Source organism: Aulostomus chinensis, chromosome 15 (genome assembly GCF_037954235.1).
Source record: "Aulostomus chinensis isolate RoL2024-O1b breed Wild chromosome 15, RoL_Achi_v1.0, whole genome shotgun sequence".
NCBI classification, from domain to species: domain Eukaryota; kingdom Metazoa; phylum Chordata; class Actinopteri; order Syngnathiformes; family Aulostomidae; genus Aulostomus; species Aulostomus chinensis.
Window position 1 is genome coordinate 17,056,616 of NC_141334.1, and position 61,628 is coordinate 17,118,243.

Below are 61,628 nucleotides of genomic sequence, written 5' to 3' on the forward strand. Positions count from 1 at the left end.
TTTTCTCTCTCTCTCTCTCTCTCTCTCTCTCTTTAAAATTCTCCATTAAATTCTGAGAGAATATTGAATCTGTTTCAAATGTTTGTGTATTTCAGCAAGGGAGACAAGTTAGGCGCTATTACTAACGCCCTACTTCTCTATTAGCACTTGGTCTCCCGATCGTTTGGTGCACTATTAGTTCCATATCACAAAGAGTTACTGCAGGTACACTGTATTTTACCTTTAGGCCCTGATAAGGCGAGTTAATCGCGCACAGATTTCGTCCCAGTTGTGTAGAAAATGGTTCCCAGGACATCCTAAATGATGAATGTCATTTGCATTCACATACACGACACCATTTACACGTGACCCCAGAGCTGCTCCTGATGATAGTGAATTATTAGTGTGTAAGGGCGCGGGGCCTTTGCTCCAAAATCATTAATCACACCTGGAATGGATGTTTGTTTGAAGCCATCAATGTATCATTAACAACTCTGGCGTGCGTTGATTTTTTTGTTAATGACTTAAAGCGCTAGTAGTAAAGGAGTAGTCTATTTTTCTGGTGATATGGATTCAAAATGCACTGAAATCACATCAAGTATCAGTTTGACTTGTTAAATACTGCTCAGCCTGTTGTTAAAGGCCGCAGGGGGCTGGAATCAATCCCAACATGCAATGGGAATGAGGGCGGACATGTTAGCAGTCTATGGCAGAGATAACACACATGTAGCCTTCACACTGCAATCACACCTACATGTTCAAGTCTCCAGCAGGCGTCCACACAGACAAGACATCACGCAAAGCCCACCAGGGAGACCCCTGCCATCCACTTACAGTGCAGCATACCAAGACTGCCTCTACTGACTTGTTTTTGGCGTGAAATACAAACCAAAACACAAACAGCATTAATAAAACAGAAATCTAAAAGACCTTGAGTAATATGTCTTTAATTCAAGCAGCGGACGGCTCTTCTGTTTATTGCTTTCAGCCTAATGGTAATGTGTGCGCGTGTGTGTTGCGTTGTGTTTCAGAAGTCTTGCTAGTAATCGTGAATAGTTTGTCTGCACCGTATGTATGCGCGCTCACATTGTAGTCACCATGGAAATGACCTCAGACTGTATCGAAACCCAAAAAACCCCCAAACTTTACTGCCTCAAACACTCCTCAAGTCTACCGCTGTCCCACCTGTGACGTCATAGCTCACTTTAAAGGGAAATTCCAATGTTTTTCAGCCTGGGCCCTATCTTTCCATGGAATTGAGTTGTCATGATCTAAAGGGGTCTTAATTCTGGAAGTTGTTCCAATACTGAGTGTGAATGCTCGAACTACAGCGTCATGTTATGAAGCAAACGTCTCTTCTGATCTTCACACACACAGATTCCAGTGTCTGACAACATCAAAGAAAAGACCCTGTATAGCTTTTACTCTCTGCAGTGTTGTAGCGAGGCGTGTTTGACATTAACAAGAGGAATCATGCCATGGACAAATATTTAGCTGATTTAAATGTACATGAAGTATTTTTCAATGAGGAGGCTGGCTATGTTTTTTTGGGGGGGGCTGTGAGGCGACGGTCCTCTGGAGCCTGGCGGTCCTGACGTGGGCGCGGTGACCTGATGCTCACCGAGAAGGAACGTCGGTGCTGTTCAGAGTTGGATGTATTATGTCGGTGATCTGCACCACCACATCCAGCAGTAATACACGACACTGTCAACACATCAGTGGATTTTTACACCACAGATCGACATCGCTGCGCTCGAGATTTGTCTTCTACGTGTCAAAAATAAACTGGAAGAGACAGCCGAGACCAGAGGGATGATGGGAAACTACCCACCCAGTAAATTTGACACACGTCTGTCTCTGTAGGATCCTTCCGGTGATGTTGTCAATAACAATCTGAGCCTGTCTGTGGCAGGAACAAGTTTTTTTTTAGTGGACAAACTTTTTTTAAAAAATTGCCCTAATATGCTATTGTAGCTTTATTGAGGTTGCAGCATTCTCGGCTAATATTGGAACAAGCCAAATAATTAAAGAACCAAACACACGCAGAAAAAAATGGGTTGAAAAATAAAATGAAAAGGAATAAATCTGCCTTCAACTCAAGTTATAAATTTGACAACAATGTTAAAATAATACAGTTTAATAGTTCCTGATTGAGAACGGGGCAAATATTACACTTGTCAGCAGGAGTCACTTTGCGTCTTTATTCAGGAAATAGGGTATGAAAGGAGGTATATTGTCATAATCGCGCAATATTTTATAATCAAATTCAATGAAGACACTCTTGATTTCTCTTAAATTTGTTTCTCGGACTGTTATTCATATCCAGCAGTCCTTATTGAAAGCAAGACACCAATTAAGAGGTGAGAGCTCTGACAAGTTAGCAATGGTAAATACCTGAATTTTGTTTTGCAACACTGTATGCTATTTACCATTTGGGGACTAATATCGCGAAATAGATTAATAAAAAAAAAAAATGAAAAAAAATTTTAATATTAGTCCTCAAAGGGCAAATGAAAAGACAAGTTTATTTACTGTATAAGCCTTTATTTGTAAAAAGTCTGTTTGAATGATAACCCTTTTTATACCACATACTTGAACACCTTGTATTTGTAAAAAAACACATTTGTTCAAACACCTAAAAAAGCTGATTGACACTATAACATTAATTTGCACTGACAAAAAAAAGAACTCAAAAATACAACTTCATACTACACAAATGTTGATTCCATGAGTACTGATACTCCAAGTGAAATCAAACACCTCATTAAACAACTGAATCAAATAAGCGCCCAATGTGAACAAAACAATTACAGTACAAAAAACCAAATGCATTTTTCTTCCAGTGCCAGTATATCAGATGAATAACATTTCCTTCTTATGATAAAACAACAACAACAAGAATAACAATCCATAACAAATGCAAAAAATACAACAAATCCGAAATGAACACAGAAATGACGAAAATCATTTATATAAAAAAATAAATAAATGAGCTGTTGGTTTCGTGGGTTTCTCTCTGTTTGTTGCCAATTTTTTTTCTTTTTTCTTTTTTAAGAAAGTTTTGGAAACTCTTTCTCACCTACTGATGATCTCCCAGGTGGGATCTTTCAAAGTGGGAGGTAAAGTGATGTGTAACTGGGAATCAGCACAGCTTCTGGCGAGTAGCGTCACACAGTAATCAACAACAGACCATAACCAGAGGCAACTTATTCAAGAGAAAATACAGGGGACACCCACTCAGTGAGCAGTCACATGGCTTACGTTCAGACACTACTGCTGAGCGTCCTTTACATCCTCTGTAGCTGAAGGGCGGCTGATATCAATGCTGAACCTGATAAAACTACAGCATGCACTTTGTGCATCGAGTCCAAATTGTGTGATTTACAATAAGAACATTTTCTAGACGTACAATTGCGTGATTCACACCACGTACGTTCCTTCTTCTTCTACTTTTTTTTTTTCCTTCAGTTTTATGAACAGTTTTGCTTCACAAGATTTATCCAGCTGGCTGTAAATCAAGTGCAATTTGAGCATGTAAACACTGGATCTTTCTTTTCCTGGCTGCGGAGATGATTCTGATGGAGTGGAGTCAAAATATATGAAAACAAACCTTTCAAAACTCAGGTCATGCAAAACAAAACCTACAGTACAAGGTTTACAAGATAATGAATGCACCAACAGAAGTTCTTCCAACAGTGAGGAGTCTGTCAGCCTTGTTGGGTCCGAGTTTCCTGCACGGTTGTGATCCGCTCGTGTTTTAAAGGTCTCAGGACTATTGATAACTCAAACGAGGAGTGTGATCCGGGATGAAGCAGTCTAAAACTGGACAGCGTGACATGATCTATAACTCGCCCTAGCCGGTCAGATATAAAACGGCATCAAAAACATCATTAGTAAGATTGGAAAGCCTCAAACTTTAAAAAAAAAAAAAAATCTGACTAAAAGAAGCGTCATGTAACATTTCTGATATTGGGACTGCGTGACATGCAATCCTAAGGTGTATTTTATAGTTTCAGTGCTGATGGGAAAATTGTTTCTTGTGTGTGGTTTTGCATCAAGATCAGAGATAATAATCATCATCAGTTTTTATCCGGAGAACAATTTTCCATCAACATCCGAGGTCCATCCTGTCCAGACATTGAGTGTTGGCACATGAGCAGCTGCACTTGGACACTTGGCTACGTACCTTGCTCAAGGGCATGCTATTTTTTTTTTTTTTTTGAGGAACAAGAAAGAACATCCCACTCGCCTTCTTAAGGCAATCCTGTTCCTCGAGTCTCTAGAAGCCAGCTAGACCGTAATGCCCTTCTTTGTTGATGATTCAGTGACTTATCGATGACTGAGGTAAACGCTGCAGGTGTACTGTGCTGAAAAATCCTAGAGTTAGTTCAGACATGGAGGATGACAAAACCCAACAATTTCATTCAAGAAGGCATTGGCTGACAGTGAGCTAATTAGCATTAGCCTACAGAGCCACCAGGCACTCCTTCACTGTGAGAGCACTTGCGTTGATGTCTCCATTAGTTTGTTCCCACCGTGTATTTCTTGTGTTTCACTTTTTTTTCTTTTTTTTTAGGTTTCGTTTGCAGAAGTATGCCAATGCTAAAGAAGCTGTCCATGCCATTAGCAGTGAGGCTAGCTGGTATTACGAACTGCCATGTTTTTGTTCATGCATTAAGAACTATTAAGTGAAAGATATCATATTTACAGTACAATTCACATGTAATTACACATATACACTAGAGGCAAGAAAATTCACATTGAAATCAGATCAATACTTTTTTCCCTCCTCCTCCTCCTCTTCTTCCTCCTCTGCTCCTTGAACACGTGTCAAATGAAATGTGTTTTCTCTCTTGTATAAGCAATTATCCTAAAAGAAAGAAAGGAACAGAAGATCCTCATAGCTTTTAGTATGAATGTGCTGATATCGTGTCCAGACAGCAGGTAATACATGTTCTGAGTGAAATGAATGGTGAATATATTTACTGCGAGCATGCAAGGGCTGCTAATATTCCTCCTCGCGCGCGCGTGTGTGTGTGTGTGTGTGTGTGTGTGTGTGTGTGTGTGTGTGTGTTCGGAGATCGAAGAAGATATGCTTCTAAAATCTAAAAAATAAAAACAACAACCTGAGGGAGAATGTTATACTTGTGTTACAAAATAGAAGTACATTTCATTGACCCACAGAATAGATGGATTAGGCTTCCCATTACAGTTACAATAATGATTATGGTTGTTAAGTCCCATATCTGTACAAACAATACGCGTTATTCTCGCACTGGAACAAACAGGCCTCAAAGTCTGACCCAGCTCTTAGTAGAGATCCATCATATGGCCTTTGAACAGTTTGACAAGCTGTTGGTATGCAGATCAGGATGAAATGGTCCAAAAATAAAGAATAATACATCAGTAAATATAATTATGCGCATTATTGTTCGACCTTTCATTATGTGCACAAATTATTAAAGCCTCCTTAATCTGAATTCAATCAAAAATACTAGAAACTATAAAAGTGGATGTGCACATCGGTAATCACCATCTTACATCTGAAAAAAAAAATATATATATGTCAAGAACTTTTCTACAATTTTAGATATTTAATTATATATAGTGTGGGACTATTCTAATAGAATTTTGCAAAAAGACAATCATTTCTAGGGATGATGTCTGTCAGTGTGGCTAAGCAAGACTTCTGTAAATCAGATTCGAATTGACAGAACTATGGTTATCAGTGGATTGGTATATGAGGTGACCTCCTTCAGTAAGGTGTCACAGGCTACGTGACTCAACTTTTGAGGGAAGTTACTCACTGTTACACATATCTGCTTTCATACTGATTATGTACTGTCTGTATAACATAATAGATCTTCCTTCAGTGCAAATTTTAATTTTTTTTCCCATATCCAGGCTTCCAGATGGTGAAATTTGAACATCTTTTCTCACAGTGTTTGCTGCTAAATTAGTTCGCTGGGGCTCGTGTTCACTCGTTTTTTTCTGTTCTCATCAAACATGAAAAATAAAAATAAAAACCTCTCTACATTACTGCTGCAGACATGAAAAGTTTTTCACAGTGTGTTCTTGTATGGTTAATTGATGTAAAAGTTCTCTCTCCTTTTGCAGGGGGAGAGCGGGAGTGTTCTTTTTTGTTGTCTTCTACAAGGTATCAACCGTATACAAAACAAAATAACTCCGGCCACATCTTAGGTGTCAATGACTCATGCAAACAAGTAGGTTTATGATCAGTATTCCTATTCACTCTCAAACAGGATTGGATATCTGTGTCGCAACGTTGATACTCCTGCTCCACCATTTTGATCTCGATATTCTGCAGCCCTTCCAGCTTCGCCTCCCGTGTTTATCTATGTGAGAATTTCCCTCACGTTTGAATGAGCCAATCACTTCTCTGATACGGGACTCCCTGCCGGAAATGATGATGACATCGAGGAAGATGATTAACTGCGCTTCAAGTGCTCCAAACTAACTGGATCATTTGCTGTCAAACCTATGGTTTTATTTTGTCATCATCAAATGCCCATCGAAGGCTCTGGGTCCAGGTTATCCAACTCATTGTTTGGGGACTTCATGAACCAGATTAATTTGGGAACCTTTAAAGCAACATTATGCAGTACTATTTTAACAAATGCTTGAATAAGGTGCTGCTTTCATTCCTCCTGTGAAAGTTTGCTCCTTTACCAAGTAATCTTAGCTGAATGTGTGTGCAACTCCTGCTAGCTTGCATTGCTGCTTTTAGGTACTATGAGATAGTTCGGAATTCTCAGTACATGTAAATTAAAGCAAAGCTACATGGACCACGCAGTCAGCGTTAACACACATACGACTGCTGCTGTGCGTCCGGACGGATTCTTACAGGAATGAGATGAACCACTAGCATTCAGGGCAAGTAAGGTCTTTTATCTGTTGTTAAAAGATGTTAGTTTCCTCAGGATCATTTCAAATCATATCTCAATAGCGCGGGACTCCGCCAAGTCCTAAATTCAAACAAATTTGATGAGTCATCTTACAACATCTTACCACCCATCAGTCAGTCACAACTACACAATGTTACTTTAAAAACCATGATTATCCAGTCTGAACTCAGGGTCAATGACATCTTTTAGTCTGTTTTGCAAATCAACCTGAGCGCCAGGACTTTGGGATGCATGTGGGAGAGAAGAACAGAAGAACGGTGTACATGGGTTGTAGGAGTCTTAGCTGTTTCAGTTTGAATGAGCGCATCATTCTTGACGCAGCTGATGTTTCCGATCCTGGAGGTTCACGGCTTTCATGGGACAGCACTGACTGACTCACTGAATTCTTCTCCTGCCTGTGACTCTGACACTGAAAAAATGCTCAACGAACAAAGAAATAATGACTACTAAATTACAACTGGTCAAACTGTGGGCTGATATGTTGACTCTTTTGAATATACATGTTCTTATATCTTCACTGTGAAATTATTTCAAACAGATCACAAAAGCATCCCCCCCCCTCCCCCCGCCCCGTTTTCCTTTAGCAAACACAAAGCAGGATATGATGTCAATGAACTCGGCATTTAAAGAGCATGTGACTCAATCAATAGGAGGAAATAAACAGTACAAGTATACTTTCATGAGAATACTGAATGATCAAATGTACAGAATATGATTTTTTTTTGTTTTTTGTCTTCAAACAATCAGAAATGAGTAATGCATACCTTTGACTCATTAATCTCTTAATGCCCTAGCTCTAGAACATGTTCGGACACTTTCTGAAATCACAGTATTTTTCAAGACAAAATCATATCTACAATAATCAGCATTCGTTTTTGAACCATAATGAAAACCAACCACCACACCACACCCACCCTCCCACCCACCCCCTTCCCCGAGGACGTTTTTTTTTCTTAAAATAACATGAGAAGAGAAAGGAATACAAGTGCGTCGACTCTGGGCAGGAATGTGGCGGTCAAACATCCCATCCAAGTGGCCTTCTAATGGCGAGCATGAGGCCAGAGCTGATGTCTGAGAAAGAGAACGCTATCACTTCAAAAAACCCAAGGAACAACACATAATCCAAACAAGGTTGCTGTACATAGTAGAACCGGAGATTTCCGTGCATGTTATCCATGGGTGATGGAGGGAGTGGGAGTGGGGTGGCCGGCAGGTGGTCGCGCGGTGGGTGGGGGAGGGGTTCAAGGATCTCACTCAGCTGATTCCTGACCAGACAGCCGCCGCTGATTTCATGAGCTGCAGTAGAGGATTTTCGATTACAATAAGTAACAATAAAAAGTCGATGGGACTCTGAGACATCTTTTCTCTCTCAAGAGCTTTCACTTTTTCTTTTTTCCTTTTTTCTTTTTTTTTTGCAAAAATATCATGCAGTCTTTAGTTCCAAAAACCCCAGGAGGGATCTTGTGTTGTTTGTTTGTTTGTTTGTTTGTTTGTTAGTTTGTTTGTTTCAGGAGGAAAAAGAAACTCAAAGCCTTGAAATTCTTCTCTCACAATTATTTTTAAACATTCAAGTCATCCTATTAATACTTTATACAGCAGAAAAGTCCTTCAGATTTCACACGTATATATAAATATAATATATAGAAATATGCATATACATATGTTCAACTTGTATATGTGTATACATATTTTGGAACTGTATCAAAGCCAATTTAATGTGCTCTCAAAATATGGCCCATGATTCCTAGTGGGATGCACATCAATTCACATAGTACAACCAGTAGATTAGGTTGAAAAATCCAAAGGTGATAGGGAAAATGACCCGGGACCACTTGTCAATGGTGCTAACATCTGACAGGTTGGGGATTTTCAACTTGAGCTTGGAGGAGCGTCGTCGTAGCCGACAGTTGGCCCGGCTCCGCATGGCGCTCCGATCCAGCGAGTGGTGGCTGAAGCCGTCTCGGGGTGCCATCGGCTTCCTGAATTGGACCCCGGAGCTGTCAAAGGACATGACCGAATTCCGAGAGTCACTGACGCTGCTCCCCACGTCAGAAGGCATCACCTCGTTATTCATCTCCAGAGTGGTGAGGAGAATGTTTCCATACGCGTCCACCTGGGAGGGAGGTGGAAAGACATGGAGTGTGAGTGAGAGCTGCGTTGCTGAGCAGCAGCCCCAAAGACCCCAAATAATGAAACCTAAATGAACCCCCTCTGCCCGTCCCTCCAGTTCTCAAACTAAAGCAAAATGCAGGGATGATATGGAGTGTCATTTCTTGCATGCCACAAAAATACTTGTATATTTAAACAATGATCTTATAGTGAGGGCTGGCCTACAGCTGATATGATTTCTAAATACATGTACCCCAACTTTTCTTTGTTCCTCGAGATACAGATTTCTTCGCTGTGTAAATGACCTGAAGGTGTTGGTTTGAAACGGCACGGAAATGGAGTCCTTGCAATGTGAAAGAAAAAATGAAGAGAACATTAAAACGGCCATAAAATACTGGCAAATAAGCACATTTTTCGTTCAGTTACACAATGCATAAGACATAAAGTCAACAGGAGGAACTTTGAATAGCATTTTAATACTTAAGACACAATAAACAAGAGGCGTCATTCAGTCCGACCATTTTTTCTTTAAGCACCCGCTGTTATCGAATGATCCCTTTGCCGATTCCTCCTACATTTTGAAGTTCTGTGTAATATTTAGCCGGACATGTTCAAATTGAAGGTAGCAGGGTGAGAGTGAATGAAGCCTACAGCATAAACACAGACAACAACCTAAATAAGAAATGAGAATGTTTACACCACCGTTGAGCCGGATGAATCGCTATCTCAATGAAAAAAAAGGCTATGCTCGATAGAAAGCAGTCAGTGCTCGAGGGAGAAGCAATGGAGGATGGTTGGTGAATGCAGATTGGGGCGGCATCAGTAAGATTACTTGAGGAAATACTGTAAATTTGTGTCTGCATAAATTGTCTACGTCTAGGAATCTTATAAGCAGAACAGTTTTTCTGTACTTGAACTCTGACTGACAGAGAAGTAGAGTATAACAGGGGCGGCGGATGAGGATGCAAACCTGTTCCCTCAGGCGCTTCTCTTCGTATCTTGTGCGCTCGTTGTTGACTTTGTTCAGCCTCTCATTGATTTTCTTCTGTTGCGCCGGGCCCCGGCCAAAGAACACATAATTTACAAAGGCATATTCAAGCAGGGCCAGGAACACGAACACAAAACAGCCCATGAGGTAGACGTCGATGGCTTTCACATACGGAATCTTTGGGAGAGTCTCCCTAAGGTGGGTGTTAATTGTTGTCATGGTGAGCACCGTCGTGACACCTGAGGGAATACAGCAACACACACGCGCACAAAGACAGACAGAGAGACCCAACACACACACAATTAGTACTTTGCTTAAATAATCTGACCGTAAAGTATTCCCATCATGTATGTATCCTAGAATTAAAATGCAAATTTCAAAATAAATTACAGAGTTTTTGTGTTCATGCGAATGAGACACACACACACACACACACACACACACACACACACACACACACACACACACACACACACTTAACTATAATGCCTCTGACAACAAGGCCAAACAAGGCATCATCTTTTACTACTTTAACGTTGTATTCCATTACTATTAGATTAATGTTTTGCAGTACAAAATGAATATCTGCCTCTCAAACGTAGTGCATAGTATAATGTAGCAGCAACCAGTCATTAGGGAAGCATGGAGTTTATTTTGTGTCTTTATATTGACTACACTCTTCACTACACTGTATTAAAGTGAAGTTATTAACTATGTTTGCAGTATTTCTTCATTTTTGTAGTTTTTTTTTTTTTCAGCGTGGCACTTTGTAGTAGACGGCCGCAGGTAGAGACAACTGTCGTTCACCCAGCCAGGAGGGTGGCTCCTCTGGATAAACACTGGGTTGTACTTTTCACCTGTAAGTTACTGATCCTAGAAATTGTAATCTGTGAATGTCTCTCCAACTTTACCGAACTTAAGCTAAACGAGTGACGAGAGCAGCAACAGGCAGACAAAATACAACCTATAGTTTTTCACCCACTTCGCATTTAATGTTGCTCAACAAAAGCGAGATCCCGAACACGAAGCTGTTCAAACAGTAAAGTCGCGCAGCTCTTGACTGAATGTACTCACTCACTGAAAATATTCTTCCACCTGAATATTTGCATTCATTTGCATTAAATAATGAATTATTGGTATAATTATTGACCTATCAAGCCACAAGAGAAAAAAAAGATCGGAAAAACAAAAATAGCTTTGATTCAATTAGTCATTTTGAGTTCGAGATTTTGAATTTAATGAATGTCAATAACATGAAGACCATCCTTGTAAACTGCAGTAACGTTAACTTTTCTTTTGTAAAAACATAATTTGATCAGAAAACTTGGAAAGAAGAAGACAAATGTGATCATTTGATTCGCCTCTTAAGTGTTGACGCGACAACATTTAACGGTGGAAGTTACAGGAGGTTCAACCACGCAGAAGTCTTACCCAGGGCCACCCGAGCTGCAGAGGCATCATAATTGATCCAGAAGGAGACCCAGGAAAGAATGGTGATCAAGATGGAGGGCATATATGTTTGCAAGATGAAGTAACCAATGTTCCTCTTAATCCTGAAACTCAGCGAAAGCCTGGGATATGAACCTGTGAGGGGAGAGAAGCGGGTGAGTTTAGAGCAGAGCGGGGCAGAACAACAAATTGAGGAAAAAAACTAAGAGAAGAAGAGGGAAATGTTGGCACAACTTAAGAGTTCCAAAGTCTGCACTTTGACAACGCGCGGGGTAGTCATTTCTCCATTTGTTCAGATGGAGCACTTAATTTCCCCAAAGCGATGGATTCCTTTCCAGGGACAAGTTCGATTCCAATTAAACATGGCAGAAAGTCGCAAACACGGCAGATTTTTCTGCAACCCCCTATCTCAGCAGGCAGCGCCAGCATCCCTCGGAGAATTGTCACCGAGAGCTGCTCTGCTTTCCTTTTGCGCTTTCTCTGTCCTCTAAACATTACCAAAAGGGCATTTTGAAGGCACAGGGCTGCATTGAATGCTTTTACACAAAAGGAGAAAACAATGACAGCCCATTGGTTTCTCCTCCTCTGTTACATTAAGTCATTGCATCATATATTTTGCTGGAAAATGTCAGCCGCTAGAGCCAAGATGTTAATTGTACTTTTGACGGCACATTAATTTAAACAAACACCAAATCAGTGCTGATGCAAAAAAGAAATATCAACATCAAGGCAGGATCTCTCTCTGCTTCGGCTCCACGGGGATATTTACTAGTTTGGAAACTATACGAATTGCTCTGAATATAGTTAAATTTCCTTCTATGTACGCCATCAAGAGCTTTATTGCCAATTTGTCACCGAAGGAAAAAAAAAAAAAAAAAAAAGCTTGCGATAAGCGTGATGGTTTTAATCTAAAAGGCTATTTGCTATGGGGAACCCACAGTGATGAATGACCTCATCATCTCCAGGTTCCTGTAAATCTTTTAATGAATCAATACCTTCGCATACATACTTCATCAAGTGTGAGACAAACACTTTAGATCACCCGAGTACATCCCAGAATAATGCTGGCAACAAATACTCACAGATTTCATTCAAATCAACCACCACAGTGACACTGACACTTGATTTTTGTCATTTTCGTTTTCGAGTTCTGGTGTTGCCCAGAGGGTAGATGGTATACCTAAAAAGCCTCGAAAACACAATTTAATGACAATTTAAATTGAAAAAGTTAAAGGAATCAACATGAATGGAATTCCTTTGTTTTTTTCTTTTTAAAAAAAAATCCCCACCCACATTAAAATCGGAGGTTGGGAGGTTGTCGGGTCACCGTCAGTCCAATATCATCAAACTAGCAGAATTTTTAAGCATTAATCCTCAATAAATTCCCACACGTGCTTTAGTTTTTGCTTTAGTTTTTAGTACAGTCCTAAAAGCTTGTTAGTGTTTGTTGGGTTTTTAGAGCGAGAAAGTGATAAACTGTAGACGTTTAAAATGATATTTCATCGAAAAAAAAGGGCGTTTTGACTTTAATGTACTGACCGATGTGTGACTGGAGCTCAGGAAGACATTTTTTGTCTCCTGTATTACAGCACTTTTTGCAAAAAAAGAAGGCCAAATACTTTAAGCTTGAGTTTACAAGCACTTCATCCAGTACACTCCACATCTTCTTAATCCAGTCATATTTTCGCAAAAAAGCAAACTATAGGCTATAGTAGTTTGATAGTTTGGTGTTCCTGAGGACGAGGGTTAGCAAGTTGGTTGCACTCATTTGCTGGACGATGTAAACTGAGACTTTGGACAGTTTTGCAGTTGTTAGTCATCCTTCTGCTTTAGCTTCAAGCTAAATACCTGGCTGGTGTTTTCTGACCTCTGAGTCACAGAGAAGTGACACGGTGGAGTCTTTGTGAGCTCGAGGCACCCATTTATGAGCATTTGAAAGTAAAAAAATATATAAACAAGCAAACAAGAAAACACTTTTTTGGCAGAAAGATTGTTTTAAATCCAAAGATTCCCAATGAATCAAGCTGAAACTTGCAACGACTTGCTAAGCGCCACATTCTGAAACCTACAGGCTTACGCTGCTGCAACCAGACAAGACGAGTGCATCGTTACCATGGCAACAACTCTTTGTACTTCCATTCTAATTGCTGTGTTTGCAGGCTTTTTTTGTAGCTAATTGCCTGTTGAGACAGGTGACGTGCAGCTGCTAATCTTTCATTGTAAAAATCCTAAATGGAAAAGAAATAAGATGTAATCAAAGCTTTTGCACAAAGTACCAAGGTTTTACATTAAATGATTATTTTTCACAGAAGGTAAGTAATTCAGGAACACTCACAATCAAATACGTCAGAGAACAGTCACTGTGGTGATTGATACCAATTTTAGGAACACAGCTGATAGCTTTAAGGTAATTAAGTTTGAAGCCTTCACAGCTTACCTGTAGTAAACCTGACCTCCCTGGACACCAAGCGGATGTCCACAATGGAGAACTGAGGTAACTCTAATTTGTCAACACCCGTCACTGCCCTGTCCTCTCCTTGCCAGAAGAACACGATGTCATCTGTCGTATATCCATCTGTGGCAGAGAAGAGAAGGGAGGCTCAAATGTGCTCAAGAAACAATTATATTTAACCTGTTCTATTAAAAGTCTGTTGCAATGGTGAGGATAATGAGTGCAGGTCGCTCTGACAAATCAAACACGCTCATCTGTTTTATTTAAGTCATTCAAAGTTGAGCAACCTCACAACTTGTTAAATACTGATATCTTTACACGTTGAATTTCGGAGACCAAAATATGAGGCTAATAATAGCTTCAAGGTGACAATCTTAATAGCCCCGATTGCCGTGAAAAAACACATCCCATTTTGCTCACACTTAAACGAGAGCAGACATTCTGAATCCGAAGTTTGCAGCTACTTTGCATAGTTGCCTCATGTCAGCAGCAAGCCCCCAGGATTGGAGACACGCTTTCTCCTATAATCTTACATTCTAAGAAGAGTATCTAAAACACTGGGCAATTTAATTACTTGTTTAACCATGATAATTTGTTACGTTTGGGTCTATAACATTTTACTCAGTCCAGAGGAGCTGCCAGATTAAATAATTTACCGATCAAGTAAACTGAGAACCATCAGACTGTGACGTTGTGATCTTGTGAAACCAGATGTCTCTCAAGGTAAGCAGGCCCATGTTTAATCCTTGAAAGTCTCTACACTTTGTACCTCAATATGGGTCACACAATGCTGAAGACTTTTTTTTTTTTTTGGCCAAATGCGCTGCTGAACATCGTTCATAGGAATGAATGAGGCCAGATGCTGGATCCAGTTCCCTTTATATGCTCTGTACTTAAAGGGACAATTTTTGTGAAATCTGCTTATTATCCATCCTCCCCAGAGCCAAACAAGAGGACAGATACTCCTCTCTCCTGTGCTCTGCACGAGGGAGCGGACACCCATGGACCGCTGATTAGCTTAGCATAATCAATGGTAGTGGGTGGGAAGTCTTAGCATACCTCTGTCAAATGTCATCAAATACACTTTTCTCCTAAATGTTCTTTGCTTGGATTAACTGAGATTGTGTATAATATTCTACATGAAATCATTTAAAAATATGAGACATTCTAATTTCAGATTCAGACACATAGCTGGGACTGCATTCGTTAAAAAAAAAAGAAAAAAAAAAAGAAGCTGGGCGCAGTGATTTGAGACAGCGTTTCAAAAGCCCCATTATAAATTCCAACACAAGAAAACATTTGTTGACCACTAAAAAACTATTTACTCATGGCCGACTTTGTAAGAGAGGATGAGGAGGATTACTTCTGGAAAAAACAAAAACGAAACTGATCTATTTGTTGACTTTTAATGGAGGTATGCAAACACTTCCCATCACCGCCATTGACTTCGCTAAGCTAATTAGTGATCAGAGGAGCTCTGTGGGGCTCGGCTCCCTAATGCAAAAACAAAAAATGGCATGATCCTTTAAAAAAATATTTGTGCAGCACTCCAGCAACATCTCCTGACTTGTAAAGTAATTTATTCCATTAATGATTTTAGGTTTTAAATAAAAGATCCATTAAAAGTACCAGAAGTGGTGGCAATTGAAAGACCACGCAACACAAAGAACTTCACCTGAACAAATAAAAAATAAAATAAAATAAAAACATCTTCAATGGACAACGGTTCTGTCTGGGAGCTGAATGTGTGTGTTCAGCGTGAACCTGCATGAATATTCATTAACATGGGTCATTTGGTTGTGACCCTCCTATACATCTTCAACAGCAACTGATCCCAGCAGCAGATTTATGTCAATAGGCCAGTGAATGCATTCACTGCAGAGCTATTTCTCAGAGCGGGAAGTGTTACTACATTTCACATTCTACTGCCGCATGTCCAGAACTGAATGACATTAAACTCACTTAGGAACCTGGATTCATTACCATTAAATCTCTCTCTGGGGTTATAAGGTAAGGAAATGTGACATTGTTCATGAAATTGAAACAACTGGCTGCCTAATCAGTCCGAGTCATAATTAATGTGCACCGTTCCCACCAGCACAGACGGCTCCATGAGCATAAATAGCAAATGATCCCACAACTTTTTAATTCATGGTGTATCCATATTTCATTGCTTACTGATCTCCTGAGGGTTAACAATCAACCACAAGACCCACACATATCTAAAGTATTGAGTCAGTGTGGTGATTGATGGAGCGGTCAATGAAAGTGATCCAGCAATACCATTTTTAATTACACCACAAGCACCTTCCCCACCTGGATGATTTATCGGATTAACAACATTTGTAAAAAAAAAAAAAAAAAAAAAAAAAGACGAATAAAAGAGACGAGCTAGTGTCAATACCGTTATATTTCCCCTGTTTTCTTCTACATGTATTTGCATACACTTATTCAAATATGACTCCACACGAACCTGTACCGGCAACAATTGAAGATTTACAGGAAACCTAGTTCTGCTAGTTGATCGTGTCCTCTATAAGGAAGCCTTTCAAGACACCCAAGCTCACCTTACGGCGTATAAAAAGGGTTAAAATAACAATCAGGCAAACTGAAAACAGCGAAAAGATGGCAATGACATGGAGTTAACTGAAAAAAATCGAATCGGACAGACATTTCTATATTTCTACTACGGCACCTAAATACAAAAAAAAATGTTTTAAAGGTTTCAGCCACTGAACTGGACTAGATATATTTCTATAAAGGTACGCCGGGCTGAAACCTAAATAAATATAATTCAGCAGAGCGAGATGGTACCATGCATTCAAGAGCAAACTGCTAGGTCTGGAAGTGGATGTACGTCCTAGCCATTTCATCATGAATCATGATTAAGACTGTATCAAGTTCAAAATGGCTCAAAATCAATAACTAATTAGTACCTCCTTGTAACTTGCATATTGGTTACTATTTTTACATCCCCAGTGCGAGGTATTTAAAAAATACATTACTGCAGGTCTGACGGGTGTCAGAAAATAAACAGCGACATTTATTTATTCATGTGTAAGGTTACACGAGTCCATTTGGGTGTTCCGGTCTCATATCGTGTTGCTAAAATAATCACATGATTGTATTTGCATGTATTTGTTTCTGACAGCCTCACTGGAACAAATACTCACAGCTTTCTATTTCCAGGGTGCAGTTCTGTTCATCCAGAGGGTACCTCCTCAAGTCCATCATGCAAGCAGCCGTGGTGGTTATTCTGAGAAAAAAAACAACACAACAGAGACTTAAATGGGAGCTCAGACAATTCAATGATTTTTTTTTTCCCCTCCTGCTATAAAATGAGGGTGAAAGTTAAGCGAGGTTGATTTGGAGTTCCGGTGAGAACAGCAGATCCTGCTGTACCTGTGAAGACATTTTACAGAAATTCTTTTTGGATTTTTCTAAACCTCTTATTTGAATTTTAAACATTCGTGAGAGTTGGACACCGTCCCTGAGTACGCGGCAGTGAGCAGGGAGCGCAAACCATTGTCTTCAATATAGCTTTCCTTAAGGTTTCTGTCTGGAGATGGATCACTGCTGCTCAGCATCTATATGCGATTTTGTCAATGTACACAATTTATTGCTGGTACCGAGATATGCATTTCTGCCAGGCAGCTATAGAAAAGATGTATGCATTGCAGTTTATTAAAAGTCAATAAATCCAGGAGCACAGGAAAACAGCTTTGGCCACAAATTATACATGTAGGTGTCTTTGGCATTTAGTGGAGCTATTTACTGGTGCAGCACATTTTAGTAATTACATTTATGCTGTTCATACCAGCTGCTATGTGTTCATCCTACCAGCTTTCATCTGTGTGAGTGAAATAAAAAAAATTAATATGCAACTCATTATCGGTGTGTCAGAAAGTGCACAGTTGATGTCTCACAATGAGGACGAAGTTGCGCATTTCACATATTAAATACGATGTTAATCACGTTTAAGTCAAGGCTCCCGATGCTGCTGCTGCAGTACTTTACACTGATGCGGTTAAATGTGCATAACCATCCACAGAATTAGTAACACAGTGGATAGTAAGCTGGTTTCACTGGAAATATAGCTTAAACACAGAGTTTGTGAATTGGTCATGCTGGGGTGAACAGAGTGCTGTCGTCGGGTAATTGGAAAACAAAATATGTTCTACTAAAGCCGATCGGGCCAGATTAAGACACAAACATGTGGCGCTGATGATAGCAGAAGGTTAAAAAACAACATACATAAACAGAATGCGTGACAGGTATAAATTTATTATTCACAATGACACTGAGCTGCATTCTGCTGCACAAGCACTCAGCTGCTCAAACTGCATCCTCTCTTGTTCCACGGTGCTGCAACTGCCTGCTGCCTCACAGTGCTGACAGAGATACACACTGGGAGGAGATAACATCACACCTAATTACATTAATAGGAGAGGTCACTTGGCAATCATCACTTCCCATACAAAAAAAGTTGGAAAAATAAAACCCATTACCATCGATAAAGTGGCTTAAATATCCGTATTCATAGTGGGCGGTACGCAATGTAGTCGTGAAATAACGATGTGGAGACGAATAAAAGGAAAAACCTGAATAATCTAGAGGAAAAACATGAAGAGAGACGAACGGCGTTCACTGGAGTTGCAGAGAATCAACGCCATGGTGCATTAAAGCGGTTCTGCTCATGAAGGCTCTGCACCTTACCAAAGGCTGCTACACGTGAACGCAAAATCAAAAAACAAACAAAAACAAACGCTGGGCATAGATGCCATGTTTCTATGCCAACAATACCTTAAGAAACTGATAGGAAGTGAAAAACTGGGAGACCACTGGGGCACCTTTGTCTTGTCTGAGGCATTCTTACTTTTATTATACGTTTGAACTTGATTTTTTCCAACATGAGCACCACCCGAAAAACCCTTCAGTGAATGAGCATAAAAACAGCGATGCCCTGCTGTCCCTGCTTTTCTGACAGCTGTAGAGCGAGGAGGGTGTGTGTGTGTGTGTGTGTGTGTGTGTGTGTGTGTGTGCATTCGCGTGTATGTGATTACCATCCGTTGACGTCATTATTACAGTCAATTCTACTCCCACAAACTGGCTTTTCTTCCACTGTTATGATAGCGAGATGTGTAGTATAGCTCAGGATAAACAGCCACGGCAGCCTCTCCTCTATTGTGTTGGTTACCAGGGAGACAAGTTTCGGAGAAGCGTGATGATTGGTTGTCTGAAATGTGACGATACACAAGCACCTTTCTGAAAAGTTCAGGGATTTTCAAGTAGAAGAACGTAGAGCAGCAGCAGCACTCGGTTATCCGCTCATCATTAGAAATCATTTTAAAAAGATGCTGGCGTTCATGATTTGAGAACTTCATTTTTTTTCCCTTTCATTTGTCTCGATGTATTATATCTAGTATTAAGTAACAACAGCTGTTTACAAGCAAACATCAGCACCAAAAATCCAAAAGCAAAACTGTGTCTTACTGTACACAGTGGAAATGGAGCGAAGTAAAATAAAATATACTATGTTTTGCCTGAAAACCTCAAGTGGAATCAAGGCCCCGTGTCCTCTGTGATAATAAATAGGGAGACACATCCTGTCAAGACAAAACCACTGTTTTTAAAGGACAGCACCCCTGGTAGCAGCGTGAGGTGGTGAAACCCCGGCAGAAGCAGTTTGGAGTAATAGACAGAAATGAATTCTTTACCGCTTGGAAGAAAGAAGAAAACCCCACTATGACTAAAATTGCATTTATACGTGACAGTTAACAAGCCAGGGGAGAATCATCACTGAGGAGGCACAAGTTAGGACGGCTCACAGCGAGGGCGAGGGATTTGGAAATGTCAGCAGATGTAGGTCAGCAACTTAGAGTCCCAGCAGAGACGGTCAGCAGCCTCAGTCCTGAGCAGCCGCTGCAGCTGTCTGTTGACTTGGTACATTCCACCAGGCTATGCAGTGTAAGGTATCGGTCATCAGTTTTCAGGACAATATGAAGACAGGTTTTGAAAAAGGGCACCTACTTTATTTAATACTTAAAGGTGCATTCAAGTTCACAGGCTACTATGAGTTTCTGGGTAGAAATATGTTGTTTGAGAATTACACAACAACTTTCTGGTGGTGGATCCCAGAGGCCCAGCGCTCCAGACAGGGACGCCTTCTACAGATATATGAGCAATAGTTTTGACACCTACACAGTCTGCTGCTGTATCCTTTTCTGCAATGAGGCTAGCTTCGCTAGGCTACAAGGCAACACCGGCAAAGAGCAGATTCACACCAGTGGGAAGAGAGAAAACATAGTGGAAGCGTAAGTCAGCAAAGCCTTGCAGGACCAAAGTCCGTTTGCTAACGATGATTCAGCCTCTCAATGCACCGGTCCTTCACGCGCGCAGGGATCTGGGCTCTCCACCGACAGCAGCAGCTTCTTTCATTAATGTTGTGAATGACTGTTTCTTTACAACACCCAAATGCTCTCCAGCCCTGTCTGTCCACATAAAAATAAAGCACAGGGTTTAAGGCTTGCTGCAGTGTATCTCAAATAAATAACGATTTTTATTCAAGGTTGAAAAAAAATCTAGTCTGAGATGAACTTCAAAACTCAGAAAGAAAATAAGCGTTTACCTACTTTGACACGACCTCAACCTTTACTAGCACTGATTAGATAGTAGGGCTGGGCAATATATACATACTGTATATATCCAATATAGTACAACTGTGTATTTTGGATTTTTTGAATTGCTAAGATTGTGAAAAAATGTGTTTCTACATCGGAGCTGAAACAATAACCAGGTTTGGACAAAATGATGCCCGGATTGTTTGAAACGTTGGGCTCATTAGTAGAAATTTCAAGATGAAACCTCAGAAATTCAGTACAGGCCCGATAAAGATAAGGATTACAGTACATCCACACTTCAGAATCAGAATCACATTTCAGTCCTTTGATGTCAGCCTTTGATTGTTTGTAAGATAATAAAATATTTGTTTTATGTCACTTAAAATAGCTTCTTTTTTTTTATTAGTGTTAGGTTGTTGTTTTTTTCTTGAAAAATGGAAGAATCGTCTGTTCTAAAAAGCGAAGTGACAGAATAGAGGCAGTCCAACATTAAACGTGAGATCAGTGGGTAAAAGAAAAAAGAAAAGAAACCGGTTTAGAAGCGGAACGAATGTCAGCTTGTGCTAAAAAAAAAAAAAATGAACGTAAAAATAACACTGGTTGATCAATACAAATCAGCTCAGAATAAAATCAGTGTTAAGCAGGAGAAATCAAGGTAAATAAAAAGCCTTTAAAAGACAAACGGCGCATTTCACGGTGAGGGGATGTGGGAGCGCAGCAAGGTGCAGCAGCGTGTGTAATGTGATTGTCCACAGTTTGTATTCTGTTGTGCTGTAGCAGAGGGGACACGTTGAAACATGCGGCCTCTACAAGAAAACGCATTTAGAGCAACAAAACACTCGAGTAGTCCAACATGAGAAGACATTCAAACCAATTGGACTGAGAATACAACATGTATTTTTTAAAGCTTTTTGTTCAGGGGGGGAGGGGGTGTCCACACAACCCTTGGGCGAAGTAAAACATTTCAACGAAGCAATTTAATTACGGAGGCTTGTGACGGTCTTAAAGTCGCCGCTGCATGTTGATTAGGCACCGCCTCTAATTACTGTGCACTGCTGAAAAAAAAAAAAAAAAAAAAGTCTGGAGGACAGATCCAAGGTCTCATTGCCATCTGCCGTTTACCGTTACTGCGGTAGGTGACAGTAACGGTGTGTTTGTCGATGTTATGAGTTCCTAGCAACAGGCTTTTAGATTCACGCAGACACAGAGCCGGTGGATGTGCAAATGCAGGTGTGATGCCATTTTCTTCTGGCACCAGACCGTTCTTCAATGCTTGGGACGCTCTCTACTTTTATTGCTCCCGTGATGGCCCGTGCTGAGAGACGCAGCCTGAATGTTAATTCAGATCAAGGAGCAAAGGGAGATTTCGGTGTTATTTAGTCCGGAAAAATAGTTCCAGTGTTTCTGCTTGCGTTACGTTGTGGCACACAGATAACATTGTTTATCTCATGTAAAATTATAAAAATGATCGCTACCGTGTCAGTATTTTATCTGAAAAACTGACTGATTTTATAATTATGGAAACTAGTGGATTAAATGAAAATGGAGCAGATTCTGAAATTTTCCACACTACTTCAACAACTAACGTCAAAAAAATATATATATATAAATATATTTTAAATAAGAATTGAAGATTTAATTAATTTAGGATTTGCAATTGCAGTCTATGGTACTACTGTATTTACACTAAAACTGGAGAGTTTGTTTGAGGGGGACAAGCTGAGGCAGTGGAGTAATTTTGGTGTCAATTGAGCAAAAATCACGGATGAGGGGTTTAACTCATTAATAAACGTATTCGTACTTGAAAAGGCCACGGACATGTTTGGAAAGAACTTCTTAAAACCTGAGGATTTTCTGAAAAACTCAACAGAACCGTCAACATCCACTTAAACCTTCACTCCACCGCCTTTAGTTTAGGTTTTAAATAGCTCGCCTTTGCTCGTCTTTTCACTGTTTTAAAAAGAATCCAACCAACCATATGTCGCTCGGATCACGTGCACGCCGCATATTTGTACACAGCCCCTAAATATGTCATTCAGAATGATACGGCGCGTGTCTTTTGGCGTGTAATTTGTAATCCATGTAATATAATCCATGTAAAATTTGTGATCTGTATGACTTCTTGTTCGTCTTACAAGTGAGACTTTGCAGCCATTAAACAACACCAGAAGGGTTGATCGGACTCGATCTGCTTGTACTGTTTTTCTCTAATAAACAAAACCTGCTGCTTCGGGATTTTAATGGTGCATCTGGTCAACAGAGCTGCAAAGTCTCCAGAGCCACGCCCGTCTGCTTGTATCGTGGGGGGCGAAGAAGACACCTAAACGATCGCCTCACCGACGGACTTCAGCCGCGTGATCTTCAGCAGCAGCGACAATACGTTTCAACTGCGCCGGTACTTTTATAGCCTTCTAAAGAGTTGTAAAAGTCAAAAGAAAAACCTGCCATCATTTCTTCTTCTGTGTCAGAGCAAATTCAGTAATTCAGAGTCTCTGAATACTGATCATTCCATTAATAATTCATTTCTTCATGTGATCTAAACCTTGTCACTGCCATTTCCTTTTTTTACACAGAACAAACACACATTTCCAGCTTTCTCGCTGCCACCAAACTATTTTATTTAAATGAGCGGAGGTAAGAAAAGCGGCGATTCATTTTAAGTTTGAAAAAAAAAAAAAACCTTTCTTACTTTTAGCAGCCCCCGAGGGATTTTAGATGAGTCCCTTTGTGCACATTTACTGTTGACTGAATTGTCTAGTTGATCTGGGCCATTTACGTGGTGAGCGTTGTGTCCTTTTGTTTTTTGTTTTGTTTTTTTTTAGCTTTTCTGGGTCAATGAATTTGTACCCCACCTTCCCAGAATAATATCATTGTTTGCCTCAAGCCCCACTTAGAAGTTTGTCGACTAATAACTTTATAAATAAACTTTAAAGTCTTTCTATCAGAACCAAAAATAAATAGCTACATCCATCATAATTATCCTTCCAAAGACCCAAATACTAACAGTGGTAAATTTCACTTGATGTATTATTAATTTTATTACTGTCTGTGTCATTATTCCCTGTCAGAGTTGATGTCTGTCCAAACATTGCGGCCATTTTTTTCTGAGGCTGAGGGACTTGGAGAAAGCTGTTCTGTAAAAATATCCCCATCTCTCGGAATTATTTTAGTATACCCTTGATTTTGTATTTTTATAGGAACACTGGACGTCTGCTGCAGACTGAAGATCTTCTATTGAGGTGCACGTGTGGATTAAAATGGTGTCATTATTAGTTATGCGAAACACGAACCCTCTTGAATCCTTTTGCCGTTTGTAAATCAGCTCTAAAAATAGCAACTTGTACCAGCAGTTGATCCAGTAGGTCTCGGAAAATGAGAAACAAACCAGACGTAAAACACAATTAGCCACCAAGCTAAAGTGCTCATGTAAACCGCTGGAGCGGCCACACAACGGACATGCTGAGTTTGCACTCTTCTTACCTCAGCCCGTATAAGACGGTGCCATCAGGGTGCAGTCGGATCATCCGGTTCTTTACTGTCACACCGTGAAGAAAGGACTTCTTGTCATTAAGGAAGTAGGTGTCTGGGAGCCACAGCTGGTCTGCTACACGGTTATCCAGAGTCAGGTTTAGGTTCAGCTCACCATAGGCCAAACGCTTGTCCCTCCAACTCTGCTGGAAATACATTGTGATAGTATAGTCCTGCGGAAAAGAAAGAAAACTTGCTTTAAAAATTTTAAAATTCACATTCGGCAGTTAGTAAGACAGCTTTACAAAACAGTGTCTGGAAAAATACTTTCTGTTCCTTATGGAAAAGTATCTTTTTGAGTTTAAATGGTGGCTAAACAGCTTGAATTTGGAAAGGAAACATTATCATTATTATTTCCTTTTGACAATAATATCACCTTTCACTGGATTCTACCTCCCCATCCTGTATTTTCAGTTTTATGTTTTTATCTTATCTTTTATATATGTAATATCTTCTTAACTTAAATATTTTTTATTGGATATGATTTGGTCCTGTTTGACATTGACTTTTTATTATTTTCAAGCACGCTCACTTGAATCGTGCTGTATGAATACACCATGTTTCCTGCCAGAGCCTGTCAAAAACAGACCTATGGATCGGAGTCGCCGTGTTTGATCAAACTGAACAAAAGAGAAACGCAAGATTATTTTTGAAACACATTCAAATACTAGTCATCTCACTCCTAAAATCTCAAACCACCGGACAGGTGGTGCCAACAAGCATGTAAACGTAAAAAGACTCCATGAACCCATCGATTCTGTACTTTATCACAAGCCGCTAATGAAGGGCAAAGAGTGGGACAGGCAACTTTGATGCAACAACAGCAATAAAAGAAACGCTCCAGCACTATTTTTTAATGCATTCACATGATGAAAATTGTTTAGCCTTTACAGACAAAAAAAGTTCACAGCTCAGCGTTTGTAGGAGGGGACGAGAGCAGCAAACTAACAAATGCAGCTGCACTAAGACTTCTGGATCTAACTGAAAAAGCGCTCAAGTGGACATAGAATGTCTGGCAGCTAATGCATCATTGTCCCTCTGGTCAAAGCACTGTGGTCTACAGGCAGACCCGTGAAAGATTCATAGGCGTCATTCTCCATATACATTCAAGGCGTGCTTCTCCAAAAGTCGTTTTACTAAAATGCTTTTTTTGCTCGTCCCATTCGGCAGCAGCGAGCAGCTGGTACTCACCAGTTTACTGCGTGTCATATATTTGGAAATCTCATTGTCTTACACTTGTTACATAATACAACTGAGCCACAATGTTGGCAGCTGTGCTAAATAGACTAGGAGCAGTAGTAGTCTGTGCCTTCCTTAAATATGTTGAGACAAACTGAGACGTTTGCACACCAGGACTTATAAAGGAAATATGATTAATCCAGAGCGCGTGCAGGTGGCAGCACGACCCGGAATAGGGAAAGTGTTTACAAGTAGTAACATAACACCCATGAGGTGTCGGTGCATGGCGCACTCAAGTGTACCTGTGATGGAGTTGTTAACGTAGCAGATGTAGCACTCGTGACTGGATAAATTAACACAAAGCTCCAAATGAACACCTGCTACAAATAAAATTATTCATTATGTCATTAAAAACGTTCAAATGTTGATTTGGGGCCACGATCTCAAAATAGATCAGAGACTTTTTTTTTTTGTAGTCGACTGTAAAATAATTAAAAAAAAAATCAATTATTTTCTCAGTGCAACATATCTACCATGCACTAACTGACATGGAGCTCTTTTAAGTTGATGTTTCGCATAAAAGGAAAAAAACAGCTTCCAAAAGTAAAATTGAAGTCATAAGGAAAGTAATATGTGAAATTTGTGTTTTTCAAAAAATACATTTTCCCAAATGTTTCCAACATTTTTCAAACTCAGAGGAATCTGAAACATCATTCATCAGAGTCATACCGATAGATCCTTTCCTCCCTCTAGTCGCTACAGTAACTCCAAGTTATTTTTAGAGGGATTGAGTTGACACTTGATAACAGCACCGGGCTACCCCACCACTGAATCTGCCTGCTACTATTAGCTACGTTAGCTATTGATAGGTAGCTAGTTGTTGTTGCTGTCACTCGTTATATTTCTGTTTACATGTGCTTTCCTTTATGGACGAGATTTTGACAAATGTTGAGCCGTGATTTGTCTTATTTGTCCCTGACTGACGTCTGGCATCATCTGTGGATGGAAAGCCAGGTCAGGATCCTGTCTTTGTTGGTGGACGAGTACCTCGTACTCTGGGTTTTTCTGGTGCCTAAATGGACGGGGGGTTAGTGTGATCTACCTCTCTGGTAGGTCGACATGTCAAACATAGAGGCCTCCATCAACGCTAGGAAGAATAAAAACAAATCAAATAAAAGCACAAGATAAGGAGTGTTGTTCCTCACCATGTTTACTTCTGAGATGGAGTCGATGCTCGCTATGTTGATGCTCATTCCTACGACGACTGGAGGACCTGCGGGGACAAACAACATCTCACATCAAGAATGAAGTTTAAAAGTGTCCGTTTGACATATTGATGAATTGATCAATTCTTTTTGTTCCCCTTTGTTTAGGTTGAGGCAAGAAAACAAATAGTGCCAGTAAGTGTGTGTGTGTGTGTGTGTGTGTGTGCGCGCGCGCGCGTGTATGAATTATTTCCCTCACGTTTTTATTGTCTCTGCTTGAAATGAGTAAGCTAATTTATTTGTTGTAATCAATCATGCCTTTGTTCCCATTTCTTTCTTTAATATATCTTGAATTATGTGTGAGGACTCCGCCCATATTTGAGGGTTAGAAATATTGCTGACTTGAAGATCAGCATCCCACAGAAGAACTTCAATCATGCATCGTCTGCACATATTCCCACATGGAAATGACATCTTCAAGGCACAAGCGCACACGTCCAGACACGAACATGAGTTACAGGGCAAGTTTGTACCTGTCTTTGCTGTTTAGAAGGTAAACCATAAAATAAATATCAGTTACTCTGACGAGCTTCTGAGGCAACATTGAGTAAATGCACTCATCCATACTAATTATATGCTGGCAATTCAAGTAAAGGAACAGAAAGGACAAACTATGACTCATTTACATGATTACAGTACATGCTGTAAACATGCAAACAGCCATGCACAGCAACCTCCTTACATGTACTATAAACACTTAGACCACTTCAGTATTCAGACAAGTTGGTTGACAAGGATTATCCATTCACCGTGTCCATGTACTGAACACGCATGATGACTTCAGATGGACTCTGAGGCTTTGCGATCATCAACAGAGAGACACGCGTAAACATTTGCTCTTAATTTTAGGACTTGACAAACTGTCGGATCTGAATACATCATCCTGATTACAATCTATCGTGCTCTAAGTAGACCTTCCAAGAATTTTTCACTTTCCATAAAACCCTCAACCTCTTCAAAACGTTGCTTCAGTGAGGATGATCAAGCCCTGAAATATGAAGTGATATGCTCATGAAAGGCTGTGCTGAGTCAGTATATCCAGAAAATGTTCCCTGGAATAATGTAGAAAGACACTAATGATGAGAAATGCAATAAAGAGTATTTCGAGTCTGTTCTCATGCCAGTTTGTTGTAAAGGAGAATCAAAAACACTTGTCTCCTGCTGCGAGGTGTACCAGGTTTGGGGGAACAGTAGATAGAGATGTTTTCACGGTTTGCAAGAAAAAAAAAAAGAATATTTTTGGACCCGAAAGGAATTAATTGTCGGAGAGAACGTTTGGGACAAATCAAAATAAGGTCAATGAGTGGACATAGAACCAGTCTCTATGGTGTGAAAGGCCTTGCAGAGACCCTAAGGGTGTGTCAATAGATGCACGGAGAGTAAGAATGTGTTGGTGTATGTGTTGAGCGTAATGATTTGATGTTATGGGATGAGAATATGCATTCGCATCTTTCTGGTCCGAAAACGGAAGAAACTTGTTGTCTGTCAAATGTGTGGAGCTTCCTTAGCAAGACAAGAGCCTCAGCTCCATCGCTGCAGTCACCGACATTAAAGCTGCCACTATGAACTGCAACTGTGTGGTGACTTTGGCGACACCTCTGGCCAAAGGTGGCACCGTTTACCCGAACGTAGACAGCAACACCGGTATGCTACGGGTAATAAATATCTCACAGTGTCTTGCTCAAGCTGGCGGCATTTGTTTGGGAAGAAAGAGGACAAGCTGTATAAATACATGCGATAATAGCAGTGATACCTGCAACATTTACTAGTTAGTTCATCTTATTTTGTCAGATTTTTCAGGAAAAGCAAATCTGTTGGCTGATGGTTTACCTCGGTAAAGTAGGTCACAAGCAAGGGAGAATTAAATTGACAAGTCTCAGTAAAGAGTTAAAAAAGTCCACGAAGCTGCCTGAAGGGTCATGTAGGAGTCACCAGTACGAATTCCTAACGAATAGCAAGTTTTGTGTTAAAACGCCGGTATGAGGCACAGACGAGGGCCACCGGGACTCACGGAGGATCGGGTGGTTCATTTCTAGGCTGAGTTGATGGATGTTCAGCACAGGTTCACAAAACAGACAAATCAACATCTTGTGTCTCTCTTTGACCTGAACAGACTAAAATATATCTCTTTGTAATGCAGAGAGAAGAAACAAGGTTTTTGACAGTTATGCTGATAGCAAAAGTCAAGGGTTGCACAGTTCAGAGCCCGTAAAGATCTTTGACAATGTATAAAACTGTATAAACATCACTAATACAACCTTAATCTGTCCATGCGTCTTTCATCGCACTGAAATAAAGACAGTAAGTGCATGAAAAGGCTATGCCACCTCTGATAGCACTAAAAATATATTCCAGACGTATTTGTCTGTCAGCATTTCACCCTCACAGCTCATTGTACATTCTCCCGTTTGAAATGAGAACAAAAATGTGGATGAATATCATTTCTGAAAGCATTTATTTCAATGGCCAGTCAAAAGTTTTGCATTTAGTTACAGTACATCCTCAACTATTTGTGCATTTTTCGTATTGTCGGGTATCTGATGTAGAGATGTCATTTATTCGTTAAAAAAAAACAAAAAACTTACGCTAAAGAACAATAAACTCAAACAATCGGACAGAATAAAAACATAAATAAGTTTGAATGAAGGGCCGAGGTTTTCATTTCCTTCCATCAATCAAACAATACACACTTTTTAAGAACTTTACGACTGGTATTGAAGCACTAAACATCTATTTCCTGTCGCGTTGGAATTCGACAGAATCATGGCTTCCGCATGTGGCTAAAAAGTGTACTGCAGGTAGAAATTTGGGAAATATTTATTTGGGAACCTAAATAAATTCTCCTGATGAACACCACCCGGGGATGTAATATATTACAGTGTTTGGACAGCCATGTAGTACTAATTTGATACTGATAAAATGGGATGTTTTTGCAAATACTGGTAATAAGAAATATCAACTAGCCAACCACTTGAGTGAGAAAGCCTGAACTATCCTTTCTCTATGTTCTGTAATCCTATTTTCTCACCCGCCCCCATTTCTCCCACTCCACTAAATGCCCCGAAGCTTTGTCATATTCCCTGACCCATCTCTTTCCACAAAAAAAGAAGGGGGGGGGGGTTCAGAGACATTTTCCATCGGAATTTTTGAGGGCAACCAGTAACATATCTCCCCAGAGATGTCAAAGTACATTTATGCGTGAGATGGAGCACCAAATCTGGCTCACTCTCTCTGCATATTTTGACCCTGTTTCAGTGAAACAGAGGTATGAACCCTGTCACCACAGGGTTCTTAAAATAAAACTGCCACCTGCGCTTGAGATTCACAAGTTGGAAGAAAACACTGGACCTCTGAAAGAACCTTTAGATCCTCAAACATGCATCCATGCCTTAAATGTCAACCTACATTTAAATAACAAAACTCCTTTTTTAATGGAAGCAATCTATCAAAAGACATAGTGAAGTTTATAGACTGAATGGTATGTGTAGTTGTGTGTGCCTGTGTGTGTGTGTGTGTGTGTGTGTGTGTGTGTGTTTGTGTGTGTGTGTGTGTGTATGTGTTAAGTGACGTCATGCCAAAAGATGTGATAAGTCTGTGGTAACACAGAACACTCATGTCATAATGTAACCAGCCAAGATTACAATACTAACGTAGTAGTAACAACCCAAGTGTACTCCTCTGACATTGAAGTCTTGTGAAAATATTGCAGGGGCCGAGTAGGCACGTAACAATGTTATGACTAAGTACTTGTGTAACAATGGATTAATGACTACCGGGTGCCAGTGTAACAATGAAGCATTTACTGCGAGTACTTGAGTAATAATGTAGCAATGACTGACTACTCATGCAATAAAGTGAAAAGAGCAACTGTGTATTCTTGGAATAATATAGACATAACTACCGAGTACTCATGTAAGACTGTAGTACTGAGAACTAGGTCAGAGTGTCAACACGTCGACTGTCCTCATGGATGATGTCATCTATGTATCCGTTAGACCTTTATGCCATACAAAAGAGAAGAGAGAGCATGTAGAACTACATAACATCGACATGTACATGGATGAAGGTTTCAGCTCCTGTTCGCTGACTTCAACCTGACGTCACCCGTCTACGGCTGCATTTACAACATTAGAAGCAGCGGACAGACAGAGACAGAAATCGTACTCCCTGATCTGGAACCTGCCAACCAGTTTGCCCACTGAGCAACAGAACACGACAATTAAGTTATCGGAAGTATTTTCATTCCCTGAACGACCAGAAAAACTCAGCTGATGGTTTGACAGTCAACAAGCTTGCGGGCTGCAATAAATGACCATGTTCAAGCTGTTGTTTTCTTGCCAGTGGCATATCGATCATTAAGTGCAAAATGGATGAGAGATTGCCCCACACTGTAGCTATATTACAGGGAAGATATTTAAGTGGTGGTAGTATGTCAATAAAACATTAGCTGCTTCAGCTTTCGCCGAAGCTTGTTGGTATTCCACCAAAAGTCATTTGCATTCCCACAAGTCCACCTTCAGTGTACTGGCTGTGTGGGGGGTAGCTCAAATTATTCACAATCAATCACTTTCAGATGCAGAATTGTTGGCTTCAACCTCCACCTCAATCTTACAACCACAATTAATAAATAGCCCTGGAACAGAGGAGATCATTTAAAACCAAAACATGATCACTGGATCAAATTTCCTCTAATAAATGAATGAGCATAAACAGTTTCTATCCAATGGCAATGACTGCACTCAACGCAACCACAATAATAATAATCTGAGTCGCAATGCATGCTAAAGAGCAATAGGTGATTGTGCAGTAACAGAGAGTGTATGGTTGGGTGCGTTTGTGCTTGTTTTTTCATATTTTTGAAAAGTATTTTATTCATTTAGCTGTTTTATCTTATTTGTAGCTCTTTTTTTTAACACTCCGATAGAGCTACTGTATGAGTGTACACGTTGGTTGTACATGTTGCAACAACAAAGTTCTATTCGATTCTCAGGCATTTTATACAATCCTCCACACGCTGGAAGCAGGACACTCAATTGCAATTTCCTAAAGATTACTTGGTCCACGCTTTGCTGCAGATTGAAACATCTCAGTAGATGTTCATTTCCAAGAAGATGGGTACAGAATATTTCCTTGGATAACATAACATTCTTGCCAAGATTGCGTAAGATGTTAAAAATAGCAATAAATAAATAAATATGATAAGGTGGCACCAAGACTGAGACTAAAACACCGAAGAACAACAGAGATGAAGATGAACATGCTGTTTACTCATCTCAAAGTAAATTTTGATTTCTGCAAAATACTTGGAATAAAAATAGTATTAATACTGATAATAATAATAACAAATTTACACGTGCAGTTCACCAGTTTAAGATGTGTTTAAGTGTTGCTCTGCGACTTAAAATAACGCAGCAAATACCACTCACATAAATTTTGAAGCGTAAATGTATCTCAAAAATGACGGTAGCTAATAATCTACAGAAGATTGTCGCAGACGGGAAGTTCAAGTGTTCAAGAGGGGAGTCATGAATCCCTGGTGTAGTTCCTTCATAGCATAGTTACTTGGTTTTTGAGCTTCAGATGTTTGCACATTTTCATCTACAGCATAAAATACATCAGTAAAAAAAAAACGCATTTTGGGAAACAAGTACACACAGCTTGATGCGGACATTAAGTGTCCGAGCTAGCTGTGGTGGTGTAGGGGTCACGCATCTGTGATGATTGCCCGTATAGCCTAGCGTTGAACTCCTGACGAGTGCGTTCACGTTTCAAAAATAACACATGCAGTGTTCATCTGTGACAACCAAGCTGAGAGAAACCAGCAGGTGTCATGAGCTGTTGTTCACCTCCATTTTCAGCCATAATCCAGAACCAAAGTAAAAATTTGGTCGACGGACGGTGCTGCGATGTCCTCGGATGGCCTGCAAACGTCATTCCTGCAGCAGTCTACACAGCCACTTGCATCAGTGTTCTGACTCTCCTGATTTTTTTTTTTAACTTCATTGCATCTACATGTAAAGGAAAAGACCAGAAATGACCTTTTTTTGATAGAAAAAAAAAACAACAAAAAAAGAAAAAACTTTAAAATATGAAATAATGAGGCTAGGGGCCAGAATGGTGGAGGAAGGCGCCTATGACACCGTGGTGTGTGGGCTAACTCTGGGATGTCACTGCTCCTGCTGAGCCCTCTGGGGAGATGAGAGACTAATTCGTCTCACAGTGTTTTAATGGGAAATACCCTCTTATTAACACTAACACACCATCGCTCTGAAACTAAATGCTGTAACATTTACATTATGTGGTTAGTGAACGGTGCCGGCTGCCTGATGATACCCATGGTGACCGGCTATGATTAGCACATCATCCTCACAACATCTAAATTGTGCCTCTGCATGGATGACTGGCCCGGATAACGGCTCAAGGAATTATCAAAGAGGGTGGGAGCTGAGATCACTATAGCAGCCATGTCAAGTGTTTTTCACTAGAGGGTTCAAAAACCAGCCATACGTTCTAAATCTCACCGTGCTTATCATGTCTTTCCACCTTTTTGACAGTTGCTTTTTTCCTCAGCCTGGCTGTCCCCCTCCTTTGCTTATTATCTATGTATGCTGTCCTCTCAACTCCAACAATGTGTTGCCACATTCAGCTCCCAGTCTGACAGTCTTATCCAGCCTCAGGGCAGACGAGCTAAACTGATGTAGTGGGTGGTGAGGCTGCCCTATTTAATGTTTTTCTTGGTAATGGCAGCTCATATCAAAACATTGCGAGTCCACTGGTCATAAGATTAAAAGATGTATACTAGCTTTGATTGAGGGACGTGTGCAAGTGTCGCTTTGGGAACACGCTCATCTCTGGTGATCTTGTTTTTATAATTTGGATTCGCTTGGCTCACCAAATGGATCACAGATAGTCTCCAGATGCCTGTCAGTGGTGTCCTTAGACATTATTGGATGTAAAGACAATGCAACAGATGTAAAAGTCTGTGTGGCAATACTCCAGCATAGCTTATACTTCATGTCTACTGTGTAGTCCATGCGATACTACGCAGTATACCACTACAAAAGCTTTGGGATTTCAATCGACACCGTGAAAAGATACGTAGGTTCTAATGATGGTTTCCTCTTCTGAAACTACTGTACTCAGTTCTCTGGATTGGCCATAAGAGTGTGTAAATGTGTGCGAGTGTGGTTCTCGAGGTTGTTGTGGGCGGGTGTGGTGAGGGGGTCATCCCAGTATACTCACTCAACGACTGAATAAATATGAAAACTCGTGTGTCAGAAAAACAAGTATTTGTTATCTATGAACTCATAATAAGTTCCATCCATCCGTCCATCCATCTGTCCATTCGTCCATCCATCCGTCCATCCATCCGTCCATTCATCCATCCATCCATCCGTCCATCCATTTTCTTCTGCTTATCCTGTTAAGGGTTGCGGGGGGGCTGGAACCTATCCCAGCAGCTTTCGGGCGAGAGGCGGGGTTCACCCTGGACGGGTCGCCAGCTCATAATAAGTTGGATATCAAAAATATGCACTTAGCGTTCAGTAAAAGAGAAAAAAAAATCATACATTTGATAACACAATTTTAACATTTATTCCTGATTTTAATCATTGATAAGAGTTTTTTTTTTTTCTTTTATGATTGGAACATTTAAAAGTTGAATTGCAAGACGATGTGTCCAAAATATGCCCATACCAGATTTTAAGACTTTGGACCAATCAGAGCACATGATCTGGCCTTGTTGTCATAACATAGCGAATTTAATCACTGGGTGCTAAAGCAGGACAGCAAACTAGACGACACCACCAGATAATGTGGTTGCTCATCTAATATTCTGCTACTGATAATGCCCAAACTAGAACATTTAAAAAAAATCTGCTTTCATGGTGAACCGTCAATAGCAAAGTTCCGACTGTAACAATACAAATCTGTTATCTCCATCAACCCCCATCTTTGACGGCGGTCAGATGTTTCTTTTATTGCATCCACCATTGAGTAATGGGATCTGTGTCGTTTGTTTCCTTGTCAGCAGTGTTACATGATAAACTATGTGGCTGATTTACAACCTATTACAATTTGGTGCAGATCCGTTTAACACAGCCGAAGACTCAAACGGCCTCAGCAGGACGCCCTCTGGTTAGGCACGTACCAGACTGCTGTCAATGAACAATTCCCAAAGCAACTTATCTCCTAATATTTCTCACATGCAACACCCTTCAAATCTAACCGGTTTAAAATTTGGCCCGAAATGAAATGCAGCACGTTAACCTGCGTATCCCCCTCGCTGATAAGCATCATGGAACTGTGAGATCATTGAATGGCGTTTGGCATCTGGCTCCGTACACAAAACAGTTGTGGACATCAGGCCTGTGCTTACTCTGGTGTTTGTTCAGGTTAACAGTGTTTATTCTAGCCTCATGTAATGCAATAAGTCTGCCATTTGGATAATTACTGGCTTTATCAGACGTCAAGGGAGTAGAGTGGTTGTCTGCCAGGGACTGTGCAACAGAGAGACGAGCACAGGTTTGTGTATACCCTTCATCTGACTACTAACGTTTAACAGACGTCATGGACAGAGAGCATTTGTGCTTGTGATGAAGGCGGCGACTGAGCCAAAGGGATGCTGGGAGAGTCAAAGCACCCTGCTGATATCCTTGCTTGTCTTTTGTATTTGACTAATTTGACAATTTATATGTGAAGGATCTTCACAAAGATATTTTTCTTGAAGTAATAACATGAATTATATCAGCTTTAAACATGACGGTGAGTCTCGGGGAAAAAGAAACAAACTTGAATCGTCTAAGCTGTCTGCAAATAAAGTGCACGGCAAAAGCACTTACATAAAAATCCTCAATATCAATAATAATTTAAAAACACACACACACACACACACACACACACAGATTCTCTACTAATTAGACGGGATCAGTCTCATATTTGAATGCAGCCACAAGATGGCAACATAATGATATTAACTCACACTCTCTACCGGGATGTTTGTCTAAATGAAGCAGCATATATGAGCAGCGAACAATCCTGAGATTGGAGGCTGATATCTGGATTGATGAGGCGCTCATGGCGAGACGGAACCGGGCCAGAGGACGTCTCATTTCATCTCAAGCAGCTCTGGTTTATTACGGAATCGGATGAAACGGGCCGCTTAACGAAGGTAGACAGTCACAGGTATGATATATGACATATAAGAGGCATTCACCCAACACTGACGTTTACTTTTCATGATCCTCAGATTTCCTATGAAATATTTGATTGTTCCATCTTCCATAAAATGTCACTTCAGAATACAAACATATCTAACTGGATTCATTGCATTTCAACTGAAGCTGGTGTTGACATGTTATTCCAGAGATTCGGTTCGTTATAAAGCCTTCTGAAAACAAATTTGCTGGACAGCGAAGAAAACACCACTCTGCCTCTTATATAAAAAACTCTGATAATCAACCCATTGCCTAGCAACAGAGGGTTCCATAGCAACTGTGCAGCATTTTCCCTACAGTGTTGCAAGAGAAACATGATGATCTATCCAGTCAAGTGTATGTTTGCTTTTGTTTTCAATGGCTGCTGCTCTCATGAAGCTGTTTCCTCAAGAAACGAACAAATAAAACAAAAGACATTGCGCCAAATCCTTCCCCCGCATTTAATACAGTGGCTTCATCAATTATTTCGAGCTCGGCAGAGAGAGGACAAAACAACTGCAGATCTGTCAGACGGAGGAGATATCTTTGACAGGCGTCAATACTGATCAAATATACACAAGATGAACAATATAACACTTTAAATTATAGTACCAGTATTCTGGGTAATGTGTCCATCCTTTGCAAAAGTGATCAGGTCAGGAGAGAATATCTAGACTTGCTGTGATGAATAAATCATGACGTTTGAGGAAATGTAACGGTTTGGCATCCTATCGATTTAAATTCTACACAGTGTTTTGTTAAGCCAAATCTTGGATAGTACGTAGCTGAAGAAAGGAGAGATAATGGCTGTGTGTCTAACGGAGCTGCTCGACAAGGGGGGGGGGAAAAAAACTCTTTTTCTTAATAATGTAAAACATGTTTCATCCAAAAATTCATTAAAAATAAAATGCGGTCTAGTCTAAAATGGCAAATACGTTATCCCCTAATGAATGAGAAAATCTGAGATCTAACAGCCTCTGTGTGTACAAAACATCCTAATTACCTCAAATATTGAAACAAAGAAAGCACTATATGGCATCCGAAAACCTGCCATGAAAGCAAGATATCTAACTAGAAACATTTTATGCTACGCTAATTGTCTAGATGGTGATATTAGCATGAGCTGCAGTACAGAAGCTTGCAAGATGTAACTATATTGATTTTATGAATGAAGCCATTTAGAATCTACATCCTTAAGTCTTGAGAAATCATCACAAGCTCACAAAATGCTTGAGTCTGTTCAACGCAGAGTTGAGAAAAACATTTTGACTGCAGTTTTAGCTGCGAAATGTGTTTAAGCCGTGCACATCGTCAGCTCTGTGCATGCTCACTGTCATGGATGAGCGGTGATGTCATGCACCGTAATCCGAGATGCTTACAAACAACTTTCCATCTTTTAATAGATGTTCTGCTATTATCTATACGTGCTCCTGTAAGGTTGCAAGAAGCTGGAATCAATCCCAGCATGCATTAAGACGTTGTACACATCCCAGACAGGTCACCACAGGTCTATCACACACACACACACAGAAACACCTACACACACACAAACACAGGCTGGCAAACACATTCACACCTACAGGCTAGTTTCCAATTGACTTAACCTACAAATCTTTGGATTGTGGGAGGGAGACAGGAGCGCCGGGAGGGAAGCCACACAAACACGTTAACACAATCGTACACTTGAACAGATTTGAACCCAGGACCTTCTTGCTGTGAGGAGACCATCGGGCAACGAAACCTCAACATGTTGTCCTAATTAATATTCTTAAATATTCAAGAATCGCCTGACCGAAGTAAAAATGATAATAATAAAGCCTTCAGGCAAATATATTGAGGCCGCACCAAAACTTCACCTCCAGCGTGGCCTCCTCTAACAACTGCCTGTCCCTTCTCTCTAGAAAGGAAAGACAGTATTTTCCTCTGCAGGTATGATATTGCAGCGTTATCTTAATCTTCATATGCATTACTGTTGTTGGTGCATGAGTCACAGATGAACTTTGAGAAGCTAATGTTTTCCCCTCACATATTAACTGTATAAGTGTTTTGACGGATCTGTTAGAGAGATCTACAGTGAAATACAATACAAGTATATGAATCATCAGGTGACTGAGGTTTGGGTTGGTGCTCGTTTGATGGTGGTCATGAGTAACAGGATATACAATGTGCTTTTCTAGCAATGTTGTTTGTTGTTTACTGCTCAAATTTGAAAAATTCAGTAGCAAAATAGTTGAACGCTCCATGTTGCGTCTTAACATCCATCCCTCTGCTGCTCTCTTCTGCCACTTCAGAGCAACCCAAAAGCCTGAACTGACATGTCTGCTTCACGGGATTCTGAAAGGGAAAGGTTGCCTCTGCCTTGCTCTCTGTTTTGCTTGGTCAAATAACGTCACCGACCTCCTCACACACTCGAGCCAACAAGAATATCTGGACTTTGTCTCCAGTGGGAAACCCATCAATCAGCATTCCTTCCTGAGCGAACTGACTATGCAGTAGTCCCAGCTACGAGACGGAAACGTGGCACCTGCAGTTAATTTTCACTTCACATTTGTGACGTGATGCTATCATGCACGTTGCTTACACAAACAAAATAAATAAACCACTTCACCACCCCGGCACAGATGAAAGCAGAGACCACGTGGATACATTTTGTGTGTTTGCACAGAGGCTATCAGGTCAATCTAAATCCACTGTGGTGCATTTGTTCCATTAAGGTTAAAAAAAAAAACTGAGGAAAAAGTTTGCCTGTCTTTAAAAATCGTGCATATACAGAAACATTTTAGTGCAAAAATTGTAAAATCATTCAATCAGTCGGGACGACAGCTAATAGCTGTATTCACATTTGGCCAGGCAACGAAGAGGAAGTTGGTTTTCTTTGTTTAAGATAAACACACTTGATATAAACATATTTACTGCCCATCAGGTCAACAGGAAACCTTGTTCCTGTTTGAGCTGCGTGCATTCTCTCCTCAGTCTTTCTGTAGTCTTGACATTACTACTTGACAGTGTCAATAAAAAAACAAGAAAAGAAAAAGTTAGCTAAAAGCACATTTTTCCAATAAAATGCCAGTTTGTTGAACTGCACCAATCACTCACTCGTCCAGAAACACTGAATAATGCCTTAGCTGTTTTTACAAGGGTTATTACAGCTAACAACCTTTACTGCATTCTAATATATATTAATTTAGTTGTAAAATTGCTGTATTGGACGCGAGTCAACAGCTGTGCATATGCTGCATACTGTTACAGCGACTAGGGGAAGGTAGCCGGAGAATAAAGAGAAATCATTAAAGCAACTCTGGCGAGGGGAGCAAAAAAAAAAAAACAAAAAAAAAAAAAGACAGAAGAGAAGGCAAAAGAAAATGATGAGGTAAAACAGGAGAGCAGAGGCAGTACATCACAGGAAGTCAAAGAGACAGAGGATAAGTAAAGGTGGCCTCGTCTTATCGTCCTATCCTGTCACAAACCTTGGACCTGATGTATGAAACCTACTTAGATTCTGCACTAAAAAGCTCCATAATGTGAACAATGCTTCCTACTTACATACATAGATTCTGTCAGTGAATTATGAAACGCAGCACATATTACCCACTGCCTTTCCGACTCATAAATCACAATCCCGCGAGGAACATTATTAAAGTGCTTCAATAGGACAAAGGGTGAATTAATAAGTTGAATCTAATTTCGTTGAATAGTTTTAGTTCAGTCATGTACTCAAAATGAATTACCGATGCAAGCAACATAACATCTAATCATAATGTGAAAAGTGCTATTATATGTCCATTTTGTGGAAATGAAATATATACACTCTTTTGAGTTTGGGTCAGTATGACTACATTTAACTAAAACAAGCGAAAATAATGTCGAATTATTAAAGGTTAATATCGTTATCCTTGATTTATACATAAGTAAAGAGCGCAGTGTGTCTGTCTACATTGTCGGTACTTGAGGACAAATTGTGCCCACTGCAGAAGCATCCTGAAGCCATTATTGGCTAAAGAAGTGTATAATTCATGTTAAAGTCTTTTGTGGTCCAAACTATAATTTATTTACTTGGCCTAATTTATTTAGCAAGTCACACATTGGCAGCTTTAATCAATGCCATCCTTTCTGTGTCCCTCTGTAATCTGAACATTTTGTCTCAGCTGATGTCACGTTTCATCGCTAATCTCCTGAGTAACCTTAAGCCCCGGTTTCTTCACGCCACGTCTCAGTAGCTTCTGCCCGCACGATGACATTAATGTGTGGTAATTATGTGTAGATCCATCTCGACGATCGTGGCTAATATGTCTCAAGAGGGAAGGAATCATAAATGAATTCTTATTGATATATTTCATTGTGACCATTACACCAACTCTATTAAACAAGTAAGTGGGGGGGGGGGGGGGGTCATGTTTTTATCTGCTTTTCTTTTTTTTTTTTAAACAAATTCTATAGTTAAACATGCTTAAATTTGAAGGTAGACATCTGGTAATCATAAGGTTATTGGTTCGATTCCCAGCCCTTGCAGAGACCTGGAGGTTAGCGCCTTCCATCGCAGCCATCAGTGAATAAGTGCGTGCGGGATTGAATGCAAAGAGCTTTCAGGACTGCTACGGTAGAAAAGACGCAATATAAACGGAGCGCATTTATCATTTAAATTATTCACTTTGCTTCTTTTGTCCAAGCTGTACTCAAGCGAACTCCGAATAAAAACACGAGCCACAATGAAGACCATAAAAATACACGGAGATAGCGTGCATGCTAGTTTAAAGTAAATGACCACAGCGTAAATCACAGTCTTATTGTCTTTATGTCAAGCGAGGCAGGATGTAAGCGTACAGCAGGCAGCAAGACTTATGATAATTGGTTGCGTGTGAATGTGATGTACATAGCATTTTATTTTTACCAGTGCGACTCTCCTGCACTGCCATCTAGGGCCATTTGAACTTAAAATGATGATACGCCAAAAGAGCGGGCAACGTCGCATTGTGCCGACAGGAATGAAAAAAGAAACGTCACCTCAAACAAAACTAAGGAGAGAAAAAAAACAACGACGACGACGACGCTACAAACAAACGTCAACACAGCCAGACAACAGATGATAAATGACAAACTCCAAAACAAGGGGAAAAAATAGCGTATCTAAAACAAGCAGCGTAAATGTAAAGTTGGGAACACAACATACAAATGAAAAAAAGAGTAGAATCAAAAGGAAAAGGGACAGTGTGTTTGTTCTCAAAGACTCTGAAGAAGAAGGACGGTGACAGAATGAATTAGAGAAGGAAGGAGAGAAAAACATCAGTCAGTGTGGCTCATCATTGATATTTGTTTCTATATTTGAACAGAAGACGCAGGCGAGCGCATAGCCAAAATATCACTGTTGGACGGCTTCGTTTTTATTTAGTGGGCACCCTCCTGTATAGACTAAATGGACACTTTACAGTTTGACCAGCAGGTATTTATGCTCATAAATAGATACATGTCTGATTTTTCATTACTAATTTATGAGGGTCTCCATTAGCTGATGCAGAACTGCAGCTGCTCTTCCTGGAGTCCACACAGAGCATAAAAACAGTATATGGCATGAAAAGGATGGACTAATGACCACTTGGAGATCATCTAGAGGCCATTTAATGTTCAAGTACATCAGCAGAAAAACAAGCAGCCAGGACGACGCAAATACGTCCAGGTGATTTGTTTTTGGGACATTTACAACTCGATAAAAGCTGTCTGATGAAAAATAAAGAAGCTAAGTAACTATGTTTTGATTCCACGCAATTAAAAACAGAAGCAGCTAATCAGCTATGTACTGTGCATGCTGAAGTTGAAATGAATAAGTTAATGTGCACAACATACATCAGATAACATCAATGAGTGGCCAACTCATGATCTCCACACAATCACAAACGCTGCCTCTAAAGAGCGTCAAAACATTCAAATGTTTTTAAAACTAAAGTTTGTCCTGTGCTTGAGCACCAAGCATTAAAGTGATTGAGGGATTTGGTGCATGTAGGCGAGAATATACACAAATGTGTCAAGGTATGGTGTCAAGGTTATTTTCAGCATTAGGACACATCGGAGTGTATTATCGCACATAAATCATAGTCTGCACATCCTGAAGCAGAATTACTATGGTTACTTGGTTGCTATGGTTATTTGAAGTTCTGCAAGTGGATGCCTTATGAAAAGATAATTTAAAAAAAAATAATTATTCTGTGTTAATTGTAAATTCTAGGATCAATCAATGCAAAAAAAGAAGGTTCAGTTAAACTTTGTTCAACCGGGCATCTAACGACCATGACATAAGTGACAAAGAGTTCAAAAATGTGTATGTGTATGACCAGCAGCATCAGGCTACGATAAAGTCTTACTTTTACATTTCTCATCTATTGTTGACGAATCGTCTATCTTGTTTGTTTGCCTCCAGCTCTGCATGATTTTTATGTGAAAACCCATTTTATACGGGCTTTTGAGCGAGCTTCCTGGTAGTGAGGCTGACAGCATCTATCTCCGGACGCCGTAAATGACATTTCTTTTCTTGTTTATCTATGTGAAACAATTGGATAGCTGCATCCTGCCCTTGGACAGCCTATCCTGGCCCTGTCAAGGACACATCTCCCATCAATCACCACAGGTTCAAAATGGGAGGCACTGGGGAGCTTGCAAGAGGGAGCCGAAAACCGGGGAGGAAGAAAATGCCCTGCATGCAGGATGCCTCACCAATGTCTGGCCTATAGGGTTTTTGTACTTTTCAGTCCGCTGTGATACATTCTGGTGCCATTCTATCAGCATTTTCCTCCTTCATTTCAAAGTTGCTGAAAACAACACTTTGAATGGGAAGATGAAGTATGTCCTTTCTCCTGCATGCTTTCTCTAACCACCCTTGCCCCCCTCTGCCTGCCTACATACACACCTCATTTAATTCAAATAGAAAATCTAAGTGAAGGGAAAAGCGCCTAGCTTGAGCATTTTTTTTCCTGTTTCCTTTGTAATAAATCACCAGGCGTTCTCTCTTCATCAGGATAGATATCACTTGTACATGCCCCAACATCCATCCTGGGCTTCTGACAACACACTCTTGTTTTGTGCTGAGTAGGCATTGCTTTGAGACTGAATTACGATGGCCTGTGCTATCACCCCGTATGCAAAACAGCCAACCATTTGACATGTGGCAGCACACAGACCAAGAGGTTGCCCTCCGTATTGTGAAAGTGTCGACTGGTCTTGGGAGGACTGTTTCCATATATCGCTGCCAACATGCAGGTTGCAGCTGATGCTCTGCGCGCATCGATCAGCAGGGAGTAACAGTATTTCTGTGAATAGCTGCACACATGCGCGCGCGCACACACACACACACACACACACACGTGAACAAACCAAGTCTAGATCAATTACTCTTACACACACACAGACACATTAGAAACGGAATATAAAGTGCTTTTACTCAAGCTTTCCCTTTCATATTCGGTCAATTAAGTGTCTATTATACATACCAGCCTCACTGCAGCTGATCTGCAGTTTCATGGCTACATTTACTGCTTTTCCATTACAAACAAGATCAAGCTGCAGCTGGGACTCATTTGGGTCAATGGGAAATGAGATCAGTAAAATCCAGGCTGTGTACAGCAGACAGGGACAGGTGACTTTACTGTGGTGACATGGCTGCAGGCTGAACCGCCACACTGAAGGTTGCCTATAGCCTGACATCAGAGCCTTACAAACAGAGGGTGGCTCTAGCAGTCCCGTGGCACCGACTGAGACTTTTTAATGTGCTAGATTGTTCCAACTGCAAAATGTACATTAATGCTCTTTCAGTTGGGACCAGTAAAGACTACAGTGCATTATGATAAACTCTGTACCTTGGCCAGCAATAACAAAGCCCTGACAACAGCTGTCCAGTTGCATTATGAGCTTCCATGGAAGCAACACCATATACTGTACATTACAGAGGTGCCCGCTCATGAGCTGGGCCAGGAGATACATGAAAACACATACACACACACTCACACTCACACAACCACACACACACAATTCAATGTTTCCTGTACATCTACAGAAGCGCACTGTGGTTTACTATAGCCTCTGATGTATGCAACCTTAATACTGTAACATAATGCATAAATGCCAACAACCATCCTGATAATAATCAAGATAAAGACCTCAAGTATCTGAATCGGCATCAGCAGAAGCACAACTCTTTTCTAAAATGTATTATAATTCAGTTTGTAATGTTGGATTGCTGGCCTTTCTATAGCTTTAATATCGTATGACCTTATTAAAGTTTAGATAATCCAGGGAAGTCATACACTGAAATGGTTTTTGGTCAGATGTGAAGGAGCAAACATGTACAGGGACATTTGACAAAAGGGAAATTTAAGGTAAGGGTAACTAAGAGAGCTCTTTACATTTTGTTCCTTAAATGATAAAACATTATTTGCTACTAGACTCAAACTAAATGGGAAGATTTTCTCCTTTGTGCATTTAAGAAGGCTGCACGGTGGTGCAGTGGTCAGCACTGTGGCCTCACAGCAAGAAGGTTCTAGGTTCCAGTCCCGGCTCCAGCACAGGATCTTTCTGTGTGGAGTCTCCATGTTCTCCCTGTTCCTGTGTGGGTTCTCTCTGGTACTCCAGCTTCCTCCCACAGTCCAAAGACATCAAGAGGGGACGAGGCTGATTGATACTCTAAATTGACTGTAGGTGTGACTGTGAGTGTGAATGGTTGTCTGTCTCTATGTGTTGGCCCTGTGATGGACTGGTGACCTGTCTCGCCCGTAGATGCTGGGATAGGCTTCAGCACCCCGCGACCCTTAACAGGAATAAGTGGATGGATGGATGGATGGATGGATGGATGGATGGATGGATAATAAGAATTTATTTCCATGCTTGAAGAATCTTCTTCATGGTACCAGCTTCTAAATAAATTCCAGAATTAAAGAACGGTATTTTGGGTTATGTGACGTTTGTACACTCCCTTCAGTTCGTAGTCGTCATATTCCAGGCTCCAAGGAGTCCCATCAAGAAATTACAGCTGATGTTGTGGACTTAAGTTGTACCACTGGACGAATATAGTAGCTATCTACGATTAGTTAGGTTACTTTGTTGTGATTGTTTTGTTTCAGTGCATTCAGTGGTTTTCCTGTGTCATTCAGCTGTTTAGAAGCCGTACGGGCTCACGAAGATGTGAAATTATGTCCTTCCACTAGACAGTTACAGTTGATTCAAAATAAAAATGATCCGCAAATATTGATTTTGCCTGTTGATTACATTTTTTAAGCATTTAAAACCAATAAAAAATTATTTGAACATAATTCTGAACATTTGATCACATTGTCCGGCTGTGTGAAGCACACGCTCACGAAGCCCCGCTCTCCTCTCTCAAAAACACATCGACAAGGTGCCAGACCCATCAGTGAATAAACGGCAACTAAAAGCAACGCACAACAAGACAAGATGAAATATTTTTGAATTATGTCAAGGTTGACGTGACCTCACATCTATCCCATTCCATCCATCCATCCATCCGTTTTCAATACTGCTTATCCGTTAAGGGTCCCTGCTGACATTGGCCGAGAAGCAGGGTTCACCCTGGAGGGGTCACCAGTCCATCGCAGGGTTATCAGGAGCAATTAGGGGCTCAGTATCCTGCTCAAGGATACTTGGACATGGTCACGGGGGGAAGTGAGGATCGAACCAGCGACCCATCAGTTGTTAGACAGCCAGTCTACCTCCGAGCCATGCTGCTCCCCCTGTCCCGCTCCAATAACTGCAACAGCTCAACAAAGCCTGGTGGTATCATCATTACATCCGGCACAAATGTCCAAGGTGGTAATTCCAGTCATACAAAATATGATTCTGTATTACTGGGGCCTTCTTTGAATAGTAGTCCTACATCATTACAAATATGCGAGTGGACAACATAATTCCCGTTATATTTGCTCCGGGCTCAACAGATCAACAACAGATGTGTCAAAAATTCTCATGACTCTTGTTAGCCTAAAGAGCCAAGAAAGTCAAACTGATGGATTTAGGAGCTGTTATAGGTTTCAGCCATACGACTGTGGAGATTTGGTTTGACAATATCACCACGGGATAATCAAGACAAGCTACGCCACAAGACTGGTCTGAGTTCTCACCTGATCTCGGAAGGTAACATAGAGTAAAAAAGTAAAATTGTAAATGCGGAGTATCCGGAAGCATCGCAACCAAACCTGAGGGGTTGAACTTGCTGTTCCTAATGATACCAGAAACTAATCAGATATGAAGAAGACTATTTCTAACTGAATCTACAAAACTATGACAGTATTATGATACATTTACCCTGAGGGATGATTAGGCATATATCTACAGAAGATTTGTCACGGCATCTATACAAGTTTGAAAATAAACATCATGTGAAAGCCTACATCAAAAAGAGGGCAAAAGAATGTTGCCGAAGATCCTAAACAAGGACATATTACCTTCTCCGGCAACCCAAGAGGAACCAACCGCCAGGGACTCAAAGAGTCCTCTCTTTCATCTTTTTCTATGTTATTCTCAGTGGAGCGATACAGTGTTGTGACACTACAATCCTGGAGCAGGATGTATCGTTTTCTTCCCTTTCTGCCTAAAAGGTGCGCTACAATAGTGATCATTTATTAATACATCTTGCGCAGGAACCTCTTCTGTCTCCACATGCACCTCCGAAAACCTTTAATGAAGTCATCCAAAATATTCACCATATAAATGATCACATCCAACAAGTTTCGAGCTGTCACGTGAATTCTCCAAATCTGCAGGGCAATTACAAAAATAGAGGAGGCATCACAAATTACTTCAGTACAGGACCTTCTGTCTGATATTGACCAATCTGCGAACCCGTCAGCTGTGTCTGACAACTCTGGGAACAAGGGCCAGTGTTTCAGGACTCTAGTGTAGCCAGCGGATATCCAGTCAAAGACTTCATTGTTCCAGCTGCCACTCATTGTTTACAGTCCGTAGGGCAACCTGAGACGTTTGCGTGGAGTTAAAGGATGATGAATACAGATTGTTTTTAAAGTAGCTAGTTTACTCTAAATTAACAGTTTAAAACCACTACAATGACTTACTTCAATTGTGCGATTACAGCTATTTTTGTGACCTTGTGTTCAGCCAATCACATCTCTTTTCCACTCCACAGAAACAGATTCCGTTGACACAACCAAGGCCCGCTCAGCCTGATTGGTCAAAGCTACAGAAACTAGAAGCATCCTTTGCTTCAAGATTCTTCATCTTTAAGAAGAATCTATTTAGAGAGAAAAGACTTTTACAAGCTCGTCCACACAAGATCAGACACTTTTCAGTAACAAGGATTACCTGTAGAAGCAAAAACACTGACTCAGGATGGAGTGTATCTCGGGGTCTTGGTCTGGATGAAGAAAACACGGAACGACACATGGCAAGAGGATGGACCTGCCAGGTTTTGTGGGTGGAGAAACATCTTGTCATGAGTCTAATTGTACCTCCAGTCCTATTATTGTTCAATAAATGTAGGACTTGACAGTTGGTCTTTGTGAAGTCTGACCTGCCACCCATCTACTGTGATTAGATGGTTAGGTAAAAATAACAGTGACAAGTATGGCATTTAAACTCTCGCCGACAAGAAAAAATGAACGCATCACTGTTGTGACAATAGTGACACTGAAGAAGAACCTCTTGGGTAACTTAATTATTCATTCATTTGTGCAACTCGGCGTTTCACAAAGTTTTGCCCCCATTACGTTCTTAAACTGTGAATGTAGATTTTAATATATTATGAAGGTGTCATATCATCATATGAGACTACGATCACCACACCAAATGTGATGAAAAAACCCCAGCAGTTCCCCTTCGAGAAAATCTTAATGTGAAGAAACTGATGACAGATTCCATGACATCGATGTGTACAATAGTCGGACTGATATGCAGAATCCTGGCCAATGCAATGGTCAAACCTGTCCTCACAGCCTAAGAAGCAAAAATACACAGATGGGTTGATATCAGATACCAACTAACCAGGTTTTTTTCCTTCCTGGCTTTTCTATGTGATGAAGAGAAAAAGACAAATGTGCACTTTAATCAGTTATAGAGCTTCTTTCCCACTGCTGACTGGGTTTAAAGTAGCATGTGGTGTAACCTGCAGTTCCCTGCAATCACATTAACTCGGGTGCGTACTGCACATTGATCAAGGACGGAAGAAATATGTACACTTCCATTTAATAAGGACTTTAATTTCTGTGTTTCAGAGGTTTTGATTCAAATTGATTTGAGTGGCTGCTTGAAGTCAAAGAAACAACATATTTGTCAGTGTCTATTTTTGCATGCATCAGTTAACAAATAGGTGACTTTTAGCCTTGTTTGGCACTCTGAGGCACAGCTCATTTAAAAATACATTCCATCTACGATGACAAGCTCCATCCACACTCACCAATTCAAAAGTGCTTGCTCAGAATACCCCCTGGACATTTGTCGACTATATTTAGTGGGCGGTGCTGATTAAACTCTTGTATGTTTGAACACACAAGACAATGGGAGTCATTTCATGTCAGGCAACGTGCACGTCTCTTCTTTTAAAAATAAAAAGAGATGCCATCATAGTGTATTTCTGAAGACAAACTTTTAGAACATATTTTCTTTGTTATCATTCTTCACATGATAAGGAAGAATGGCATGGTCTCAGCTTTTGTTTTATGTCATCCTTCATGTTTTGTTAACGAGGGAAGCAGTGTCATAAAACCCCTTCCTATGAAGATGACAGCTGATTTGAGATACGTCCTCCAGAAGGCAAGCATGTAAATGACATAGACTGTTTAAAAGAACTGGATGTAGCATCTCAAAAGTGAAGCAAAGGTGGAAGTGCCTCAACGCAGCATAATTTCTACTGGCCAGCAGGGGGCGACTTTAGTGTTTATTGAGACTTTGAACCATGGCTATATCTGTTCCACAACCTGCTCCTCTCAAACTCCATGCCTCTAGTTACAATTACCAATTCATACTTTTTTAAAAAATCTAAAACCAAATCATCTACTGAAATTTATTACCATTAATGAATACACGGAATTCAGTTCTTGTCTGTCAACAGTCCACCCATGGTTCACCACAGCCCTTTTGTTCCTTGGAGAGACATAAGGGTAGGGTCATGAAAGGCTTTTCGGTACCATGTGAAATTGTCTCTGAGGTAGAACCCCATCCAAACTCACTGAAAGTAGCTTAGCTTGTTTTTGACCAAAGGACTGTGGTTCTTTTGTCAAGGTTCCCAAAGTATTTTTCAGATCGTAATAGATTTCCAGCATTTGGAATTATGATAACTGTCAAGAAGAGCTCAAACATGGTCTCAGTGACATCATCATGGACGACTGATGATGACTCCTTGGATCAACCTGATGATCTTCACTACTGACAAATGTTACATGGGTAAGGTGTCTTTCTAAACTATGCCATCAGCTTCCTGACCCCTTTCTTATCCTCCAGCTGCCTTCGCTTTCCAGTTTTCTAGAACCCAAACAGATGCAAACTCAGCCAAATTCGCCTCTCATCAAAGGACATACTGCAGCAAACCAGTACCCACAGCTGCCATTTTCTTGTCAAGGAAAAGGGATGAGTCAGCAGTAGAGGAGGAAATACATTTGAACCATACAGTCTGATATTCTTCCTCCAGATCTTAGATGGATGCAACCTCGTCTAGCATGAACAATCTCTTGGACCATCGTGTAAGCTAACCCGTTAGCATTCCCCTGGAACAACCCTTCAGAGCAAAAGCCCTCAATGATTAGATTCTTACCAATGTACTCAGTAAACAGTCCCTTTTACCTTCCATCTATCTGGGAACCATCATAAAAACATCAGCATCCACGTTATTGACCACCTGGTGCACCCCCGCAGCAGAGAGTCCAACCTCCCTCATCCCAAGCAAGAGGCTATGGGAGTTTTTGGTAGAGGAGAAAAATGAGCCATACTCAGGCCTCGTATTGATTTGTCAACTTCAATAGGAGATTCATTCCAAGCAGCAGCATGGCAGCCCCTCTCCTTGCACTCACCTTCACCTAGTATCAGTGGACAGTTGCAGCTCAAGCATCACCTCACCACCATGGTGTACATCCCGAAGCAGATCTGTAGTTCCTCATAGAGGTGGGTGACTATACACCAGTATAGTTGCAGTTCCATCTCAGCATTCTACTTCTAATCTTTTCTCTCGTGAGCTGTCTCCAGTAGAGCAACTGTGTGATCCTGGCGGTCAAACTAGGCCTTGAAAAGTGGCCTCACTGGCTGGTAGGCTCAAAACATCCCTTACTTATCTGGACCACTCACAAGAACCTGGCCTACATCCAAACTGCCAAGCAACTTGACTTGTGCCAAGCCAGATGGGCCTTGCTCTCTGGCAGGTTTAATTTCACTCACACTGATCTCCATGGTTCCTGAAATATTAGACCTGATTCCCTCTGCTGACGGTGCCGGTTCAGCACCTGAACCTGTCCCGTGCTTATCCTGTATTATGCTTCTTCAGCTTCATGAGGGAATGAATCCTGTGTCATTAAGAATACCTTCACAATCCAGCAGCTTCTGGATACAGGCCGTCCTGAGGAATACTAGTGGGGCCCCTGCCGTCACATTCTGGACCCTCCCTCCCCTTTGAGTTCAACTCCCTCACACCCCAGTCAGAGAGAGGATCAGAAAACAGTTTCCCCTTTAACCATTTACCACTCCCCCAATGTTCTTTCCCTGTGAATGTTGTCCCTTTAACACTGCACTTCATAGTGGGAGTATTACACCTCCATTATGCCCTACCATCTATGTAAATGCACACATAGACAGAATGGAGGAACAGATCGTTGAGCCTCTGATCTGCCAGCCGACGTAATAAAAGCGCATGTGAAAGGGAGCGGCAGATCATTCAAAGCACACTGTGGCTCTTGCATGTCGTCCGTCTGCCCGATGACACCGGGATGCTGCATAAATTAAACACTGTGTCAGCATTACACCAGCTTTGTTTGGTTCTGTGTAAACAAGAAAAGTGTCATAATGGTGGAGTCCGTTTTAGGGCGCTATTGCGGAGCCTCTGTGTAAAAGTGGCTCGTGATTGCTTGAGTGGAAACAGCTGTTCTGGAGCCAGAGAAGAGCTTCTCCAGCTGCACCAATTTCAATAATCAAGACGCCTTTAAAACCTCTGTCCTGCCACAGCCAACCTGCCAGATTGTAGTACCTGCTGAGTCAGTCTACCTTCAAGCCATCTTTGTGTACTTGCTTGCTTATGACTTCAAGGCTGACCCAGTGTTTTTCCTCCCCTGCAGTTCTGTCTGCTCTGCTCCCTCTGCTCTTGTCCCTGTCTGCTCGGTATCTGCGCCTTTGGATTTCCACCCAGCTCAGCTCTTCCTGAATTTTCCCCTGACCTTTGCCATTTGTCTACTAGCTCCCCACTTTGTCTCGTTCTCGAGCACTGAACACATCACTCCTTCTGTAATTGCCTCTCTGTGATCAGCATTCAGGTTCACATGTTGCATAACAACATTCATATAAGTCAAATAATTCTCCACTTATTTCTAAACTAGCTCGTATAAGCAGCTTGCATAGTCGATTCATTACTGATATGCGTTTCCTTGGCCCCGGCCTTCATTTCTTAAACTATATGATAGAAGAAAATGCATGATAGTACCAGTAAAACAAGGCAAATTAATTTTTTATGGCACCTAATCGTGTACAGGTCAAACCATTGACCTTTGCAGAAATACAATTACAGGAAGACAAGCAAAAACACTCAAGTAAAAACAAGAGAACCAAGGATGATAAGGCAAAAAAACCCAAGAAAAAGTAAGTTATCAATAGAGAATTATGTAAAAGTGACTGTAAAGAGTACTACGTAGGTCAATTATGTTTCTAGTCTCAGATCCACTGGTATTTTCCTGCAAAGTCGTGAATACATAGTGCCTAAAAGTATCTTTGACACTTAACTCGTCCATCCTCTCCTTGCCTTCCGTCTCTGTCGGCAGCCTCGTATTTGCCTTCCTGTGCTGAAGATCTTTCTGAATCAAGAAGCTGTTGTGTGATCATTCACCAGACAGACCAGAAGCTTTCTGGCAGACAGCGTCTGATTGTATCGTAACCTGTTAATCTGAGTAATCGCAGCTCATTCATCGAGATTTTGAGAGATGAGGCAGAAATCATAACTATTAAATGAAATGGAATAGATTTGAACACAATGACTGAGACGTTGTGATCAACCCAGTGGATGTTTGTTCCCTCAAAACGCATTGTGCAATGAAAATAACTTACATTTATTATGTTTTTAAATATTCAAATAGCATTCAAATGTATATTTAAATGCCTGCCTCCAGGACAAATAATCAGTGCATGAGGAAACTCTATTGCTGCATCATGATGGACTGGATTTTTTTTCAGTGCTTCCATGTCCATGTGTACTGTATATCAAATCAAAATCTAAAAATATTGCATCGCAAGACTGTTTAACATAAAGTTTTTCTTTTCTATTATTTACTGTATGAATGAACCTGGATGTGAAGCGTCCACAACATGAAGTTATTGATCATAATCAACAAAAATATTCACATTGGCCGTGTTGGACAAGTTACTTCCAAAATATTATGTATTGGGTATCACTAGTTATTCATTTAAAAGTAACAAGTAACTACAATGAGTCTGTCTGTCTTTCTTTTTCCAGTGTTATGTATACATTTATATATGTATTGGTGTCTGTATGTAAACGCTGCTATGTTGTAACATTCAAGGGATCAATTATGTATTTCTCCTTGTGCAAATATTCTCATCAGTCGCTGAAATTTATTACCCAGGACTCCTGAATCCTGCTTCTGCTTCCTGCAACAGCTCTGATTGGTCAACAGCATCATGTGATACCGTATGGCAGTGCCAACGATGAACACTGTCATTTTTAACCAAAAAATTGATAAAAAGTCAGAGTCAATATCAGCATAGATTTATTTACATAGTCTCAATTACTGAATTTTCAGGCCAGATCATAAAACTTCTGACAGGAATCTATTCACTCCAAACCAGACAGAAAACGTCACATGTTCAGCTTCCGGGAGCTTTTTGCTGTAAGTAAACCAGTTATTCCATCGCAAAATTGACTGACTGTAATAACATTACCAAAATGTTATTGGAAATTAGTTATATTACTCTGTTACTGCCTAAAAGTTGTGTATATATAACAGGTCCCGTACACTGAACATGTGTTTCTACGGAGACAAGAAGCTCTATGATTTCACTTGAGCACTCGGCAGCAGATTTATAATTAAGGGATCTATTATTATACATATACATTAAACCGGAATCATGAAGTTGTGAAACAGCTGTTTCAACTATTAATTACCAAAGCCGCGGATCACAGCTTACGACAGCTGTGCAGTCAAATCCCAACATGGCCTATGCAACTTTACAGAATTCCTCAGAAATCCACATTCCATGGGCTTGCCATGACCTTGGCCCGCCAACCATCTGTAAAGGAGAGGCAACAGTCTGATTACCTCAGCGGGTAACTCACCACTGAGCTCTTCATGAGTGGGGCACTAACAGCACAGATTGTTGGCTCCTCGCAGCACATGCTTGGCCACCTCTCTACATGGTGTTTGCACCTGAAGAGCTTGAACTTGCTTCCATTTCTTTTTATTAAATCCAATTTTCCTTGACCACTACATATATATATTTTTTTTTTTTTTTTTTTGAGGGTATGAGGCCCCATAACACTCCCACTCATGAGTCCTAAAACCCAGAAATAAATTAGCGTTGCTGAACGTTCACTTCCCCTGTCTCTACCTAACCCAAGACTTTAGAATGGGTTTTTGGTTAAATGCCTGAAAAAAGCTATGCGGTTCATCAAATGCGAGAGTAAATACCACATGCGTGAACTTTGATGCGTTTACATGTTTTAAAAACAGCGGTTGCTCACGAGACTAAAAACGTCATCACACTGAAAGCAGAAGCCCACTTGTGCAAAGCAAAGCTTTGAACTCCTAACGACTGCATTCACCCCTAAACTCAAAAATCATAAAAGTGGTGTTGATTTAAGAAGATGATGATTTTGAGCCAAACTTGTCAGTGTCTCATTTGTTCGTTTGTTTTCTGCAAATTTATATTCAACTATAAAAATCTCATTGTTTTTTGGTCCAGGGAACCCATGGGAGAGCTAACTTTTAGGCTCACCTATAAATATACATCACCCCTGCGTTACTCTTTTATATATTGTTTGCATTTTAACTTCAGGTCCCCGAGGAATTACAGGTGTTTCTTGAAAATCTGCTGATTTTCCCAAAAGGAAAATCATTAAAACTAAAGTCTGTTGATCAAACTGCCATCTAGGCTACAAAACTGACTGTAATTCCTTTACAGACTGTGAACTAAGAAAAAAGGGGGTAGTTTGACAGGCATATGGAATAACCCACAAACTAAACATGAGAGGTAAAGTAGAAAAATTGTTTAGCTACACATTTAATCCCATTTCCAATCTCCCATGTCCAAATTTCTCCTCACCAACTCTGTCCAAGCTTGAGTTCCCCTCCCAAATTCACTTGTGCCATTCAGTGTGCCTTGTGGTCCATGAGCCTGTTCGTCCTCACACACAAGCACACACACTTTAAATCATCTGTATAACCAGCCAATGCACCATCAACTCGATCACCAACAACGAAACGACACGCCATTTTTCTGTGCTTTGGTCCAGCATCCAGAGCCCCACCACAACATTCGTGTTTCATTTTTCAAGTTTCCAAATGTGCATTAAACATCAAGACTTGCTGAGTCTCCACCCTAAACATTGACCAACAAATATTCCTGAAGTTGCACTGGAGGAATTTGGATGACGCGGCCCGGTTTAAACGTTCATGTCTTTTCTACTATTACACATTTTCTCACAGGTTTAACAGTGAGAGAATGTGTTTAAAATTTACACGGTTTCTCCCAAGCAAATCAGTTGTAACTGCATGGAAAATTGATATCATATAGAAGCATTAGTGGTTAAACTGGGTCAACATATATGAGGACATACAGGAACATTGCCGACCCTACACTTTAAAAGAGAATGCGGGTCTGCAATGCTCTGGTTACTGAAGCAACATCTAAAAACATTAAAGACACAAACCAAAAAAAAAAAAAAAAGATATAACAATATTTTTACAGAATAAAAACTATTACTGTAGTTCCTTTTGCAAAATCCCTTCAAGATGAGATAAGTAAGTAATAAGGAGACTCAAGAAGACGCATCCATTTCTGATCTGCGGACCGTTTGCGACCTCTGGTTCTTGATTTCCAGGTTGGCTCACAGATGAATGAGGAGAGGAGGACAGTGTCTGAACGGACTGGGCTTTTTATGAGCATTTACTGGATACTAATCCAGTTCTAGGAATGCCTTCGATAGAAGGACAGTCAGTGTCCAGCATTGTACCAAATTAAAAATCTCTGTTCAAACTCAGGAGCTGAAGGTCATCAGTAGTGTGTCCCGCTGAAGTAGCTGACTGGAAATATCAAGACATGATGGACTACAGTTTCAGCTTCCTGGCCTGAGGTTACAGGACTGCCTGAGATATTTAAAACTTGCTCTGCCTGCTCCAGCAACAGTCTGCTAGACAACAGAAAATATTTAGTTGAAAACATCTTTAACAGTGCTATGTGTAACCGTTAGCCAACTGTTGAATTCACACTCCAAACAAAGCTGGAGGAACATATTAACAGGAAGTTGTGCTGTCAACTCCGACTGTAAGAAACAAAGAAATGGTCACTTAGCAAATGTATTAATGTTCTCACTAGCATCACTGTTAGCTGCCTCGATATGTTACGGTGTGCGGGAGGAGGAGGAAAGAGTGAACGTGTTTTAATGTCTCCACCCTCACTGGTAATCATGAGCTTCGCACAGTGACCAACAGATTAAATAAGTCTCCTGCAGGCCCGAGCTTAGAGTCGAGCTGCTTTCTCATGCTACTCTGACTCGCTATCACCTCTTGAGGTCTTGAGGTAGAAACTGATATTGTGAGGTGGAACTGGTTAGCATTTTCTCCGCAACACAATACAAAGACACTTTTCATATAACACCGTATTTGCTCTGTTTACACTGACATACTTGACAGTTTTTGGTTTTAAGTCAAGCGCTTACACAGAGCACCTTTACGTCAAGGTAAATCTACCAATTTATCCATCCAACGCTTATCCTGTTTCAGGGTCATGGGGGCTGGAGTTTATCCCCACTGTCATCAGGTGAGAGTTGGGTTACACCGTGGACAGGTCGCCAGTCCACAGGTAGAGACAGACAACCCCTCACGGGCAATTCAGAGTCTCCAATTAACCAAACAAACATGATTTTTAGTTTGTGGGAGGAAGCCGGCAACCTAGAGAGAATCCATGCAGACGCCATAGAAACTCCTCACAGAAAGACTCTCGCTGGCCAGAGGATTTGAACCTTCTTGCTAGGAGGCAACAACGCTACCATTGCACCACCCCTGCCAATAGGGTTTTATTAAATAGTCAATATCAAACAGTACAGATTACAGTTTTACTCAAAATGAATTATTGCAATGTATGTGCGTGTATGTATGTATGTGTGTTTTTTACACTTTTTTATATTGTGTTTTTATTTTTATGGGTACGATTTTGTATCAAATGAAAAACAACATCTGCTGGCTCTGTTTTTGGCAAGTATGCACGTTCATTTTGGCTTTTTCCATTTTTTGACGTTCAGTTTCTGTGTCGGCTAACTGTCTCGTTACCTGCTTTGATTTGCAGAACCGACGAATTGCCGTTAGTTTCTTTCTGAGCTAAACCAAATCACTGCAGTATCTCAAATTCTTCCGCTGAATCTGTGAAACAACTCCAGTACGGCACAGAACCAAGACACATCCTCAACTCTTACATATTTTCATAATAAGGCTAATGTCAGGCAAGTGTGTTTAGGTGCATCCGAGCATCAGTTTTTGGCAGAGCACCCAACCAAGGTAAGTTTATATGAGGAGAAGCACCTGCTGTATGTTTGTCACAGCTAGTGTTTCTCATCAAGTGTGCTGCTATCGCTGGAGTGACAAGCTGCTGTCTGCAGCCCATTTTGAAAACAGATTCTAGAGAATAACACATACGAAATGCACAGTTTATAATTCTAAAAGCAAATACATGCACTTCAATATTTAGAATTTACCTGAAACAAGCCTCACATACATTATTTAGCATCGCAGGAAAAAGCTACCACCATGTAAAGGTAGCGTCTGATGTACTGTAATCCTTCCTGTGCTCAACTTAAGCTCTGAATTATTCCCTAGAGATGCACATGTTGTTTATGAGCAGCAGGCTTTGATGTAATCATCGCGTGATCATGGTTTTTGCAAACATGGAGCGTTAAAGCTGTTTCCAAAACTTTGACATTCGTAGCGGTGCAACACCAGAGTAAAGTGAAGTCACAACAGACTTCTGTGTGTTCATTTAATTAACTTCACACTTTATTAACACGTCCTGCAAATGAAAAGCCGACTTTGCGCTTTGTTTCTCAAGCAATCATTGTGATAGGAAACACGCGTGTGTCTGAGCACACGTGTGCTTCAGCATATAGCAAATCCAAAGAGCTAGTGTGGAAATGAATAGGTCTAATCATGTATTTTCTGCAGGGTTGGAAATTCTGAGCATTAGAGAGTGGTGAGTTATGACGGTATGAAGTGTTACACCAGCCAGGACAAAGAGTCCACACAACGAAACGTCTTGAGGTTCATCCTTCCTGTATATTGTAGGTACAGATAACAATGCTTAGTTTGTGCAAATTCTTTTTTTCTTTAATTTGATTTAGTATTAAAGAAGCCGAGTAATCCGCCAAATCATTCTGAATAGGATGTTATTCAACAATTCAATTTGTCCTGCTGCACCCATCAATTCAAACTTGTACGCCAAACCCTCTCTTTTTAGTTGTCATCAAAATAACCATCATGCTAATGAACAGATGTAAAAGACACACCATTTTCAATAAAAGTTAATGGGGTAAAAGTGCTTCCTTCATCTGCAAATGCCCAGGAAAGAAAGCACAGAGACGCCATGAAACAGCTTTCATTAGTAATGTATTAGAAATCAATACAGTCATTAGAAAACACATAATGTTTGACTGCTTCTCTCTGTGTTTGCCCTACTTCTCCAGGAGCAGCCATCTTCGATATGTGAATAGATGCATAGTAATGACATGGTAGCAGTCACTTCAAAGCTTTCCCCTATATATTGCCACAGGCCGGCTCTTTGACAGACTCCAGAGGAATGACTCATAAATATGACTGTGTTGGAAATCTGACCGGTCAATATACACAGGAAAGCAGAGCTCGAGTCTCTCCAAAAGCAGACGGCGCCACAAGACGTACCTCCAAAATCAGGCCTTAAACGGATGTCATATCCCTTCAGCAACTTGTCTACGGTGGTCTTGGCCACAGACATTCCGGTGCTTCCAGTGGAGGAGCTGAAGACAGAAACCAGAGATGGAACAGCCATTTTTTTAAACAGGAAGGGTGGAGTAGCAGAGTTTTATCAGAGATAATTTGTTTCTCAGCGACGTGCCGGCTGTACTATGGAGCATGAATAGCCACCATGACCAGGGGAAACACAGAAAAGTTTCACTTTTAATCATCTGAAGTGTGATGATGATGCACATGTAGAGCAATTCCTGAATGTGGCTCCTCCAAAAGTGACCATCTTAATAATGAGGACATATTTAAATAAGCTCAGGGTTATAATACAACCTCACATGACACTGACAGAGGCGCAGACCAGCTCGGTCAGCCCGGGAGACAGACTATTCCCAGGAGGAGGGTATAGTCTGCTTTAGACTGACTGACACCTACTGTATAACATTGGTGCCATGACCTGCAGCACCTGAGGAGACCAGCACTCCAGCTGATGGGGAGGGGGCAGAGTGAAACGTAAGGGGAGAAGGAGGAGAGGAAGGAGGGTGTTAAAATTGCTCCCCTGGTAGGAGCACTAGCCCGTGGCTCAGTCAGGGGAAGCGCCGTTCAATTAGCTCATAGGTGGTGCAGCTGTTCATCAAGCTGGCCGGTTACAACAGGACTTGTGGGTTTGATGCTTGAGTGCGTTATTATGAGGGGAATGTGAATGACACCTGAAACACACACGATAACGCGCCTTGCTTTTAATTTGACTAGGGGGAAGTGAATCAAAATGTTTAAAAAAAAAGTGTAAAACTGTGGGTGAGTGCTGAGAAGGAAGGAGACGCCACGTAGGAGCCTCGAACAACACAACAATACGGGGATTGATCAGGAGATTCTGTCAGCGCTGATCATCTGAGAGCAGTAATTTATCCTGTAATGAAATACTCACTGCCTCCCGGGTTGGGCGCAGATGTTGCTGGGATATTTCTCCCCAATATTTATTGATTTAGTTCCGGTCATTAGCAATGGCAATTAAGATTATAGGTGGGTTTGCAGGCCGAGTGGCTACAGCAACTATCAAGCTGTAATCAATCGATATTCAGTTAATTGATCCTATCTGAACGTCGCCTTCTCCCGCTGAGGGGGTGTCATTACAAGCTGGATCTCGCTGAGAGTCGCCCTCCTCCATAATGTAGGCTACATCCCCATTTTTGATATCGGGAGTAGGTTACGCTTCATAATAGGCTTGATGCCGTGCACGCGCATGTTTTTACGCTCGCGCGCGCCACAGCGGCGTCTAATAGAGCATATATCGGCAGCATTGCCCCTAATACAGGCCCGGGTACCCTGGTAATACCATTTGCCACATCTCAGTCTCTTATTGACCGATAATCACGTCTATTTGTGTGAGAGTTTGTTTTGTTGTTGTTGTTTTTTTTCCCGGGCGACGCTTTTCTTACCTTTGAACAAAGCATGCGAAGGACAAAGCCGCCAGAGCAGAGAAAATTCCACATAATTTATCTTCTTGACGACCCAACATCTCCACAAATCCTTATTTATAGTTTCTATAATCCAACCAGTCCAGTGGTCCTCCGGGAAATTCTCAAATTAAAAACTGGCAATGAAAAAAAATAATGGCCTTTATTTTATTTTTTTTTTTAAAAATGTCGAATAGCCTACATCTACGCATGCGACGTGTTCATTTAAGAAGGGTTCTGGATTTAAAAAAAAAAAAAAATCTCGTAATTGGCCCACGCTGTTTTCCCCAGTTATGGAAATCCGTGCAGGTCACAGAGCCCCTCGACCAACACCAGAAGATCAGACATCTTGCTCAAAACAAAAACAAAACAAAACAAAAAAACAAAACAAAACAAAAACAGCACACACAATACTTTTTAAAGTGATGACAAGTGTTCTCCCCCTTAGAAAAACAAACACTGGCATGAATGACGGAGCAGCAGCCTCTTTGGTGCTCAAATTGGCGGATGAAATTTCCCAGTCCAAATCTGCAGAAGAGGCATGGTTCCAGCGATGCTCCGGCGCCAGACGACGTGCTGTTGTTAAACGATATTTGTTGGAGCTGGAAACGCTGGTCGGCTGAAGGGGAGCGGTGGGTTTAAAAAAAAGAAAAATGAAATCTTCATTCCCTTTCCCCCACCCACCCCCCCACCCCCCCCGTTACCGCTGCTGCTGCTGCTGATGATGTAGATCAGCGCAAAGTCACTGAGGGGAAAATGCACATTGAAAAAGCACTGGGTAATATCTGATGCAGACGTCAGAGCAGGCTATATCACTCCTCTGCTGGAAAAAAAAATTAGATGTCGAGAAATACGGATTGCCCCTGATACGCCAATGCATGGATCACAGCGTCGGGGTTCATATCAAAGCTGCAACCCGATGTGAAAAGTCCACTTGCCTCCGCTGTCCAACCTTAAATGGCGTGTGGACGCGTTAATACGGTCCGCGCATCTCCTCCTCCAACCACTGCACACATGAGAGAGATTCAACTCTCTAAATAGCCATGATGAGCAATCTTTTTTCTCTCTCTCTCTTTCAAAGTTCTTAGATGTAATGAGAAAAAAAAATCTCCCTACTGGAGGGGAGAAGGGGGGGACACCTAAGGTGAATTCCTTCGCCAGTCTGTTCATGCGCTCACTATTTTCTCTCTGAAATCTATTAGGATGCTGCGAGTGTGTGCCGGTGCCTTTTCATGCACTTTTCTCAAGCACGCACACGCGCGCGCGCGCGCGCACAGACACACAAGAACTCCCCCACATACATTTCCACGTTACGCGAACACGTGCGCGCGCACACGGAGTCTCTTCTACGCGCACATTTTTGTTTATTTATTTATTTATTTGACTGCTCGTCGCCGAGCCGGGACTACCTTTTGTGTGCGCGTGAAACTCAAACATGCTTAGTGGAAACTGCAAACAAGCGTCCATCACAATTCAAGAATCACACAAGCTTGTGTTTTATACAGAGGAGGAGGTTTTCTTTAGGGATCGCTTTGCTGTCCAGTTGCTAAGCAACCCATCCAGCACTGATGCAGTTGTGATGATTCGAAGGCTATGCGCAAAGGCTCATTTAAAGGAGTAGACCCGGTGCTGTCACCGCCGTGGTGTCAGTGGGACAAAAGCAGACAGCAACTGATGTTCCGTGGAGCCATTTGCTGTTACGTTAAGTGGAGAGAAAAACGCCATTTACAATAATATGTGTACAGGGAATGTGGCGTGTCAAGGATATCACATTCTTTTGCTTCATCATCATTGTCCTCATCCTCACTACCACCTTTGTCAGGGCCACCAGCACCGTGACAAAGACCCGAGTCTAACACTTTTGCATGGTCTTTTTTTTTTTTTCTTTACTTTTTTTTTTTTTTTTTAAACAGGAGATATTCAGCAGGCATCTGTTGCTGTCTCTGAAAAAAAAAAAAAAAAAAAAAAAACAGGAGCATTTGTCCCACCCATAGATGATGTCACAGCACTGAGCGAAAAAAAAGGGTATACACTGCCGGAGAGGGGACAGTTACAATTAAGCTAGTTTTCTGTCTATGAAGTTCCTCTTCCATGAATTTTAATGTAAAATAAAATGTTGCTTTT

The 61,628-nt window shown here is 40.9% G+C and overlaps 1 protein-coding gene across 2 annotated transcripts; it reads right to left on the reverse strand.

The window, feature by feature from the left end:
- Positions 1 to 7,847: 7,847 nt before the first annotated feature.
- gabrb4 (gamma-aminobutyric acid type A receptor subunit beta4) lies at positions 7,848 to 60,143 on the reverse strand. 2 transcript variants are annotated; one of them, XM_086226586.1, is made up of 10 exons: positions 59,487 to 60,143; positions 58,006 to 58,100; positions 26,436 to 26,503; positions 24,004 to 24,224; positions 17,077 to 17,159; positions 13,889 to 14,026; positions 11,434 to 11,586; positions 9,985 to 10,241; positions 9,268 to 9,357; positions 7,848 to 9,018 (listed from the first exon to the last, which is right to left on the reverse strand). In XM_086226586.1, exons 1-10 carry the CDS (start codon positions 59,564 to 59,566, stop codon positions 8,665 to 8,667), a joined length of 1,539 nt encoding a protein of 512 aa, XP_086082712.1. In that variant the 5' UTR covers positions 59,567 to 60,143; the 3' UTR covers positions 7,848 to 8,664. The 2 variants fall into 2 exon arrangements, with proteins under 2 accessions (XP_086082712.1, XP_086082713.1); XM_086226587.1 differs by lacking the exon at positions 9,268 to 9,357.
- Positions 60,144 to 61,628: the final 1,485 nt, after the last annotated feature.

Bases quoted from the DNA above. Each gene is read 5' to 3' on its own strand.
- gabrb4 (XM_086226586.1), bottom strand. From the start codon at position 59,566: ATGTTGGGTCGTCAAGAAGATAAATTATGTGGAATTTTCTCTGCTCTG. The intron at 17,160-24,003 runs GTAAGAAGAGTG...TTTTTTTCTCAG, and splicing joins ACCGTCTTATACGGGCTGAG to AATAACCACCACGGCTGCTT. The intron at 14,027-17,076 runs GTGAGTATTTGT...TCTCTGCCACAG, and splicing joins CACCCTGGAAATAGAAAGCT to ATGGATATACGACAGATGAC.